Source organism: Haliotis rubra, unplaced genomic scaffold, assembly GCF_003918875.1.
Source record: "Haliotis rubra isolate DU_JTF1 unplaced genomic scaffold, ASM391887v1 Scf228, whole genome shotgun sequence".
Taxonomy (NCBI): domain Eukaryota; kingdom Metazoa; phylum Mollusca; class Gastropoda; order Lepetellida; family Haliotidae; genus Haliotis; species Haliotis rubra.
In genome coordinates, this window is record NW_025766314.1 from 750713 (window position 1) to 804885 (window position 54173).

General features: G+C 39.0%; 1 protein-coding gene across 1 annotated transcript; it reads left to right on the forward strand.

Annotated features, from left to right (window-relative positions):
- The first annotated feature begins 1609 nt into the window (after window positions 1-1609).
- On the forward strand, window positions 1610-49587 carry LOC124277806 (relaxin receptor 2-like). The gene is made up of 6 exons (XM_046713521.1): window positions 1610-1763; window positions 42930-43094; window positions 43725-43808; window positions 45650-45761; window positions 48986-49057; window positions 49512-49587. Exons 1-6 carry the CDS (start codon window positions 1613-1615, stop codon window positions 49585-49587), a joined length of 660 nt encoding a protein of 219 aa, XP_046569477.1. The 5' UTR covers window positions 1610-1612.
- Window positions 49588-54173: the final 4586 nt, after the last annotated feature.

Sequence of the window (54173 nt, forward strand, 5' to 3'; positions counted from 1 at the left end):
TGAAACAGACAATCTTGGATTCGTTTGCCTGCCTCCGATGATCTAACGTCCAACTACTTAGTGTAAAACATTACCGAGAGGGTTGGAGTCAGAAGTACATCAAAGATCAGAAGGTAGACCTGCAGTAGCAGCCCATGTCCTCAACATCAGATGCCAGGGGTGTGTTTCGTGGTGATGTGTACGCTTGCTCATCACGAGACACTGAGTCATCATTGCAGTGCTGCAAGGTAAGCCCTTGTGCAATGTTTTTCTCAAGGTGACATACAGGAGCATGTACAATGTTGCCATTGTGTGTACTGGGGTTCGTCTTGATGTAGCAATTTGGCTACGCCTATCTCTCACCCCCGAGGCAGTGTATGGTTATAGCTTGAGTTGCCGGCGTTCAACAAGGTATTTGAAGCCGTGTTTACCGTGGAAACTATTATTACCTCGGTTCTCAAAAACATATATATGTGTGTGTGTGTGTGTGTGTGTGTGTGTGTATGACAAGGAGAAATATCTCATCTCATCCTTCATATATTTATTGTCTATGAACCTGGAGAAAGCACTTGTTTATATATAAATTAATGTGTGTGTGAGTACTATATATATATATATATATATATATATATATATATATATATATATATATGTATGTACACAACTTGTCTCCTTGTTTCAACATACATATCAGAAGTTTATGAATAAGAAGTAAACAATAACCAATTTTCAATGAATGAATGCATGAATGAATGAATACGTGAATGAAATATGATGACATTGTTGGAGCATTGACAGAAATAACTCTTATCAAAATGGGGACATTTAACGCATGTTCGTATTCCACGTATATGCGTCCATATTGATTATCACTATAGTCTTGATTACCTTCTTATGTTATCTCTGAAAGGAGTAATACTGGATGTGATATCGCCTTCCAATCCAGAAACAGCTATAATAAAAGCAAACCGATCGATATCACGTTTCCCTGTCTTTTTGGTTGACCTCTCTGGTAGAGGTCTATAAACCGTTATGCTAGGTTCTTTCAAGATGCTGTTCCAAACACCTGACAGAGTCAAGAACGTACAAAACCACTGGCGCGTTGTCAGAAGTCTGTAAAACCGTCTTGCCGCTGCAAGTACATCTGCATCATCAACGTCTACTTGAAGTCGTAACGTGTTAGTTGCCTTTGGTATCGGGATCTGTCATATCAAATATCGTCCTCGTATGCTTAAGAGATCGGTCGGTCCACTGATATTTTTAGCCAGCGGCTATCAAAGCGTGCCATTGTTACTTCAGTCCCAAAGACTTCAAACTCGCTTATTTGAAAACTGAATTCCCAGTTAGTTTGGTAACTAACTTTCCGACGCTTTGTAAATCTTATCAGAGGGCGGACTCTCTGGAGAATTTTTAAACAAATTTAGAAAATTGTACCGTGACTTATAAAGATTTGTTTCAATTATCTGATGGACAACAATTTTTCTATTTCAGATAAAGCGGTTCCTAAGTGCAAGTTCAGAGGCGTTCTTTTTCCGAAGGTGACAAACAGCAGGCCGTGCCATATATCAGCCTAGAAGAATCGCCAGGATGGGATTCAGATCTAGGTGTAGTTTGCTAGCGTCAGCTAGCGGCGATGGACGGCAGTAGGTTCCGGAACTGGGGGCCTAGGAGAAATTTAAATCTTGAGGAATCGGAATATAACGAAGTGATACAGATGAGGAGATATTACACGTGTTCTGTGTTCATTATGGTTACAACTGCCCTGCTCGTTGTAATACTATGCGGTAAGTGGTTTTGTTTACTTTATGTTCACATGCTCGTGAGAGCGTTTTGTTCTACCTGTTGCTTCCGCGTTGTAAGGGGCGAGAGTTTTGCGTTTTGTTGTGTTTGGGATCTTTTTGAACCCAGTCACAGTTTACGTTTGCCCTGATGTGTTAATCGTATTTATTTATAGCTGTCAGTGTATAGTGAGCAAGGGGTTGTTATCCTTGGGTTGTACATATGAGTAAGTGACCAGTAATATTTGGTTATATGATTATGGCAAAAATCAGATTTGGTATTTAGTCTGAAATGTTTTCGTAATAATGAATGTTGATTTGATCATATATTTTGAGTTTATGTTCTCGACTTACACATGGTGACACATCATCATGTATAACATTTTTGGTTGGTTTGTTCAGCTGTGCAATGTCGATACCCAAGCATATGTTGACTTTATTTATACAGAAAAGCTGTTTTGTTATATTATCGAATATGTCTCAGCTGAGTGCACACTGTAATGTAAAATCAACATTTAAGCGCACAGCTAAACTGTAGAGGAAGGATCGATTGGGGACAGTCATAAGAATAGAATGTGTATTGGATAGAAATAGAGATTTGTGAGGTGAGACAGAAGAAGGTAAAACATAATAGGTGGTAAAGGGAAAGGGGAGCACCTTTATGCGCTGTTGAACAACGTGACAGCGTGACATAGTTGAGATTTATAAGAACTCAAACCGTGACACCTGTCATAAAGATCCACATATTCAATCCATCAACTCGGAGAGTGACCTTTCCCCTCCTGCCTAGAGCAAGTTGTGTTTAGATTCCATAAAAATGTATCTTTAAAGGTGAAATTGTATGAAGGAGGCACACATCATGAATGAAACCGTTTCACGTCATCATGCTACATAAGTTCATTACATTTGACGTCATTATGACATCAATGCCTTGTGGGATGCCATTGTATTTTGTATAAGGAACAAATAACGTGCATGTCACACACAATCCTCAGAACCACACGTATATATAAACAATGAAAAGGTGCAAAAAGTAAAAAGGTAAAAATGTTGACATTTGCGTAATATTACCACCAAGTAGAGATGCACGATGTGTGAATGAATGTTGCTTTGCGCCGCGTCGATGGACCATCTCCGTACATCAGGGGTCTCTTAGTCTATCTCACAGTCCCCGAACCATATTAGTCCCTATAGGCTAGCCCTCCCTGCAATGTTAAATCCCTAAATGAAGCAAATCTATCTTTCCTCGGGTAATCTTTCGTCTCCCTGGGACTCCTTTTCAATTAAAATGGGTTTATTTGTTAAAATTATATATATTCAGAGACTAAGCGTTAGTCTAGGGGTCTCTGTGAAGTACATCTTCAGAGCCTCCCTAACTCTTTGTTGATGGCACATGTAAGGTGAAACACGTCCAATCTACATTATTTGGTTAGTATGTCTACTATATATGGGATAAGTTTGTTAATGTAGTGATCGGAACCTGCAAGGGATAACAATGCGATCACGAGGGGTCTACAGTCCGTTTGGCTCAAAAGCGGACCGATGAATTGAATCTAACTCGAAAACTAATAAACAAAACATACTCAATGAAACGCTGATCATAATCAAAACATCATACCCACTCTGTGAGGTTTTTGCAGAATTTTTGTCCTAAAAATAAAAAAGTTGTTTAACAAACTATCATTAAAATATTGACACAGTTCACTGTTTGTTACGAGGGAGGAGTGCAGAGAAAGGGACAGCCAGGTGTTCGAGAAGCACGTTCACAGACAAAGTTATTTATTCATTAACCTGTGCTGTGCCGTCTCCATCCGTTCTCGAATACCTGGCTGTCCCTTTCTCTGCACTCCTCCCTCGTAACAAACAGTGAACTGTGTCAATATTTTAATGATAGATTGTTAAACAAATTTTTTATTTAGGACAAAAATTCTGCAAAAACCTCACAGAGTGGGTATGATGTTTTGATTATGATCAGCGTTTCATTGAGTATGTTATGTTTATTAGTTTTCGAGTTAGATTGCAATTCATCGGTCCGCTTTTGAGCCAAACGGACTATAGGAGACTTAGACGAGGATTCTGTTTGTTGTTGTTCATCGTCGCACAGGGCAATATTCCAGCCATTGGTGGCGATCGTTAAATAATCATGTCTCACAGCATGAGTATCGATCTACGCAGCTGGGATACGATGACAACACGAGGAAATGTACGGGACTCACTGTGTTACATTTAACAAAACTTATTAAAATAACAGAAACCTGTGATCGGTTCAAATCCTATATTGCTTATCATGTTTGTATATTTGTCTGCTCCAAACTTGCGCCCTTGGGTTTCACTAAGTGGTATACATGTGAAACCCGCTTCGATGTTCTTTTGACATTATTGTAAGCATTATGAAATAACTGAATGTTCGATACGGTGTAAAACCCAACTCGTTAACGTTTGAGTAGAATAAGGGACAGTTAGTCTGTCATGCAGACCCTCAAGCAAATATATCCAAGAAAGCCCACGCAAGTCTAGAAAATGTCTAAATTTCTACAACGTAATATAAGTCTTTTCATTATATTTTATGTTTTTAGTATGAACTTATGTTTCTGTAAAATATGTTCATTTTAGAGCCTAGTTGTTAGTCTAAGGGACAGTGTGTTTGGGGGGCCATTCATGGTGAGTCATCAAATGTTGTGTTAGAGATGTTTCATACGCGGAGATTGCCTGTGAGCCTGTTCAAGAGGATAGGCCTATCCCCCCTTCTATCCCCCCTGAGTGCTAACTGGCTCATACATGCATCAATCTCCTCCCCCAACTCCCACCAAAGTAAACCAACAAAAATGTAAACATTTTCAAATTTAAATGATTCATTTTTTAAAATTGATAACAACTGATAATCTGTATCATTTTATCATTTTTTGATTTTATATGATAATAGTTGGTGTATTGATAGGAAAGGGTCTCTCGTGAAATATACAATGTGCTAATAATCAATATTCCTGCAAGGGAAAGTCGTTTGTAGTATTCCGTCGTCGTCTACCAACGCAAGGGTCCTCACTGCTGTCTACTGAAGGTTGAAGTACTGGAGAGAGGAGTGCGTGTGTGGGGTGGGGTGTGTGTAGGATGGGCGTGTGGGGGACTGTGTTTGGAGAAGTTGATCTTGGAAATACGCCAGAGGCATCAGTCAGAGGGGACAGCCCGGGGCATGCTGAACCGGGGAGGGAGGGAGGCGTGATACCGCATCTAAAGATAACCGAATTGATGATAACGGGTTCAAATGCATGTCAAGCTTCTGCTGATGGAACACTCATACACGTCACAAGCGTTTGTATATACTTTCGCTAGGTCAGTAATTCCGAGTTTGGGTCGCAAGTGGTGATCGATTATATGCATCCAGGGACCCACCCACGTTAAAACATCATCCTTACACATGTGGTATCGCCATTATTCTTATTGGATAACACTTTATAACATGCGGACACCTGGTGCCGTACTGATGGCCAGTGATCCATGCATATGATCTTCACCGCTGTTACCTTTCACGACCAATGGAATCGGGTTCAACGGAAAAACTGATTATGTTCATTCTCAAAAAGATGCCTCTTCGTATGTTCGTATCATAGCAGAATAAAACATCCTTGTCCATTTTTCTTTGAATATCAAGGATATACAAATGTGATTAAGAATTTTTGAAATATATTGAGTATAAATGATGATGACTGACTGACTGACTGAGTTTGGTTTTACGCCGCTTTTAGCAATATTCCAGCAACATCACGGCGGGGGGCACCAGAAATGGGCTTCACACGTTGTACCCATATGGGGAATCGAACCCTGGTCTTCGGCGTGACGAGCCAACGCTTTAACCATTAGGCTACCCCACCGCCCCAAATGATGATGAAGAGGAAGATGAAGATAAAAATGATGGTGATGGTGGTGGTGATGATGATGATGATGGTGATGATGCAAAAGGGGTGATATAGTATTTTCCCAAATGTCACATATATTATTTTGAGGACACATAAGCTATCCATTCGATGTGGACCTTCTTCCAAATCAATGTAACCTCACAATCGGCGATTTCAGTTGTAGACCGTGAAGGGGACCGCTTACCCGTCAATAGCAAAGGCAAAAACAGAACAACGTGCGAAACCCATTTCTGGCCGCCTTGATATTGCCAAAATTACGGCGTAAAACAATACTCACTCATTGTGAAAATAGAACGTCAACGATATAAGAAGACGGGTGTGAATCAAATGCTTAAAAAACTCTTCCCTTTAAACGCGAGATGCTGACGTGTTATCGACAGTGATAATCTCGTGTAGTACATATACAATGAACCCACGTCAGATAGCGCTGACAGTACCTCCCGTATATTTTATACCTGAGCCTGTTCGTCTGCTGTATGTTGGACAGAAAAGATAGCAATGTTCAGCTCGTTGAAAACAGAAGCAGAAGAACTCTCAGAAGTATTTTTGAAGGTCAAACTAAATTGTTAAATTTTAGGTTTTATTTTCTCTCCCTTCTAATAACGTATGTTATGTCTACCGTGGTAGAAATACGATAAAATCAAGCTGATTTTAGTGAAAATACCATCAACCTCCAATACGTCATTAATGAACTTCAATACAAAATGCCGTCCATATTAACAAGCAGTGTGTATGTTTCAGCAACACACAATATTTTATCAGTTCATCACCCCAGTTAACCCAAGCCGCCTGTTAAGAAGGTTAATAGTCATGTGACCATATTATCCCATCAGAGTTGCTTAACTTCAACTGATTTGTGCGATTGTTAGTGGCTGTATCCTCGAAGGGGGTTAAAGTATCTTAAAATTAGAGGGGTACGTAAGTCCCAAAACTTTCAAAGTTAAATTTTTGCTTACCCGATTTATAAACTTAGTATATTTGTTCCTTTAAAATTCGGCTAAACTTTTTCTACAATCGCCGGCGACTGAAGGGATGGTGTAAATCCAACTAGGGTCCATGCAGGTAGCAAAGGCACTATAAGTCCCCTTGGTCCCTAGTATGGTGATCTACCTTCAGTTGTTGGCGATCTATAGCCCATTTTTACATTGAATTGTCTAAAAATATTTTTCTACTTTTAAAGATATGTCCAAGCTAGTTTTAACTCAATCTGTGATAATCTAGTGGTTTTACTGTCCTTCGTTGACAGGGTTTTATATATTATATGTATGTATTAGTCACGATATGGCTGGAAAAATTGTCGATGTGACTTTAAATCTTAACTCACTCACTCACTCACTCAACTGATTTGTTACCTAGGCTCTATGCGCAAGACCACACGCCACCACCATTATGTACAGCAACTTAAAAACGGAGGTATTGTGTATATTAGCTGATTCATAAAGGTATTATACATAATACCTAACTTTTCTGTTTTTATATTGACCTACCTGTGATCTTATCACATACACAGGAGGTCAATACTTTCAATCAGACGAGCAAGGTTGACGACTGCATGATTCATGTGTCAGGTCCCTTAACTTATGCTAAAACCCCTCCCTATCAGCGAGTGATTGGGTTTAGTTTTACGCCGCACTCAGCAATATTCCAGCTATATGGCGGCGGTCTTTAAATAATCGAGTCTGGACCAGACAATCCAGTGATCAACAGCATGAGCATCGATCTGCGCAATTGGGAACCAATGACATGTGTCAACCAAGTCAGCCAGCCTGACCACCATATCCCGTTAGTCGCCTCTTACGACAAGCATAGTCGCCCTCCCTATCAACATACATGTATAATTATATAAAGAATACAACAGAAAAAACAACATTCAACCAAATTGTGGACCTTTCTTCAAGTGGAACTATGAACTCGAAACAAATAAATATTAAATTGGTTTTAGATTCAGTTAGATTCGTTATCCTGTAAATCCTTGGCACGTAGCGGTGATATTGAAGAAATAGGCTAACGTTCTCTAATTGTCATGTGTTTATGTTAAATCCCTCCCTAATTACCCCTGTTGATAGCCCCTGGGTGTTTAATGGCCACTGAAACCGGAGACTCGGGGTCTCTGCGTGGTTGGATGTAAAAGCCAAGCTCCACGTTACAGGATATCGAGTCGGCAGAATGAGCAAAACGAACTATTGAATTGTTCCACTGTGAATAACGGTTGACCGGCTGTCGTGAGTGGGCGTTCTGATGTGTGTAGGTGTTTATTTTTTATGAGAATTTGGGGTCGAATCGTGGTCGATTATTTCTATAAAAACACAAATCAACGAAACTTTACATCAATTATTCTCAAGCCTAAGATTACGGGGTGGTATTAGGAAACAATGTGAAGACGAATGGACACGTGGTGTTCTTTACGTTGATAGTAGCTTTTGTTGAGTACAGGTCGCCAGCATGGGTGAGTGGGGGATGGAACCCGGATCTTCGGCGTGACGAGCCAGTGCTTTAACCACCAGGCTACCCCACCGCCCCTTCGTCAGCATGAGGTGTGGCAGTATACCATACATCGTCCACTAGACTGTCTCACAGTCCCTGTACCACATTATTGTCCCTACTACGTAGCCCTCCCTGCTATGCAAAAGCCCTAAATGAAGCAAGTCTAGATTTCCTCAGGTTCTAAATCTCATATCTCACTGTGATTCATTTAAATTAAAACATGCTTATGTGTTACTATCAAAATTATATATATATTCAGAGACTAGGCGTTAGCCTAATCGTACATAAGCATGTCCCGCTTTTATTTGTTATTTATTACTTTTTTAATTAAATCAAAGATAAATGCAATGTTTCAGGTGTGTAGGAACACAAATTTAAATGAACAAACAATTGAACAAACAGAAGAGCTTATGTAAATAAAATTTGCAACAGATTTCCAGGATGAACGTCATTGCAACAAGCTGTGTGTGGTCGATTACGAAATTACGATTACATCTGCGGCTACAAAAAACTAGTGCCTATTACATACGAATTTCAAAGGTGAGAATTCAAATATACACCCGAATCTTGCAGTGAAACTACACCTGTCAAGCATACTCCACAGAACAATGCAATTTCCTTCGCAAATGCGAAGTATATAGTAGAAGTTAAACATAAAGTTTATAGTTCTAGATTCATCTAATTGCTATACGTCATTTTTTCATTCGAAAATATACATTCTGAAACGTGAGCAGTGTTCAAGGTTATTCAACAAGATCAGTGTCAGGTGAAAGTATATTAGGACGTATGACATGTTCAGACAAATGTAATCCTCGTCTTGTGTCGATGCCATGTTATCAGGTCATCCAGTAATTGAAGTATTCCTCACCTTATATCCTTCATCCCAGAGTAATCGTGTCAGTTGGACACAAGATAAGGCATATTCTATGCCCTGATGTCGAGACGAGACAGATGGAGAAGGAGGCTGATAACTGATATACAGGTATTTGTATGTGTAGAAGTCGTGTAATTAGCAATATCTGGTGGATTTGCCCTCCTGAATTACTTACACTGTCGCCACGAACATAATGAGTCTCAGTAGCTAATCTACCTTCACCAACGGAATATTACTCATCCCCCACAACCATGATAAGAGATTCCTTATCCAGCATTTTTATCAATCAAGTTTCAAGGGTTGTCCTATTCAACGAATCTGGAGGAATCGTTGTAAGAACAATTCTCATTAAACTTGTCTGCCAAGAGAGTTTGCTCATCCAAACTCCCAAAGTATGAACATGAATCTTTATCCACCATGTTCATCCTTCAAAATACACATGCTAAATATCTAGTTCATTTCCTGGAATTATGATAACTATTTCTCTAGAGAGACAGTGTTTGAAACAACGTAGATTGTCAGTCTGCCATAATGACCCAAGCTGCAGACTCTCATTTCAATCATTTCGGTTCATTGTGGCAAATGAACCTCACACGTACACTATACCCCAAACCAAAAAGACCCCTACAAAATTTAAACCAGCCCGATGCAAGACCTACCTGCCTCGGTCCTACGGGCAGGCGCTTATTTCAAAACTTGCATTCGAATTGTCTGCTCCCATCAAGGAAGAGTTTCGTTACCCAATATCGTTCCAGTGCCCCCCGAAACGCCAACAAGGTCTCCAAACAACCAATCAGAAACAAGAAAATCTTCGTCAGCCAGTCTGTCCACCACTTCATTTTCTCCATATAACATATCAGGAGGAAGCATCATATAAACTGCACCTTATGCCAATAGTAATCAAATCCTTATCTGTACTGTGAGCCATGGGAACAGTTTCCTTATGTCCCCAACGCATTCAATCAGAGAAACCAGACATAAGGTCATTTTCTTCTCATGTTCATTCCTCAATAGATTGCTGATGTGGCGATACGTAAATAGGCTTTCAATCATTCCAGGCATTTAATAATGTATTTGCTTATATTGATAGTTTCCTTTTGTAAGCGACAGGCTTCGGAACTGTTTCTTTATTCAACATGTCCACAGAGAAACTGGCATCTTCCTGTTCTCATACGTCATTCCTCAATAATTGCTGTTATGGCGATAAGTAAATTGTCGTTTATATTTTTACAAATCGCATCACATCCGTCTGTGGTTCGTGGTATTAAATAATGCATTTATTGATGTGGGTATGTTTTATTCATTAAGTCATCAGCTATTGCATCTGCTGCAATTTATTATACAATGTCTATTCGTGCATTAGCAATCAGTTTTATAATGTGCAGTCAAGTCAGTAAGAATACACTCTACAACTGAGTTCCCCCCAAATACCTTTATACGAGACATACCCGTGAAGATGCGGGTTAGAATTGGTCTTCAGCAACCCATGCTTGTCGTAAGAGGCGACTAACGGGATCGGGTGGTCAGGATCGCTAGCTTGGTTGACACATGTCATCGTATCCAAATTGCGTACATCGACGCTCATGACGTTTATCATTGGGTTGTCTGTTCCACACTCTATTATTCACAGACCGCCGCCATATAGCTGGAATATTGCTAAGTGTGGTTTTAAACAACAACCACTACAACCCAGACTAAACGAGATAAAAAGGCAATTGCAAAGGAAAGCCATAACGCTTGAGTTGCCTCACCTTCATCGACAGATGGCTTGAAAGAGTGCTCCCAAGTGACTTGTCCTTTCTCCAGGGTTAGATATGACATTTAAAAACTGAGGAATCGATAACACGCATTTAACTGCACGAAACCTTATCATCCACGAGTTTCTTATCTCTTATAAAAATGACAGTTAATGACTCCTGTTGTACGACTGACAACCATCGGTGATAAAACAAATCGGCCACCAATGTATCGTAGAACCTCATTCGCATTTAGGAAAAGTAATGGGGAATATTTTCTAAGTAAGCATATACTGTTTGTTTGTTTGCTGTTGAACATTCTGCAGTATCCCAGCCATATGACGATGGTCTGTGATAATCGCGTCTGGACCAGACAATCCATTGGTTGACTTCATGACCATCGAGCTCCGGATCTGGATACGATGACATGTGTCAACCATGTCAGCGAGAGTGACGACCCTATCCCTTTAGTCGCCCGTTACAAGCATGGGTTGCTGAAGATTAATTATACTTTGATCTTTATGGGTCATAGCAGTGTGTAGATATTTTGAACGATATCTAGGCATGTTTTACAGTCTGAAATATAGACCTGATATTTCAGAGGGTTTTGTAACATATTTTTGTAAATCTTGAAAGAAGGTTGTCTGAACCCGAGGGCTTGAAGATTGCCTTAATCGATTTTACCTGCTGATAGCTCCCTCGTCGTAGTGCGCTATATCAGTTAAAGATATGTGTAGTGAAGATAGGTTTCATGCTTCGTTTGCAGCAAATTCTAAACGACGAAGTAGTGTTTTTAGGCGTTTTTGTGTATCTTTAAATTATCACAACTGAGGCACTTTAAGGTTTATTTGAATTGATTGAGTTTAGTTTTACGCCGCACTTAGCAATATCACACCTGTATGGCGGGTTTATTTGAAAATATCGGGATTGATTAAATATTCAAGTCCAGGGAGGACTCATAACGAGGCAGCAGAATAGCTGATCTACTACATCTCCATTCGCCACATAGAATATGGTCTTATACCACACATGACATGATGAAGTCACCAGCTTCGAAGATGCTGAAATGATGCTGAAATGTTGCTTAAGTGATTTGACAAAACTCGGCTAACTGACAGCCTCAGCATATTTGATTCAAGCCACTGCATTAAGCACAACTTAATCACCCGCTTCAATCACACTTTCTCAGTCAGCTGTTAGCTACCTCCAATAATAAGAGACCGTGGTGTAGCCTAATGTGTTCGCTCGTCTACTTCCACATTCCGTAGGAAACCTTGGAATTCCCTAACCCGAATAAATAAAGAATCATCCTTTCTGATTATCCAGAGCCAAGAACATGCTTGTCATCTGAGTCCCAGGTTTTGATGAATGAGCACATTATGGTAGCTGGTCTGAATATTTCTTGTATAGACTCATTCTAAACCTTTAATCCATTACTAAAATGATTCAAGAAATGATTTGTTCTTGTACATGCTATTGCTCCAGACGCGTTTACTGTTTTCATTTGTAAATCCACACTGTACATATACGAAAGTTACCGTTATGTGAAAATAGATATTTGATGGTTTATAACCTTGTTACTTTCATGTATTTTATGCACAAAGATATATAACGTCCACCTAAAGGAAAACATACTAATTTCCTCAGATTAATGTAAAATAGTTCAGCACAAGGATAAATGTGTTAACATTTACGTATTTCCATTAATTTGTAACGTACAGAGACATTCTATGAAAAGCGTCCTACAGGTCTGTGTTGGAAAGACTTGCCCTACTAACATCCACTTTTGCCGTAAGCCATAAACAACGTGTCGTAAAATGGTAATTAATTTGCTTTCTGTTGGACATATAACGCTGGATATTAGACGAATTGACTTGTAGACTATGGTTGTCGGATACACCGTCCCATCTAAGCAGTATATGTAATAAGCTTTATTCACGCCATTCACGCCACAGATCGCTCTATCTCTCCGTCTCTTTCTATATTTATCTCTCTGTGTGTGTATGTGAGCATATGTTTTTTATGTCTGTGTGTTTGTGTGTGGTTATCAGCGGTGTTAAAAAACACTCTTAAAAAGCGGTATTTGAATGAAATGTTTCAAAAGCGTTTTGGCTTAAAACGCTAGATGTTGACATGTTATCTGTGGAGCTACACAGATAATTGAATAACGTATACACTACATAAAACCTATACACTCCTCAGATAGCTCTGACAGTGACGCCCTAATACATCAAAGCTGAATACGTATGTCTGCTACACCTGAGAGATATCAATCTTACGTGTGTTGAAAACAGAAGCAGTTGCTCGCGATAGTACAACGCATATCAGAACTCTTCTTTAATCTGTAGTTAAATTGTTATAAGCAGGATACTATTTTGTATCATTTCCACGTTTGTCATGTCGGTTTGTGGTACGAAAATGAATTCTCCAAAGGTGTTGATGACTTAAGCGACAAACCCGCTCGGACATAGCAATATGTATCTCTTTATACACCTGTTTAATGATTTATACACCTGTTTAATGGTTTATACACCTGTTTAATGATTTATACACCTGTTTAATGGACATGTTTTCGGGTTTTGAGAGTCAACTCATAAGTTAATAGTTCTGATGCGGATTGGCAAATTGTTCCTCTTTTAACACCGTCGTCATTATTGCTAGGTCATAATGCAATTGTGATATTTCAAAGTACACACGAAGGGTCCATTTACTGAGCCTTAAGTCTCATTGTGCATATTTTGTACATAACAAATTCTGAATTTACATCTTGCAATATACGGTATACATACTTTGATATGTGAAACACGCACGTGTTTCCGGCAACATATGAATAGATTTTATCATATTGGGAAACATATATATTTTTTGGTAAATACCGTTATATGACCAAATCGTACAAACATCTAGGAAATAACACACTGGACCTATGTGTAGCATTATTGGATATTTCACATATACCAAGTTCTCAACCAGTTAATGTAATGATGCATACAAACATATAATGTTCATGTTTAATCTGTTCGCGATATTTTAAGCTATATTTGAATACCCGATAAATGTTATAAATGTTAATGTCATGAGAGAAGTGGCCAAGTGTGACTCATTGGGGGTGTGACTAATTTGCAGCCACAACTATTGTCAGTCAATGACTCGATTGGGAATTAAACTGAAGAAAAATGAAATACTGTTAAGGAAAATGGGTTTTGTCTCAGACTCTTAGTTCACGTATTTTGAAGAAAGGATAATACGGTCTTTTCCGAGTAAGCAGGTTATTTTTTGTTTGACCAAAGGGTTCAAAGCAGCATAAAAAATCTCTTCTCGATACTGTGGGCTCAGACATATTGTAAAGTCCTCCAACAACTTTGTACATCTTTGTTTGTTCTTTATGCAGATCGAGTTGGTGGAGGTGATGGGTGGGGGCAACAGCATTTCCAAACCAACTACATCATTTGTCTTTTGTCCTTTCCTGTAACCATGACTGTCTCATCGCACTGAGATGGTTTAAAAAGACTAAATCCATTGACGTTGTCATTTCTGTGGTTAGAACAACTGCCAGCCTCCATTATGTTATCACATTACATCCATATGACATTGCGGTATACGAACAACGGTTTTCTGTGCCCGTCCTGCCCTTAGTGGTATTCGATGGATAGTATTTTTTCTCTTTCATCCAAAAGTTCATGCAAAGGACTTAAGAACTGAAGTGTGGGTGGACAGTAAAGGAAATATGTCAATTGTTGTCTCTTTTCTATGTTTCCAGTGCCATTGGTGACGTCAGAAGTCTTCAAAAGGTTTTATGCATTAAGTTTCTGCTGTAAAGATATAGTTTTTTTTAACTGGTTTTAGAATCAATATGCAAATGGAGCAAGCTTTTGTTCCACATGAAGAAATACTGAATGGTTTTGAAAGACAAGTTATCCAACTCGACTGAATTCTTTTGGAGATGTTAGTAAAGTAACATTGTTTTTGAAAGAAAAACTACCTTCATGTTGAACGTAGCTTGAGCTCATGCCATTCTAAAGAAAGATATTGGAGAACGTTATCTAATTGTCTTGAGTTCATGGCAAAGTTTTAGAGATAATTCCTGAGTCCCGGGATCAATGACCACTGAAACAAGAGACGCTTCCTCTGTGTATGCTTCAATGTAAAGTCGGAGTCAGGTTTCACGGTATTGGACATCGAGCTGGCAGAATGAGTTGAATGACCTCGTGGATAGTTCCAGTGTCTACAACAGTCATCTGGTGACCAGCAGTAGGCGTTCTGATGTGCGTAGGTTTTATTGTGAATTCAGAATGACGTTTGGAGTCGAATTTGATTATTTCGTCTCCATCGTCTTCTGTTTTTTTAAAAATACCTTTTTTCCGAATTCAATGTCTTGTTAAAGAAAGAATGGTTTACTGTGTAGCTTTTGTAGGATTGAATTAGTACATGAGTCCTTAATATATTAGAACCCTGTAACGGCCCTTCAAGTATTATTAAGAATTTACGGAGAAAAGCATTTAAAATGATTAAATAGAAAAAAAGATTATGTGGTACACGGAAGAAGAAGAAAACAAAATGGATTTTATAGTTCGGAATTCTACAAATTGACATTCAAGTTTTACAAAATGTTACGTGAGCTAATCCATACCTTATAGCAGCAGTGTCTATTGTGCTAGATTCCTTAATATACTGGAACCCTGTAACGGTGCTACGGGTATTATTGAACATTTCCTGATCTGAGCATTTAAAATAGAGAAATAAATGAAATTATGTGGTATATGGAGGACAACATGAAACTTATAGTTTAGAAATTCTACAAATTGATATTCCAGTTTTTCAAAATGCGACGTGAACTAATTCTAATCCTAATATTAGCAGCGTCTATTGTGCCAAACGAAACTGATACATAACAATATGTCTGACCATTTTGAAAAGCTGTTCTATTTTAGTTTGTCTCCAGACTGGAATCTAACGATATTAATATATTTCGGGTCTCGACCATGACTGAGGATCTGAAGATATCAAATGTCCAGACAAATATAATCCTGGTGTCGTTTTCATGCCACCTTATGATCAACCTGTACCGCACCATATGTTGTATGTCTACATTTCATGTTAATCTTTCCAGTTCCAACACAAGATAAGGTAAATTGTACGCACGTTTATCAAGACAAGACAACTGGCGAAGGAGGCTGATAACTGATGTACGTGTGTTTGTGTTGCCTTCGAGTCATGGGTTGTTAGGATCTGGTAGTCTTGCTTTCGTGAGTATCCTTTTGCTGGAAAGATAAACAGAGTCTGAGTAGAGAAACCCCCAACCCAAAGAATTAATCTTTATTCTAAAACCTCGATAAGGGGTTCCTTCTTTAGGATGGTCAACTTGCGTCAAGTTCTTCATCCAGCAGATGTCCAGGAACCGTCATAAGAGCTTCCCCTTCCCTGCTTCCTTAACAATCGTATGGTAACCCGCATTATAACCGCTGCCATGGGAACAGTTTCCTTATTCAAAACGTAGTCAGTGACAGACGCTGGGTATCAAGACGTCTTCCTACTCTCATTCATCATCCTTCAATAAATTGCTGATATGGCGATAAATGGATGGCCATATATTTTTTAAAAGATATCCATTTCATTCTGTCATTAGAACTTAAGTAATAATTGATGTAATTCATTTGGTATGGTTCATGCATTAAGTCGGGATCTGCTTCCCATTGTCGTATATCATACAGTTACCATTTACTTCGTTAGTACAGTCATAACTATCAGATTAATAATGTTCAGTCATATCAGTAGGGATCTATCCATCAACCGGCTCCCATAATAGTCTCTTGCGAGATATAAAAGCTGGCCCTCAAGAAAGCAACTAGAGCAGGGAGCCGTAAAGTTCTCCTGTCTTGCTTTTATGGACAGATGGTTATGAGAAGTGCTGTCGCGTGGCATTCCTCTTCCCAAGGTTGACTTCAGTATTAAAACCCAAACAATCGATAACACTTGCTTTTTATCCCCAAAACCGCTTCCGCCATGAGCTACTATCTCATTCTTTCTGAGAGAAATGACGTTTTAATTACACCAGTTCCCAGAGTGACAACCATCGATAACTATGCGGATTCGCCACCTTTGTGTCGTAAAGTTTAATTCCGGATTCATAAGAAACATCTGTCAAAAGATTTCTGTTCCACGTTACGATATTCATCATTAATGCAGTGTGTACTTATAGGTTTAAACAATATGGAAGCATATTTTCCGCCTTAACTATACCCCTGATACCCCAGGTCATGTTAAATAAGATGGGTGAGCCAAATAGTCTAAAGCCAGAAAATAGATTGTCTCAACGTGTGGGCGATTTGTTGAATAGTTTTCTCTCGGGCGTCCCGGCACGTAAAATTGGAAATAAATCTTGCGAAAATCGTTTCCTTGCCTCGTTGGTATCTAATTAGGAATGACGAAATAGTTATTTTATCTCTCACCTTAATGCCTCGATTTTGTCATCTGCATGGTACTTGTAGAACTGTATTTCTAAACGTTCTGATTTGACACGTGTTCTGCATATGTTCCCTGGAGCCTTGTTACAAGACAGGTCTATCTTCGACCAGGTGGTTGTTTGATCTAGCTATAGGAGCAGTAATGCTATGAATAGAACATCTTATTCCAAGCCAGGTGCGATGACCTTGAGGGAGACAGGATATCGCAGATGTTGCTAGTTTGTCACTACAACGGTCGAGGTTTTGAATCCCACACTCGGAAGTTGTACATTTGATACACGTTTTGATTTCCTAGCGAGTGAGTGAGTTTAGTTTTATATCCCACTCAACAATCTTCCATATGGAGGCGGTCTATAAATAATCGAATCTCGACCAGTTAATCCAGTGAGCATCATGTGATGCACGAGCATCATGTGAAATAACTTTTACTTTATGAAATTGTGAGCAGCGGGTACTTCCGATAGATTTGTGGTTTGTTGTTTAACGCCGCACTCAGCAACATTCCGGCTGCATGGCGGCGGTCTGTAAATAAGACAATCCAGTGATCAACATCATGAGCATTGATCTCTGCAGTTCGGATACGATGACATGTGTGAATAAGCAACCTTGACCACCCGTTCCCGTTAGTTGCATGAGTTGCTGAAGACCAATTATAACCCAGGTCGCCACGGGTACTTGCGACAGAACAGGAAACGCTCACAGTATACAATCATCAATAATATTCAATTATCCATTCTCATGATTTTGACAACATTTACCCTTTTATGCCCAAAGGATTTTGGACTTTCCAAGGCCTTAATTGCTGTCTTTGGTCATTCTACGTAGCTATTTGGTTTAGAATATCGTTGATAGATATTACGGAATAGTTATATATGTGTAATACTTCACAGTATTTAGTGCAGAGAGTCTGAGTAACGCTGCATTTACAACATTCTTTCAATATCACTAAGAGTGAAACCGGTTATACATATGATTAAGTTTTGACAGCACTTCACCGAAAGTGGGTGGTAGAGCAGGGTTTTTCCCATGTCAGTCTGCAATATAGCCCGTCATAACTTCAGGGCTACATACAGGGCAAACATGACAAACGAAGGTTTAGAAATCGAGGGGCGGTGAGGTAGCCTAGTGGTTAAAGCGATCGCTCGTCACGCCGAAGACCTGGGTTCGATTCCCCACATGGGCTCAGTGTGTGAAGCCCATTTCTGGTGTCCCCCGCCGTGATATTTCTAAAATGTTTCTAGAAGCGGCGTAAAACTAAACTCACTCCCTCAGAAATCGATGCTACCGACTATGGCGAATAGATGACCTTGAAACTAAGTTACAATAATTAAGTTACGATACATGATCAACATGCTCGATTTATTAAAGGCAATTCAATCAACACGGTCCTTGAGGAATTCAGATCCAGCACATATAAGATGAAATTCAACACAGTGTGCAATGCAAAACAATTTAATTGACTGATATGATATTGGCCATGGCAAATGTTTTATCTGAGTCAGTGTCTGTTTAACAAGTCTTTGCATCTTGCTTTTCGTCTTTTAGTTTGGTCATTTTTTTAGAAATGCAGGATTGTAACCATTCTGGTGGAACCAACGGGCATTATTGGTTCTACCTCCCAATGCTATGGCGAATCAGACCCGGGCCTAAAGTAAGAACATCTGTGCAGCGAATATCGGGGCCCAAGCCGATTGGGCTACCCGTTCTCCCTGATCTCGGCCCCGCCCCACAACGCTGTCTTAGCACTAAGATAATTGTAATACTGTAACATGGGCTTACGACAGTCGTAGTGCTAAGATCGTTTTGTGGAACAAGTTGCTGGCTACCAGTCGTGGTATTGGAAGATTCTTCCTATGCTAACGGGCGATGCCTTTTAGTGAAATTAATACCCTCATCGGTGTTTGATCTAAGGCTTTTATTTGGTTTGAGAGTTTGCAAAAAAGAATGTTTCTTGAAACCTGTAAAGATTTCGTTTGATGTTGTTCTTTTGAGTTTGTAATGAGATATCTAATATTTGATGGATATAAATGACAGGTAGCAGCGCCATGATGTTAGAATTATAGGACAACGGTGAGTGGGTGGTAGAATCCATTTAATTGTGATTACCAGCATATAGAACGTCAGCGAAACAACATGTCCAGGCCCGATTATCCAAAGAAACAGATTTCCGTGTCAAAGATTGAATAGCTGTGAAAATTATGTCAGTGGATCACTTATAATAGTTAGTGACACCAGGTGTCCAAGAAAAGAAACATATAGCGTCGTCCAGACTTGTTTGGCGAACTGGACAATAACGTTACCTATATTCACAATAAAGCCAGAAATTATATAAAGACATGAACTGAAGGAGTTTGTTCTAACCATCCGCTGTTCTTGTCATGGGCCATGTATACGATGGAGTCTCTGGGGCGTTTTCTTGTCATGGTGAAATACATCATCGGCGTTTGGGCCACGTCAAAACCTCTCCTGCTTTTCATATGTCAAGGATGTGATTATACTGGTGAACCTGAATTAACGTATAAAAATAGTAATTGTTGGTTGGGTGTTGTTTAACGCTCCACTAGCAGTGAAATAACTGAATCTGAACCAGACAATCCAGTGATCAACATCAGGAGTGAGTTAGTGAGTTTAGTTTTACGCCGCACTCAGCAATATTCCAGCTATATGACGGTGGTCTGTAAATAATTGAGTCTGAAGCAGATAATCCAGTGATCAACAGCATGAGCATCGATCTACGCAATTGGGATACGAGGACATGTGTCAACCAAGTGAGTGAGCCTGACCACCCGATCCCGTCAGTCGTTGCTGAAGACCAATTCTAACTTGGTTCTTCACGGGTCAAAACAAGTCAAAACATTGATTACACAACAGTCTCGTTTCGTGTTGACTGGGTCCCGTCCTATTGCGCAACTTAGTACAATAACCAGTCCAGAATTTCGGGACCAATTCATTTAACTGGATGCATAATTATTAATCAGTATTATTTGATACATCTAAGCACTAGTATATTGCATCACTAAGCTCCTTCTAACCCTTGCAAACACGTCGTGCAGCGTGCTCTGTCGTACAGCGAGCTCTGACAAACTGAAACTTGGAAATCGTGGAAATCTCAAAACGAGGCTCTCTCGCTAGAAAAGTTTTGCGATCTGGTACGGACTGATATTATATCAATCGCATTGTGCGTTACAGCACTACACTGAATAAGCGCAAAAAACACATAACAGGTGTAACCAGTGTGCCACATGCACTGTGAATCATTTTACGACCTCTGCAAACAGGGATAAGTCTGTGACGTCTTTGTTAAGGTCATGCTGCCTACACCGCGCCAAAAAATATAGAAATACGATGTAATTAAAGTTTAAAACTAAAATATATTTGTAAATACCATTTTCGTATGAAACAAGAAATTGGAATTCAGTGTAACCATAATTGTTTATAGTGTCTCCTTTCACTTTCACAAGAGAAATTTCGGATCGGCTGAAAAGTAGGTCATTGTCTGAATAGGTTAATGAGACTCATGTTTTGGTTTGTAGGAATGAATTTTAACCTGAAAACGATCAGTGTTTGTTCGTTATACTCACCGATACTCCAGAAATATGACGGCGTTTGGACCAAACAAACCAGTGATTGATATCATGAATATCGATGACTTGTGTGAACCAAGTCACTGAATCTGATAACCCGAATCCATCAGTCGGTGTTTAAGACATGCACTGGTTGCTGAGCATACAAACGTCACAGGGCATTGTCAACGTAAAATACGTGATTGAATAAATATTCAATTTCCTGGAGATGCATCTGATCCAATTAGATCGCCATTAGATCAGGTTTGACGTGATTAGGTAGCAAATAGAAAGCAACAATGATATGTATCCTGTCGAATGGTAATCCTAAATTTCCGTAATCGTATAATCGCGGAGGTGAAACGAATTCATCAACATACAGGATGTCAATGTTTTTGTTACTGTTCGCACGGACAAGATAATACCTTACATCCTGAATCCTGGCATGCAAGTGAACGTGTCTGTTGTTCTCACGACAAGCTTGAGCTTTTGTATGTGTGAGTGAGAACATGAGAATGAGTTGGGAGTGATAAACAGTGTGAAAAAGATGAGTGGCACGGGTGGCAAAGAGGTCACGTTAGGCGATGGACACGATTGAAATGATAGCTTTAAGTTACTTTAAAACATCCCCGTCTGCGACAAACATGTTATTTTCAATATCATTGTCTCTAATACTAATACCATTCTGGATGAAATTATATATTTTTCCTGTGTTCCTGTGCGTGTCCCTGTGTGTATGCGTGTGCATGTGAGTAATAGTGAGCCTGTGTGTGCGTAGGTGTGTGTCGGCGTGTGTGTGTGTGTGCGCGCGCGCCCCTGTGTGTGCCTGTGTGTATGTATAAGTAGTTCGGGTATTGAGAACAAGAAATAAGTGACGGTACAATTCGTGTTTCAGTACCACAGAGAACGTCCATTGTCCAAACAAGTGTAAGTAATATTTTACATTGAGGTCACTTTCTTCAGAGAAATATTTTACTATCATTATTTAAGAATAACCCTTAACCAGTGTGCCTAGAGCTAGTGCTTACATATGTATGATCTCCATCAAAGCCACTTCCAACACAGGATGTCTGTTTCTTTTTGATGATACAGTTAATTACATTATACAAGCACGTCTCGGTAATTCCACAAAGAACGCGTTTTTCTCTCTTCCTTTGTGGTTGTTAAAATTTCCCTCGTTTCAATCAAAAGAAATACAAAATATTCCTTTGCTGCAATATTGGTTCGGGCTAATTGAAGACATATGATTGTCTTGAATACGGCTGAGTAAGGATATTAAGGTTGAAGTGAATAGTTGCCATCGGAAACCGTCGGACGCAGAAGTGACGCAGATGCTGACAGAAGATTTAGCGGAAATCTCTGTATTATCCACGGCAATTAGATAGGTTTATGCACCGGAATATAAGGTCGATTGTAATTGTATGAAATAATTGTTAGAGTTCATCAAATGGCTTAGCTCAGATAGAAGCATTTTCCTTAGAAACCCACGTCACCATTTCTGAATCGTTTGCTGATGTCTTCATGCACTTTATCTTTGCAATTATAGAGACATTCTTCAGATGTATCCCGGAATGAAATGTTTATATCACAAAAACCTTATCGAATTGATCATTCAGTATACCAATTGGGTTTTACTTCGTGAAAGGAGAAATTAGTCATGGTTAATCTTGCCTAGACAACTATATACCAACAAGTTCTGGCAAGCTCCACAACTTGATTGAACACGTGTTCTGAGAGAGTAATGGTGAAATCTGACAAGATAACAAGTAGCAATTGTCTCCATGTTTTGCAGCATGTACCACGACAACCTCATCCCCAGAGGTGGTCTGCAAAGGCTAATTTCAGAAGTGCTGTGTTTCCATTTTGAGCAGCACAAGATGCAGTTCAAATAGCATCTGCGTCTGAGTGTTTTGCTCTGCAGCTATTTGACGATATAAATAGTTGTTGTTGTGATTGGAAAATTACTGGGGTTGCGAAAACGCAAAGGCAACCGTCAAAAATAGACATCAAAGTGAAATTATGTTATTTGTTCAGTGCCATTGAACTAATGGTTTCTCGATTGAATTCTTACCTCTTTGTAAGCATCACGTGTTGATACACTAATGGAAAAATAGCTGTTACGTAATGATCAATGGAACAACGTTTTAGTCTGGGAACAACACACTGATGGGTATTAGCCAGACGAGGAGTGCAATATTTCTACACCTTGCAATGCACTGTAATTGTCTTCTGTTCGATACAAACTATTGACGGCAAATTGAACTATCTAACATCTATGTTGCATTCGGTTCGGTTTCAATAGCGCGTGTTGGCATGTGGTCGTGAACATATGAAACGTCAACGACATAGAATTAGCCAGCCACGATTAACTAGGGGTGGGTATTGCAGAGAATTTCATATTGCGATATATTGCATGTATTGCGATATATATTGCAATATATTGCAAGAAGTATTTTTAAAGAAAAAACTACTTATAATCGAGTTAATGCTTGATTTATAAAGCATGAACACAAGAAAATTACTATTCTTGATTAAGCTTTAATAAAAACTTTTAATCATGTCAAAATAAAAATGTAAATAATATTTGGCACAAATGAAACAAGGAAATATCCGAAGACTTCCGAGTGTTACGAAGTTTTCCGAATGCAAGTCAAAATACCGGTTTTCGAACAGCGTATTGCAATACGTATCATTCTCAGGTCTGAACCGGTAAATACCGGTAAACCGGTTATACTGCGCATCCCTACGATTAACCCATCATCCGAAACAGATTCCACTAGGCGTAAAAGGCAACATTAGTGACCAGTAGAGACCAGATATGCGACGGCGGCCTGTAAAAAAAACAGACATTTGTGTCACTGACCAAAAACTCCAGTGACACTACAGAGCAGTTACTGAGAATCAGTCATGCTGCCAATTCATTCATCCATAATTCATTAATTCATCCATCCATCCATCCATCCATCCATATTCCATCCAGTCATGATCCATTCATCCATTCAATCATTATGAAGCTATAAATAGAAAAACCTTTTCATTTGGATTCAACTATATTCACAAACTATACATTAATATATACGCTACAGCATAATAGAAGTATGTATAATGTAACGAAACTTAGGCTAGGTAATAGTTTGTCATTGGGGAACGTTTTGAATCAGTATTTTATGTCCATTACTTCAAGTCCACATGTGGAACACAATAAGAAAGTCCTTGGTGGTTTGGTAGAACTGTTCTTAAGATGACATTAGAAGTTTATAGTCCAGGAAGATAGCTGGAATAGAAGGAAATGGAAACTATTCGCCGGTGACAAGATCTCCCCATTCTCATTTACACAATTCGCTAAAGAAGGATTGTGACACACATGGGCATAGAATGTATAGTGAAGTTGACACTAATATTCGTGACGGCTTGTGGTCAGTAATAACCAATTCCCTCTAGCACTAGTAGTTCTGAGATTGCCATACATCCCAATGAACTACTGGGTATGCATTACAAAACTCAATCATAACTGTCACTTCAGCTGACAGCTGGATAGTTTATGAACCAGAGAACTCACCTACCATTACATCAAGCCCATCGTTTTGTTAACTTGGCCATTTGCCTGATTATGTTTTCCTATCATACAAACACTTACAAACCGCAAATGCCTTACTCGCCTCTTAATTGTTATTACGGTTTTAATATGTGTGCAAAAACACGTTTCACTAATTCCTTGTACTGGCGGAACCCATTATCTGCCCATAAGCGTTATGGCTGTTTTCGTGGACGTCAGTGCCTTGGGTGGATGTTCTGCACAGTCTGGTTGTGGTCATTAAACCTACTGTCATGGGATACGCTGCCCTTACGACGTCGACCGGTGCAATAAATACTCCGTGTAATGTGCTGTGACAACGCTAATATTACCGAATCCTACCACAGGGATAATTCTGATGTATGTGTCCATTTGTGGCGCGCGTGTAGAGATGAATTATACCGATTCCAGATGAACAACCGATTATATGGAAAGCTTGGGCATTGATACATCGTTATGGGACCAGCTGTGGGTATAATGTTCGTGTTTTTCAGAATTCGTTAAGAGGAGATCAGAGACCATCGTTTCATTCTTTTAATATGTTTTCGATGTAAACAGCCCGGCAAAAGAAAGTAAAAAGTTGAAAACTTTGACAAAATGAGCTACACGAAAACAAATCAAAACACAAATACTGAAAAAAAACCAAACAAACGTCATGCTCAAGCACATTACCCACAAATGACGATTGTGTGATAATTGTTTAATGGGCATTCTAGAAGTTGGTGACTCAAAAATGAAACATACAACTTTATTGATGACAACTATTTATTAATTGCATAGAGCGACGTTTCGATGTAGATTCTTACATCGTTATCAAGCTGACATTGTTGAGTTTAGTTTCTGAAGGTGTTGTTCTATTTGGCCGAAGGGGATGATTTTTGTTTTACGATGATGCCTGATCCTTTCAATAACAAACGTTTGGGATGCAGTCTGGAGGATGGTTTGAGCAGCTGCTGAGTTAACTGGAGAGGTGATTCTCAGACCATTCGGGATGATCGGGAAGTGTCTGCATCGCATGAGGAACGTGAGGTGGTTGCTGGACTGGATGTACCTCTCTAGTCGATTGAGGTTGTTGATGGTGTGGACTGCCACGTCTCCATGTAGACGCCTTACTAAATTTTTGATGGGCATTCTAGAAGCTGGTGACTCAATTTGGCCGAAGGTGATGATTTTTGTCTTACGATGATCATCACCTTCGGCCAAATAGAACAACACCTTCAGAAACTAAACTCAGCAATGTCAGCTTGATAACGATGTAAGAATCTACATCGAAACGTCGCTGTATGCAATAAATAAGAAGTTGTCATCCATAAAGTTATATGTTTCATGATTGTGTGATAGTTCATGATCACAATGAATGACAATAACACATGGTGTATGCTTTCTTTTGCCTTGTCCACGTTTGGAATTATGACAGTAAAACCGTGTCAAGTACATGTTTTCGGTATGTGTAGTCGATATGGAAGAATGGGTGTTGATGCACAAAAGTTAAAGACAGAGTGAGTTTGGTTCAACACCGTTTTTAGCAGTTTTGAATATTCCAGTAAGAGCTCGGTGTTTCAGCTCACGTTTTACTCCTTTGGTGAAACTCACTAACATGGTGCCGGCAAACCAGGAAACAAACCGAACCTGGATTCGAACCTACGATCAGATTTTTCTGGTGTTACTCTCCTCAGCTAACTGAGCAGTGATGACATATCAAATTAAGACCCTATAACTCACTTACCTACGACCTTTTTGGAATCCTGTCTAAAGCGCCGTTAAATATAACTCATTCACCTACGACCTTTTAGGAATCCTGTCTAATGCACCGTTAAATATAACTCACTCACCTACGACCCTTTTGGAATCCTGTCTAAAGCGCCGTTAGAGATAACTCATTCACCTACGACCTTTTTGGAATTCTGTCTAAAGCGGTGTTAAATATAACTCACTCAATCACCTATGACCCTTATACTGAGGAGAGATAGACACATATTCACGAACACACACATGCAAACATTGCACATCCATGCATATGCCACCAGACACACGTTTACCAAAAACTTATAAATATTTCTCGCTGTAATGTTTAGCAATGTCCCTAGCATGTCTTGTGTCTTATACTTTACCCCCACATCATATTTAAAAGTCCGATTAAAAGAAAATACGACTCAGAATTGAACAGAACACACTGTCAATTAAATCAGATCAACATTCTGCTTATACAAGTGCGCTGTTCTGGACAACCTTCTACTAATGAAAATGTCAGGGTATTTTGCATTCAGAGAATCGATCATGAATGTTAATTCGACATATTGTAAAAAGACCAGACATGCAAACGATGGCGACTCGCTCGCTGGAATGAAAGTAATTGTGTCTGAGGAGCCAGGATATCGCGATTGTCTTAGTAAAAAATATTTTTCCCAAAACTGCCATGGAATAAACCGACTTAAGTTCTCTTTCTTGGATCCGCTTAGCATTTAATTGCATATGCGTGCACTTCACGCATTAAAGCGAATAAATCCACAAGAAATATCTAATGTCGAGCCGTCTCAATGTGTAAACGTCAAATATTCTAATTAAAGAAATGCAATTATTTCTGGTTTAGGTATTGATTCTTAAGATGGCCAGCCAGGACATTATCTTTTTCGCAAACACCTGGTGTCTTGGTGATATTCAATGATCCATCGATATACTTCTCAGCGCTGCCTTTCTGCCCTATGAAGACGTGTCTCGTCAGATAGTCGACAGAGTCGTCTCTCACTTTGTTGTATATTTGAATAAATATTTGTTACTCATGTCATGTTTTGGTTGTTGTCAAACCGGCTGTGATTCGTTGTGATCATAGATTTGCCTGAATGTAATTCCTATGTTGTATCAGCACCATATCAGCTCATGGGTTGCCCAATGTCGTAAACGTCATTGAGCCCTCGGTCTATCCTTCACAGATTCAGTAATAGTGTCCATTAACACACATCGTAATTAACGGTGAGAGCAAGTAATTATTTCACTTGTATAGCATTCAAATGTAAAACATGAAGGACAAAAATGCTTTTTTGTTAAAAAATCTCTTTAACATTCGTTGATTAGGATCCTGGGTAATTATGGCTAATTACACATACATTTTCAATATACACATCTAAGATGTACTCTGTGATTGCTGACATACATAAGCAATACCGATCTCCACATACTCTAACCTATCGTGCAACGGTCTCGTTCTCCCCAACTCTACAGACACACTCCATCAAACTTAACTGCCCACGTATATCACCGTCCTTTTATTCAACAATTGTTGCGGTAGCAGTATGGAATGATTCTATCACGATTCTACTATACCAGTTCTCATTAGTGTACGGCAAATTCAATCTTGACCTCGTTCCATTACTGAAAGGAGCTAATAAATGAATTTGTATCATTAGGTCTAAGATGTCACGGTTATATGTGATCAGAGTATGTGAAAACTTTGTAAATTATGCCAGTGTCGGAGAGCCTGTATGTCGGTAGTATGGCGCAGGGGTGTTGCGTTGGGGACTGGGGGTGACTAAGTTACAAGAACAATGAACAGTCGCGTGACTGGCTTGTACACTTGAAATGAAAATGGTTGACTTGTGCAATTTGTATAATCGTCAGTTTAAGGGTATTCGTGACCGCAATAGTCCTTAAGTACTGTGAGTTTCGTTTTATGCTGCTTTTAGCAATATTCCAACAATATCACGGCGGTGTATGTACTGTGGTCATGGTTGCAAGAGCATGTTCTTTTGATTCAATGCTATAAAGGCGGGTTACCGTGATGCATTGACTATTTATATAACATGGGGCACGGGGTTTCGTACTAGTGTATTTCCTGGTGTGATATACAACTAAACTGAATGAGTTGTGTTTTAAGCCGCATGGGATAAAGCAGACTCGAGCGTTTGCCTCAAAAACCTTGTGTCATCAATATTTGATAGCGGTTTCATTAACAAACCATCATGATATCACCTCAGCTTTAATTTTAGCAGAAGCATCTTATGACTATGGAAATGCTTTTATAGTTTTTATTCATTTGCATGTTAAATACGTTTCTTGCAAAGCTGTCTGCATATTGCACCAATAATGTTCAATACTTGCACATTTGTATTGTTATCGATATGTTCAAAAAGTGTGGTCGTGGAAAGAGCTATATTATTGCAGAATGCAAAATATTTTCATAGTGTCACTTTACACTTTACTTAAGATGTTCCAGCCCAATATAACTGTTTTATTGGATGGAATATTTGTGGAACCTTTAGTGAATATGCTATCTCGGAACGTGAGAACGAATGTCATATCCGGTTAAAGCATTATGTTTCATTTATATTATAGCCATCGATTTTATTAACAGTATTGTTAATCTAAAAAACGAAACCCAAGGTGTCATGCAAGTAATGCAACCAATCTATGATGGCAGTTTATATGGAAATTGACAAAGTTCCTTTAAGTTTTTCGATTAGAATTGCTGGCTATACATCAAGCTGTTCAATTTCATATTGACACATCTATTCTCGCCCTTCTTGGCGGAGGAATGATTACAGCAAATATTCCAATGCTTGCTGTTTTTGTATCTCGCCGAACACGAGCGCTGCAGAGACACTTTGATAGTCATCTAACTCCTGGGGCCCATTTTTACATGGAAACGATTTTCACCGCACAATTTTTCCATAGGCGATATCTTTTTCATGAAGAGACTATATTAATGTTTGGTACATCATATCCGCTTGACAAGTTCAGGTTAAAGGGTTAAGGAATAAGTTACTTGAAAGATACTTACTTTCGTGTCTTTGGCGGCTAAAAAAATTACTGCGGTAGGCCATATGTGAGAATGACAGGACACTATTGGTCTGGGATTATTAAAAGTATGTTTGATTCGTATAATTAGTGACTATCATTAAAGTTAGACGACATACAAGTGCATGTTAAACAATACAAAATGGTATTTGAGAATCATTCCTCGTAAATATTTTTTCTGTTAAATAGCTACACAACATATGATCTATGATAAGATAATTGCCGAATGTGATCAAATAGTGTTGTATATTTCCCAGGATATAATTTGCACAAATCCGATCGTATGACAATAAATGACGAAACTTTCCAAATAACGCTTATATTTTTATAATGAAACCTCTTTTGAGGCATACAGCTGTTCTAATAGTGTCCTTAGGCAATAACCCTGCAATATTGCAGCTTTGATGTTATCGCTGTAAGAACTGTTTTCAATGACTTCGTGTTTAAATGCATTGCTTTCGGCGTATATCTATAAAAAAAACCTTATCAAACAAGAATTTAAAACTGAGAATGCCGAAATGATTTCCGCTCCCAAGAATGCATCACGTCCCGAAACAAAATCAGATTAAATGACATGTGAACGTTATCGCTGGGATGAATATTAAGCATTGCAATCAAAGAGGTGTTCCCGTATTCACACATATTGCACTTGTTTCTTCAGCATACGTGTATTGGGTTATTCTCAAGTACCCTGAAACCACTGAAAATAGACCTCGTTATCCGTCGTTCGAGACAAGCGGAGTGCTGATGTAGATATACAGCTTCAGTATTTATTCTATCAGTACTAAACGATACGGTGCTATAATCCGACATAATCGATTTCGGATTAACAATGTTTTACTGGCATATTAGAGCTACAGAAAACACTTTCTATATTCGTAAGGAATCTATGCTAAACACAGACGCCATTGTATGATTACAACTAAAGCATGCATGTGTTTATGAATCACTACATATTAGTGTTGGGAATTGGTTAAAATCTCATGATTGATGATTGGTTCATTACAACCGATTAATCATCGAAAATAATTGGTTAGCGTCATTTATGAAATTTGAACACGTAGTTCTTTTAGGGGATTTTTGCAAAATTTCACATCTTTAAAGGATGACTAGTATGTTAGGAACATAAATTTCTTGGAGCCTTTAAGATAAATTCAATCATGACTTGAAACGAGCTTGTAGTGCTTACAAAATGTAACAGACAAAACCAACCATGTGAAAAATATTGTTAATGAAAACAAGTGTTCCAAAATTGCTTGTGTTCGATTATGAGAAATTATGATCGATTGCTTGGTCGTTTAGTCACTACGACCAATCTTCGATTATTTCAATTACTCGGACCACCACTACTACATATAGTGATGATGCCTAGTGTTCGCGAAAAGGTGAACCGTGACTGTCCCTGAACCATATTATTTTCCGAGCCCTTCCTGCAATGCTAAAGCTCTAAATGAAGCAAGTCTAGATTTCCCCAGGTTCTGGTCTCCCCTTTTCAATTTAAATGGGTTTATTTGTTACAATCAAAATTATATATATTCAGAGACTAAGCGTTAGTCTACTTCTTCCCCAGTGGTGCTCACGTCACAAACACTTGCACAGGCTAGTCAACTGATTACCTAAAACGATTCGGTCAAATCACAAAAGGGTTTTGATTGCATCGGACATATGTTGGTCACTGATGGAATTACACTCCACATGCTGGCCATAAAACCTTCTGAAAGCCCCAGATCTTGTAGCCCTTATTCTGGTTTGTATGGATAAGTGGACCTATCGTATGGTGTGTCAGAAACTATTACAACTGGCTTAGAACACAACGATCTGACATGTGGACAAATGATGAATTCTTTCTACGCTGAGATTATGGTTCCTGTGAGGACGCTAGATCCCAAGTGACCAGGCCATTTGTCCGTGTATGGTCACCTAGCCATTAGTGTCAGACCTGTGTGCTTCAGGGGGATAGTCCACTTCAATCATCCTAAATAGGAGGACACGGAGGGCAGTGACCAGACAGAGTCCCATAATTCACAGCACTTCGTAGTCATTAAGATGAAGCTTATGCTAATTATCACAGGTTTACGAACTGGAAATGATCATTGTGTACAACATGCATGGTCGTTAGTTTATAACGAAATAGCTAAGGCAATTATCTTCCAATGGTGAAGGGATGGGGTTTCGAGCCAAATGATCATATGCTTGGCATGGACATGCCATACATACAGGTCAACCAACGCGAGATGGTAATTCATCGGTGTCTGTAATTATAAGCACAACACAAGAAGGATGGATAACAATATATGAATGAACAACTTCTTTATTACAGTGAGAGAGACGTTTCGGTGTAGGTTCTAACACTGTTATCAAGCAAATGATGGACGGAGAATGGATTCTAAATGCCTCTCAAAGAAGTCAAAACAAGAAAGTTAAAAATCTGCAAAGACAGTATATTTAAATGTCATGATTTCACGTAGATATACCGTAGTATTCTCGTACGTAATACTGCTCTAACAATTTCTTGCTAAACAAACGAACCTACGAACGAGCGAGGGAACGAACAAACGCAGAAACACGTTTTCATTACATTGTCGGAATTATACAATCGACTCTGCTTTTGACTGAGATTTCATACTGATGGGGACCGCCTCCGTGGTGTAGTGGTTAGAGCCTCCGCCCGGAGAGCGGAAGGTCGCGGGTTCGATCCCCGACCGTGTCATACCAAAAGACGTTAAAATATGGTACTTGTTGGTCCCAGACTGGCGCTCGGCATTGATGGGTACAACAAGGACTGGTCGGCTCGGAGTCAGTATAATGTGTCTGAGTGGGGTATTCATGCTTCACTGCGGCATGGTATAAAACCAGCTTAAGTCTGGGCTAGTACAAGCAGCCGCATATACACATACACACGCATGCACGTCGTCATATGAGCGAAATATTCTCAAGCACGACGTTAAACCCAATTTGACCTCACCTCACCTCATACTGATGGGGGAAAATTTGTTAGTCACTTGTATTGTTAAGTCATGATGTCAGATAGATAGATATACCAATTATAGTCACGAGATACTGCTTTAATGATAGGCATCCACTATTTTAACGCCTGTTTTGATATACACATGACGCACCTACATCGTATCACATCGTATCGGATGAGCTTACTTCAAGAATAAACAGCTTACGGTGAAAAATTACAGATTAGAGATCCGGAATGATTAAATGTACATCCAGAGCTTTGGCCTCGAGATCCCAGAGCTCGTTAACTATTGACAAAGTAGTTTCCAATAGGTTCCCGATCCCTTGTGTCACAACTCAACAATCAGAGAATAATAATGAGTTTAAATCTCTTCTCTTCTTTTCCATTTTCTCTCTTTAGCTTGCTTTTGTCAATGACTTTTCGGCAAGATTACTTCATACGTGACATGAAAACCTTGTAATTAATTAGTTCCATGTAGGACACTTTCACGTTTATAAATAACTGCATAACGAGATGGCATGTTGGTGCTTGTTCAGTATCTCTGGTATATCACAGCGTGACAGTGTGATGAGAGAGGAATTGCAGAATGATGAAAGAAATAGATGCTTAAATCTCAGGTGTGAAGCCTACGACCTCGGTTTGAGTTTTGATAATAAGCAGGATGAAACCAGCATTCAAGCCCACATGGGCGATAAATGGTTGAAACAATACAGATGATGAAGCTTTACGTGTCTCTGAGAGGATAACAAACCGTATCCATTCAATTTTTTATGTGCCCATGCAAGTAGCTAAAGTACTGTAAGTCCCCATGGTCCCTAGTATGGTGATCTACCTTCAGTTGTTGGCGATCTATAGCCAGTTTTTATATTGTATTGTCAAAATAGTAATATTAGTTTTAAAATGTCCATACTAGTTTTAGTTATAATATTCTAGTAGTTTACTGTCCTTCGTCGACAGGTTTTTATAATATATTCCATTTCAATGTCAATTATGTTCTCGTCACGATATGGCTGAAATATTGCCGATGTGACGTTAAATATTAACTCACTCACTTTTTATGTTGAAGTGAGAGAGTGAGTTTTCTTTAACGCCGGTCCCCCAACCACAGAATTTCCCTTCTATCTGGCCCTCCCTGCAATGCCAAAACCCTAAGCAAGTCTAGGTATTTCCCATCTGGCTGGGGCTCATTTATAACAGTTTGTTTTTATTACTATCAAAGTTATATATATTCAGAGACTAAACGCTAGTCAAACTTCAGCAAAGCAGGATTCATGTGTTGTGCTGACCTTGAAAATTAATCAGGAAGAATTGGAATTTGAACCCAGGATTATACATTTCTGCTAAAGTGATACAACCCTGCACTTTGTGATGCTGCACCTTGAAACTATAGTCTTTTACAACATTGCTTCCATCATATATGTACATGAAATAATACAATAACGACAACTTATGATCATCAAGTAAAAGGAACGATGGATCATGAACCTGGGAGAAATAGTCAATCCTGTCGTCCCTAAACGACTGAGCCTATAATCTGCTGTGTCTGAATCTGATAGTTACAAGGGGTTCCAATAAATCCTTCTACACAGATGATAAGGTTTATCGTGCCTCTCGTGTGGCTGTTGTAGCACACGGCATACAAAGAGGGCATTGCCGTTCACCCTGGCGATTTAGACGGCGCGGTATGCGATGGAGTAGCAACGTGGCAAGTGTAATTGGCGAGAGACATTTGGCTGTGTACTCCTGGGAGAGCCTTGAAAAAACACAGATATTTGAAAATGACAATGTGTTCGCATTGATGAATACTTACGACCTCTTCCATGGCTGAATAGCTGACTTATTACCTACTTTTTGGGTGAAATGAATCCTATTTTGTCAAGGCGAGTTCCATTGGGAATACATTTTACATATCTAAGGTTATTTAACAGATGGTGAGTTTTTAAACTGCCATGTACAAGAGTGAGTGAGTGAGTTTAGCTTTACGCCGCACTCAGCAATATTCCATCTATATGGCGGCTGTCTGTAAATAATCGAGTCTGGACCAGACAATCCAGTGATCAACAGAATGAGCATTTATCTGCGCAATTGGGATACGATGACATGTGTCACGGGTCGCCATGTACAAGACAAACTACAGAGATACAAGACTGCTAGTGAATATACTAATAATATCACGATCTTAATGTCACCACAGGGCGGTGGGGTAGCCTAGTGGTTAAAGCGTTGGCTCGTCACGCCGAAGACCCGGGTTCGAATCCCCACATGGGTACAATGTGTGAAATCCATTTCTGGTGTCCCCCGCCGTGATGTTGCTGGAATATTGCTAAAAGCGACGTAAAACCAAACACAGTCAGTCAGTCAGTAATGTCACCACAGGCACTAATATTGTTGCAATAAGACATGATCATGAGAGCTTCTTTTGTTAAGCTAATAATATTAAATAGGTAGGAATGGGTACATGTAGGTAGGTAGAGTCTGATTTGCGAAATAGAGACGGTACCCACAGCAAATCACTTCATCCGAAGGCTTGAAATACAACAGTGATATGTGTTTACTGTTCTGGAACCAATATATTCCAGGGTACTGGTCAGGCGTCTTTCCACGACACACTACTTCATATGGTTACACGGCGCTCGGTCAGTACATCAACTTAGTACGTTAGTGTTGTGTTGATTTGTCGTGCCAGGATTTGCACGGTTAGCACTGCAGTTTAGTACGATACTGCGTAGTGTTGGTTTGTCGTGCTAGGATTTGCAAGGTCAGTACAACAGTTTAGTACGTTGTTGTGTAGTGCTGTGATAGTTTGCCGTTTTAGGATTTCCTGCACGTAGGTCCAAATCCTAAACTTGCTTTTATTAGATTTTGGTTATGTTCCGTCAGCACCAAGATGATAAATGTTTGTAAATAAATGTTTTTAGTGTTTATTTTGAAGTAATTGTCAGTAAGAGTTAAAACAGACGTTGCTCAACTTCCATATCCAGTTGGTATCAGCAAGTGTATGGACGTTTGAAGTATCTCCCGTGGTTGTTGACAAATATGGCAGCCCTGATCTTTCGAGACGTTTCAGGACAGGACTCGGTGTACTTATATGAGAGCAATACGACCTGATTTACATCTTGTCTATTTTCGCGCCGAGTGGGAAACCAATCTGAAGGCACAGTAATACGTGTATGCAAGCTGACAATGCTATATTACTTGTTCCATTTATTTAATAATGCAGACACGTACATCCGGTACACTACCAGTTGGATTAATGGAGCTTCACTGCACGAATCCTTCTTTCTGTATTTGCACACTAATTGACCACCTTCATCGACTACATCCATGCATCGTCCAAGTACCCAAACCCAAAACACATGTTAAACACACAACTCTAACAATTAAGTTAAAACAATTAGGAAAAGATGAGAATACTAGATAACAATACACGAGAAGATGTCTTAATGAAATTTAAGGGAAAAGATTTCAGTGATAACGAGTCTCAAATGGAAAGCTATTAGACTTAACTTTGGCGAGGGTGTTACAGAAAGTAGGACTATTTAGGCTTCTACTTCATTTGAGGTATTTTGGTGATGCTTTTAAAGGATGTAACATAAACAGAGAGCTAACATCCGCCACCTGGGAGTTGTTTACGTATGTCAGTCTGATTTGTAGGTGGTCCTGATATACTCTAGAACATAGTTTAATATATGGTTGGAATGTAGGAGTTATATACGTGAAGGTTCATAGAATGGCAATGAGGTCACTGTATTGTTTACAGACAGGTCGACTGAGGTGGAAGATGGTTATGACTGATGTGTGTATAGTCTGTGAATTGAAGTGGCGCTGAGTGTTAGATGATTTTAATGTCGATGGTAGAAAGTTTCGTTTCTTGTTTTGAAAGAAAATATGGAATAAATGTCCAATTCAATTGGAAATGTTTTTGATTGCTCAGGGCAATGTGTGCCACCATTTCAGCTTAATTTGTATACAAAAAGGCTCTCCCAAGTCGAGGTGATACACATTCAAAAGCTGACTTCTATCAAGTATCAATGTGCATCGATATCTAAATAGTATTTCCGTAGGTCAGTTTTAAAACAAAATTGTTGGTCTTAAAACACATTAATCCACCAATTACTATCATGACATTAATTTGTATAAAACAAGCATAAAACAAACGTACATGTCATTATTTTATGTAAGTAGTTTGGCAGGAAAAGAATGTTACTTGGAGAGATTAGAATGGATAAGAGCGACGCTAAAATTAAAATTGAAAAAAATCTGAAGCTATTCCTTTCAAAGAATAAACCATTGCTGAATCTAGGGCATCCATCCTCGCAGCAAAATTGAAAGAACCTCCAAAAGTACGTAGGCAGAAATTGGAATGGCCGTGATATAAAGTTAATTTCTTGCAAGGGAGACCTTTCGCTCTCCTGCAAATTATTTTAACTCAAGAGAACCCCTCAAGCGAAAGACCTCGTAAGTTGAATAGCCCCGTGTGAGGATCATTTCAATTTTCTACCGTTCCTGATAACTGCAACTCGTACGTTGCTTGATGTTACCCGATGAAAAGTGTAATTTAGGGATGGGCACAGCTCATAAGGAAAAGAGTCATGTGCCATTATATATAAATAGGACTTTGAACTTTGATTTTTTATTACAGTCTTTAGTGGTACGGTCCTTACGTATAAAAGGACTACCGTTTTATTTTCTAGGGAGTGTATGGAGGGTGTGGGTTAGGGTGCATGGAGAATAGATTTTGTTTCAGTATCACCAACTCATCTAACCCGCTACATGGAAATACACGGTAGGCCCTAACGAGGGGAATCAGTCACATTGACTAACTGACAAATGTATTTGTTGTTTATTGTAGTACCATGTCAACATTAGGGATGCCACGATACATCAATACATCGATGCATCGATACTTTTTCTAAGACGATACATTTATCGATACATTCAAAAAATGTATCGTTTACATTTTGCAATGGTATTATGTTTTTGATGTTATGAGAGTTATGAATGATTATTTTTCATGCACAAAGATGAGAAATTAGAACTCTTTAACTTTCTCTGAGAATAAAAATGTTGATCTTTTCATTGACAATTATAAAATATGAAATATTAATGTTCAAAATGTAATTAAATTTACGCAATAATGCCGCAAAAATAGGTATCGTGATACGTATCGAATCGTGACATACGTGATACGTATCGAATCGTGAATGCGTGATACGTATCGAATCGTGACATGTGTATCGTGATACGTATCGTATCGTGACATGGGTATCGTGATACGTATCAAATCGTGACATGGGTATCGTGGTACGTATCAAATCGTGACATGGGTATCGTGGTACGTATCAAATCGTGACATGGGTATCGTGGTACGTACGTGATACGTGGTACGATTCATGATCGTGGTAATCAAATCGTGACATGGGTATCGTGGTACGTATGGGTATCGTGGTACGTATCAAATCGTGAAACCTAAGTATCATATGGACATCCTTAGTCAACATTGTACTGAAGGACACTGTCTGTATTTGCTATGGTTTCCTGTAGAATTTGGAAACTGTATATCATTAAAGGAAACTGTGACTGAAAGAGAAAGTCTAGTATTTGTAAGGTATATATCTTTTACCAAAGTAAAGATATCGAAATGTTTTGTGATGAATATGCGGAGGACATCTAAAGTTTGACACATCAGTGATCAAAATAATGTCCGATATAAATCTCAATGTCAACTAGATCAATATTTTGTGCTTGTTCTAAGTGAACAATTAACATGTCTTTTGAGTATGTGTGTGTGTGTGTATGCCTGTGAGTGCATGCGTGCGTGCGTGCATGTGCAGGTGCGTGTACGTGTGCGTGTGGGTGTGCGTGTGTGTGTGCGTGTGTGTGATGTATGCCACCAGTGGGGCAGGATTCGCTCACCTTTTCCAGAACACATTGCTTCACTACTGTTTTCATTCACATTCATGACACAATCAGAGTTCTGTAAATGTACTGGAGTTATACCATGCAGTTATAACTTATGATTGTAGGAAGCATTGTCATAAAAAGGTCCTCGCCCTTCAGTATACAACTAACATATCGAAACAAATACACTAACTCTCACGTCCATGTGTACATACATACGCACCCCCAAATGCAGTTAATGACACGCACACACACAACAACAAACAAACAACATCTTTGGTATAAGATCGATTACATTCTCACTTATTCCGCCCTCAGCATGATAGTTTTTACACATGCAGAAACACACACTACACAGCACGATCAACAACCAGAATAGGCCAAGCCACCGTGTTTCTGTGCTGTTTAGCGCCTCATGTGGCGCAGTATGAAGACGTCTTGAGGCATACCTAATTGTCCTGATTACCAACAAGTAAGTAGGTTCTGTACCAGAGAACATTCCAAGAATACGGCGTTGAAACCATGCGAAATGCCTGGTTGGTGTAAGCCATTGAAGACACGTCTTGTCCGACTGTTGTGAGGCTGATGGGCTGGCTTGGTGTTGGAGTACGTCAAGGTGCTCTGATGCTGTGTTGCATGATAACAGGTGCGCGACACATGTCGTGTTTGTACAGTCACACATTTCTCATTTATCCTAGTATATAAGCATTACTTGGTCAAGCAACAGAGAGTGCTGCTGATTTGTTATCGTGTACAGATGGTGCATCACTAGAATAGTCTTTGTCTGCGTCGTTTGTTGCTAAATCCGTGGCAATCACTCGGCTCACCTAAATACCATTAAACATCTCGGTTAACTCTGAGGGAAATCAATGTAGAAATTAGATCAGCTAGTTTTGCCAGTTTATTTGACTATCATCTTTCACGATGCCATCTGGTGGCAATCGTGACCGTTATATAAATGCTGGTCGATATCGTATTTCATTGTCCATCCAATAAACGTCAAACACGGCTTTCCCCTGTCATCATGTACGAAATGTATGTGTCTAGTTCGGTTAGTACGCAGTACTCAGCTTCTAAAACTGCAAAAAGAACCCAACACTTCCACAAACAATCTCCACTAAATGAAGATTAGAACATATTGTACAGCTCCAAACCTTTCATATTGAATATTTGATAATGAATCACCATCAAATAGTGAACATACCAAGCGTTCGCGAAAGATGATCGATTCCTGTCCAACCGGTGGAATACATCACAAACTCATGCAAAGGCAAGTCAATTGTTCATCTGATACAGAAAAGATATGGTGCATGTGGATAGGACATCAATGTCTACAGCAAAATGTTTTCAACGATTTACTTGCGCTTAGAATGTTGTAACATTGACAAAAATGTGGTAACAAAGGTATGCGCTATTGAACCCAGTTGAACTTCCCTTCTACATTTAACGGATACAAAAGAGGAAACTATTCCAAACAGCGTTGAATCCAAGAAACTTACTCACCAAAGTCGTTAAAAGAAATCGTTGTCAAGTTGGATACAGTTTGCATAACCACATAATGAAGATGGATTGTTCACAGGATAACGAGATCACGTGATGTATTGATGGTGAAGCGAGGACTGAAACGTCTGCACCGACGTCTCCCAAGAAACTCTGTTACAATACCTAATAAACATAGCCCACAAGTCGACTGTGTTGCAGGCGAAACTAATTCTCACCTGTTCTGTTGAGTAATGTTGTGTGTAGAAGTCCATACATTAAAGATAAAACGATTAGTTCTCGTGGCCATTAAATTAGAAAAACAAACAGTTGTCTGGGACGTAAATCTGTACATCGTGTCTGTAGTTTTCTCTTTGCCAACTATAATCTGTTTGCAGTGAAAACGTGTCGCTATTATTGGTTTGTATTACAAGGGGGTAAGGGCAGTAGTTGGAACAGTAAAACAAATGCACGTGCGGTACGTGATGAACGTTAACTTAGACCAACCTACATGTTCTTGGTGTTTCATTTAAAGTGCATACCCCATGTAATACAAACCAATAAGAACGATTTGAAACTATGCTCGTTTGTTAAACAACTTTTATCCTAAGTTGAATAAAATTCTGAGATTTAAATGTTCAGTTGGCAAGGTCAAATTATGAGGATTCGCAATCTTAATTTCACCTTATTTGATTTACTTTTTTGCTTAAAGTGAAATTCATCGGTACGTTTTCACTGCAAACAGACTATAAGTTTTTTAGCTACCGACCACTGGATTCGTTTCCTCATGGCTTGGCTTCTCATGTTCTCATAATACAATAGCTTCTTTGTTGACGTCTAATGAAGCAACAACTCACATTTAATGGATTGACACACTGTGACTGAACGAGTATATTCATTTTAAATGTTTGCGCTGAGGTCATATAGGTTATAAACACAACTTCTTGGTTATTTGCATTGATCTATAGAATATGGATGTCAGCGAGGGAGCAGTACTCGAACACAATTGTATCCTATTTTCGATTTTCAACAATCACATTTACCCTTGACTCATTTTGAAATGAAGTCATTCTTGTTATCATGAAAAAATCGATCAGAAACGTTGCACCTCAACAAATTTGATTGTAAGTTTTAAGAGATTGTGAGTTCACGCAAAGTGTTGAAAACTTCAGAAAATAGGTGGGGAGAGAGTTATTCGAAGGAGTGAAAAAAGCTATTCCTCCTTAACAAGTACGTGGGTTGAGTGACAGCCCCGCCGGGGAGTTGTATGATCGCTTTTCCATTATTGGCGCCACGCAACTTTCTACATCTATCTTAGAAATACTCTCCTGGTCATACATTACAATCATTAGAATATTCCCTTAGAACGGTAAAAATATCTTCCAATCACTTACCTTGAAAAAACTGCTGATTGGACTATTTGTTAAGTGACGACATATGTACCTGACGACTGATGTTAGAAGCTAACATTGTTTGGGCATATCTTATACATGTACCTGTAGTTATTCTCTGAGGTATTTTGTCGATTGGTTTCTTAATTGTAACAAGTAGTCTGGAAATATGTTTTTGCGATAGTTTTGTTATGTGTCGTCTTTGGATGGACTGTGTAAGTGAAGACGCCATCTTAGATTGATGACTGAGAATTACTGTTATACATGGGATTTTTTTCAGCGGGGTGAAATGAAATGGGGATTAACATCGTGGTGCAGATTGTTTTGCTTATATACAGACATGCGCGCGCGTAGACACGTACACAAACACGTACACACATGCGTTAAGAAGAGAAAGCTGGAAATACCTTGGATCACGAGGGCATGTATGACTTTATACTAACATGCGCACACAAACACACACACACACACACACACATACACACACACACACACATACACACGTGTCAATGGGGAACTATATCTCACAACAATCGGGGGTAAGGATGGGTCTTGTTTAGGGGAATGCACATACGTGCTTCAGTTTACCCTACAACACGACCGTGAGCCTGTCCTGACTTTGGTCACATGTTCGATGTTCGTTTTGATTCGTGCAAAAGTACATCTTACCGGGGTATCATGTCTTGTTCAAACCTCTAAACAATGAATACACTGGGGTTTTTTCTAATGTTTTACGGATTCAATTTTACCTGACAACACATGCATCCATCCATCCATCCATCCATCCATCCATCCATCCATCCATGCATGCATGCATGCATGCATGCATGAGAATATGCATGCACGCACGCACAGACAGGCAGGCACGCTCGCTCGCACGCACGCACGCACGCACGCACGCACACATACATACATACATACATGTGTGTAAGGGGATCTGCTGGCACCGTAGAGTTTCTACGGTGTAAGGGGAGTGGGGGTGCTGTTTACACTAATTAATATTGTAATGAAGAGTTTTAATAGCGCTCACCTACATTTTATTTGTTTGTTTGTTGTTTAAAAACGCACACAGCAATATTCAAGCTATATAGTGGTGGTCTGTAAATAATCGAGTTTGGACCAGACACTCCAGTGATCAACAGCATGAGCATCGATGTACGCAACTGAGATACGATGACATGTGTCAACCAATTAAGTCAGCGAGCCTGACCACCCGATCCCGTTAGTCGCCCTTTACGACAATCATGGGTTACTGAAGATGAATTCCAACACTTGACTTCATGACTTGAATGTTGTAACCTTCATCAAACAATGTCTGGGCAAGAGTCGCATGATTGTTTGAAATCATGGTAAAAAGAGCAGGTAGTGAACACCAAAGCCTGAAGTTGCTGAAATATTGCTCGACAAAGAAGGGAAAGCTGTGATCCCTCATTCTCATGCAGTCGTGCTGAAAGTGTGTTTTGTCATTCTGAATCTTTACGCACAGATCTAAATATGAAACAAACGAGGTGGTCACACTGGCCTCCTTTGTTTCTAGTTAAGGTGGGTAAATCAGCTGAAGGAAATTTGATATTTGATGGTAACTGAACGATATCAGATCAGTAAAAGCTTTTTTGCCTTAGCCAACCCGGGGGAAAATTCTGATTCACACGCACAAGGAAACAGATTCGCAAGAAAGGGTGCACAATGGTTCCAATGGGGAAGCCTGCTTCATGGCATAATGTCTTACCGCTAAGTTATACTAAGTGTAATAGATGAGGAAGTCCAACAGTTTGCGTGTTTCTTTAAAATCAGGAAATATGGAAACTTTAAATATTATTTGCTTTCATTTTTGACAAATTATGTTTGGCACATGTCATTCCGAGACGCATCTTATGCAATCACGGCCATTGCATAATTATATAACAGTCAGTGTCCCCCATATGTTTCAAATGTCACTGTCTGTCATGTCAATTTCAGTATTCAGTGTCGCACAACAGAAGGCCTCCTTGTCACAGACATGTTAATTTCAGTGACTTTGATGCTTATTTCAGTGTGCTCAACAGACTCCAAGGAGCCCGGCTCCTCGTCCAACACAAACAGCTTGAACTGTCCGGATGGCACTGTACCATGTGACACCTCCGACGTGTGCGTCAACCGCACAAAAATCTGCGACCACGTCGACGATTGTCCGGATGGATCTGATGAACAGTCCAAATGTAGGCTATTGTTGCATTATCTTCTGCTTCAAATCATGAAATGTTTATCACTTTTACATGAGTGAGTGAGTGAGCGAGTGATGGTTAACGCCGCTGTGTGTCAGCTTAATGAAAGACCAAACAAAGTCCAATACAGGTTTCAAACGTTTGCCTCTTTGTGAAATCAGTTGTTGGTTGTTGTTTAACGCCGCTCTCAGCAATATTCCTGCTATATGTCAGAGGTCTGTAGATAATGGAGACTGGATCAGACAATCCAGTGACCAACATCATGAACTTCGATCTACGCAATGGATGACATGCTTCAACCAAGTCAGCGAGCCTGACCATCCGATCCCGTTAGTCGCCTCTTACGACCAGCATGGGCTCCTGGAGACCAGTTCTTAACCGAGTCCTTTGTGAAACCAACTATCCCAGATGTTATGTTGGCAGGCCAAGCAGTATAATCAGGGCTAACCGGGATTCAAACCCGTTATTTCTCGCATGCCCAAGGGATACAACTCTGCTGTGTCCAAAACGGTTGGACCGCTCTTTAGAATCTGAAAACTAAAAACAGAACATACGCTGATTTACAACTTTGTGCAAATTAAAACTTTTAACACATGCTTGATATGGATTCCCTTACACCCACAGGCGATGAATACCACAATCAGTATTTTCAAACATTGTATGAAAAACGGCCAGAGGCTGACAGAAAAGAGGAATCCCGTGAATGTGGTAAGTGAAGATGTATACTCTACTCCCCCAAAAGCTTTATTTTCAAGAATTTAATCTGTATGATAGAAATGTGAATATAAAGGACTATTTGACAATACACAAGACAAGTAGCACCTTGGGTAGGAGAAATAGATCGGTTTTTCTTGGTTCATCGTGCAAGCATGAAAAAGTATGTTAATGTATCATAGTAATGTGTCATTATTTAATTAACTGGATAATAATAACCCAAAAGGGTTGATAGATATGTACAATTGCAATGTGACTCTTTAACTCGAAGTCCATTATTTCGACATGACGTAGAAGATATCAGAAGTATGATCTGATACCGACATACCTCTTTGCACGAACTTCGAGTAACTCCACTTTGCACTAATTTATATAGTATGACCAGAATTATTGAGAATTTTAGGAATATGTTTAGTTGGATTTCTAGTATAAACAACCTTGACCAGCTATCAAGTGCTTGGTTTCATTTAAGAGAGACAACTCCGTTAATCCTTTTTCATTAGTTTGTGAAGAGTTATCCCCTTTTGTTTACTTGCTAGCAGACGACATTTTCAGTGATCCTCAGTATGGATGATTTAGAGAAGAGGAAGTTGATTTTAGAGTATTATAACAAGGACATCAGATCAGCTAAAGTGATTTCAAGTAGAACAGGCATCCCTTTGTCCACTGTTTATCGTGTTTTGAAAAATATTGCAAATGGATATAGCATTGAGCACCAGGGAGGCGCAGGTAGGCCCAGAAAATTGACTGTCGATGACAGGAGGCGGCTTGGTAATCTTGTTTCTAAAAGGCAAACGAAGGAGTTTAGAAAACTTAAGGCTGGATATGATTAATAGAGGAACTGTGGCTGTCTGTAAGGAGACAATTAGAACTGAGCTGCATGCAATAGGTTGGCAGAAAAGTCGAGGAATTCCATCACCGATCATGAAACCTGAACAAAAGTAGCGAAGGTTGAACCGGTTGCTTACAGCATAGAAATTTTAACTGGGACAATGTGATTTTCTCAGATGAAAGTTCTGTGTGGCTGTTTTCTAATACACTGAAATTCTGGACCAAACAAACTGAAAAAAACCTTTGTATCAGCGCCCAAAGTACAGTCCGAAATGTAACGTGTGGGTTGGCATATCTGTGTTAGGGGCAACGCCCCTCTGTGTATTGGAAGGGAATATGAACAGTGAGCGGTACACAGATATTCTCGAGGGACATGTACTTCCATCTGCTCACGTGTTCTATGGAATTGTTTGGATTTTCCAGCAGGACAACGACCCAAAACATCGTTCAAAGCATTCACTGGCCTGGTTTCGGACCCCAAATATGACATTATTAGATTGGCCAAGCTATAGCCCTGACCTAAATCCAATAGAAAATGTTTGGGGACTTATGAAGGAAAGTGTCAATAAGAAAAATCTGACAAATATTGCTGAAATGAAAGAAGAGGTGGTCCGATATTGGGACAGCATGGACCACGACTTTCTAACTTCTTTGATCAGTAGTATGCCGCACTGAAGCCTGCATTGCTGCCCATGGTGACTTGACAAAATACTAACTGTTCACATGTCTTTAAATCTGGAGTTATGTTCTGCTAATATTCACATTTAATACGTGAGTAATGCGTGAAAAATATAAAAATAAATTACAATCGTTAAATTCTCAATAATTTCTGGTTGTACTGTAATTTGTTTTATGTCCATGGACCACATGAATGTATGTTCACGAGGTGTCGCTGTAACGGAAACAATGAAAATTCTCAAATGTCGTGATCATATAAAATATTTTAAGTCTCACAGAACAATAATGAAGAAATATGCACCGTTGATATATCGTCTTGTTTTCAGTGTTGTCCGCTATTCCTAAACAGTGCGAGTGCAAGAGTAAGACTCATCTATATTGCGAAAACCAACAGTTATCTGGAGTGCCCAAACACATACCATGGAGAGTCACCCAACTGTGAGTCTGTCTACGTATCTATGTATTGTACGCTATTCTATACCGTCTCTTTGACTTAGTGGGTAGGGCGCTTGTCCGGAGAGCTGAAGATCGGCGGTTTGATTTCTGGATGCGTCATACCAATTATGATACTTGATTTTTCCCTGCCTGGCGTTCGTCAGTGACAAGGTAAAAACACGTACTGGTTTGTTCGAAATCAGTATAGTGCATCATAGTAGAGCATTCCAGATTGGTATTAATTGGCAAAGTATGTCAGTGGGTTGAAGCCGGCAATAGTCCAGATTAGTAAAAGCACGCCCACATGATACGCTTAATGGTTGCTATACGGCATCGTGAATGCGACGTGGAACTGCAATTCACTTCACCTCGTCTCGATGCATAGTTGTTATTCACATCACCTATACATTAAATATTGCTTGTTTTAAAACTGATATAACACAGCATGGATATTTATATACCTTCCATTCCATAATCCTATATCTTGATGAGTGTCATCCGATCTCCAGATATATATACCTTCCATCACATAATCCCATATAGCATTTGTGGATGGTCCTTTGATGTCTAGACTACCCTTGGGTACTGTTTACAATGAGACTAATCATGTTGTTCTTAACGGTACAAGACTTTCCAGACGACTTATTGTGTAAGCATCTCTGCCCAAATAGGCAATGACAAGCATTTCTTGATATTTTAAGGGGGTCTTTCCGCCACGATTTATCACATATTTCTTCATGCGTCTATGAGGATGGATTCCATGCTTTGCAATCTAGTGTCCAGTCATATCTTATTGTAGACACTGTAATTGGAGCAAAGTGAGAAATGTGTGAATGGCCATATATATTGCAACCTATGACAGCAGATAAACGCAAGGTCCTTGTACGACGTGTCGTCGTTTGACATTAAATACATATACAAGGTATTATTCTACATCTCATCAAAAGAACCACCGTGGTAAAGTGGGTTAATTGTCTGTCTGGAGAAATGAAGGTTCGATCACCCAAAAGCGTCATATTATATCGATTACTTAAAGATGGTACTTGTTGTTACCTTGGCATTAAACCTTCAGCATTAAGACTATCAAACTATTATTGATGGGCTTGGAATCTAATGTGACTGAGTGGCATCTTCATGTGCAAGGACAAGAAATCTCACAGAAAGAAAAAAATATGATGATGATGATGATGATGATGATGATGATGATGATGATGATGATGATGATGATGATGATGATGATGATGACTGAAATCCGGACTAGTACAAGCACTCACATACACATACAAGTACATCGCAATGAAAGTGTAATAACCACAAACACAATATCAGCTTACCTCATCTGTAATACAAATTTTAATTAGACCAATATTATGCTGTAACGTTACGCAAAATCTCCATTTGTCTATTCCCTTGCCAAGTATATACAATGTAAATGAAGATATGTTTACTAATGTGTTAAATCTGTTGTGACAAGCTGTCTGTTAAAGACATCTTCTCTTTTATTAACTCAAATACACATTCGTCAATACACATTCTCAAAAGCAGTATCATTTTACCTCATCTGTAAAAATAATTGAATAAGACCAATGTTAAACTGTAAAGTTACACAAAATGGCAATCGATCTATTCCCTTGCGAAGTATACACAAGGCAAATGAAGGTATGTTTACTAATGATGTAAATCTGTCTGGACACATTGCCTATTAAAAACACCTTCTCATCTATTAACTCAAATACGCATTCGTCAATATTCCCAAACACAATATCATCTTACCTCATGTGTAAAGCAAAATTCAGTAAATCACTTGCTTGATAATGGTGTTAGTAGCTACACCGAAACGTCAATCATATTAGTAATAAAGACGTTGTATATCGATAGAACTCTCCCGTTGTTCTAAATTTAATAAGACCAATATTAAGCTGTAACGTTACACAAAATGTCTATTGATCTATTCCCTTGCGAAGTGTATGCAAGGCAAATGAAGATATTCTTTACTAATTTTAAATCTGTTTGGACACGTTGTCTATTTAAGACATCTTCTCATCTATTAACGTAAATACACATTCGTCAAGGTCCATGTTTTCGTGGCAACCCTCGGGCAACACAAGTGATCCGTCACCGTCCCCGACAACCCCCGCAAGTCAGTAAACTCTGCTGAAAGATAACTCGAAGCTTTCACTGTCAACCCAATGCTCCCCGAGGACTCTATTCAATAATACGTGTCCGCGGAAGATGACCCCACGTGGTCACGTGTTAGTTGACACTATATTCAATCAGGACAAAATCTGGCCTCGATTGATCACCGATGATTGATTTGATGTCATTTGGGAATTTAGTCGAACTAAATTACGTGCACTAAGTAGGTGGAGTGGATGTGGAATTCAGAACGCTTGTTAAAAACGAAATGATATTTGATTGCGACTGACAAAAATATCGACTTATTTCCAATATACCAAAGAATGCGGCATGATCTATGGGGATTATATGAAGTTGTTTAATGTACAATGACTCATAACATTGCCAAAAACATTGTGTACTTGCACGGATTCAAAATTTGATTTTGATGTCACTGTTATTTAACTCATCACAATTAGAAAAAAGGGAAATTTCTTTCAGCTGGGTTTGTTCAATCATAATACTTGAAGGGAGAAGATACGTGATACATTAACCGCATTGAAATGATATTTACGTGACTTGACATAGCAGATGAATTGCTACAAGTAAACTTTAAACCTAAGGGAACAAACGTGAAGGTGAAAGAAGGTACCAGTCTGTTATCAACTCCAGTTTACATCATATTTGTCTCGAACTGCTCATATCTCGATACACTGACTTGTGTTTAAAAATACTGACTTGTGTTCAAGAACAGTTTTTAGTGTAAAATATATCAGTTCCCTTCTCGTAATGACAATTATACATTAGTCTGTCTCACAGTCCCTCAGCCACATTATTTCATCTACTGCCTAGCCCTCTCTGGAATGGTAAAGTCCTAAATGAAGCAGGTCTAGATTTCCTCAGGTTCAGGTCTCCCATCTTACTGGGCTCCTTTTCAATTTAAAAGGAATTGTTTGTTTGTATCAACATCATATTATACATTCAGCGTTTGTTTGATTATGCTCTTGTGTATGGCACTGAAACTTATCCTCGTTTGAAGCTGGTTTTCCTTCAGGTATTATCATTATTTTGATTATGAGTGTTTTTCAGTTACATTCATATTTACCTTGCAGCGGCATTAGTGGAAATAAAATCCAATCAGTCACAGTACAAGACTTCCGGAACTTGACGGAGCTTGTCGAACTGTAAGTAGAATCTGTTTGTGCTGATGGGTTTTGTCTGTTTGGGGTTTTGCGTGCGTGCGTGCGTGCGTGCGTGCGTGTCTGTCTGCCTGCGTGTGTGCTTGAGTGCATATGAGGGAGAGAATACAGATACCGGCAACTTCCGCGAAACATAAAGTCATGCGTGTTCGTATATGTAAGAATCTGTAAGCAAAACATGTAACAGTGAAATCCCGTTACTCCACTTATTTGTCCAGTGCAATCTACGCTTTACAGGGCCCGAAAAAGCAGCCCCTAGTATAGAATGCTGTCCTTTTACATCATATACCTTACCAGCGTTTAAAGTTACCTCCAGAAACACGTGGCAGTTTTCATACAGTACTGATTGACGGGGTGTTCCTGGTTTAAGATTATCATTCATTCATCACTCACGTCATTCCCTGTTGTGACACTCTGACACTCTCTGTTATTTCTGCAGGTTGTTCAAGTACTCATCTCTGCAGCAGATCAGGAACGGAACGTTCAGACATTGTCGGAAACTGACCGCAGTGTAGGTAATAAACTGTAGCTCTGATGTTGAGTATATTGAAATACAGAAAATGGAGTAAACTGGCCCAATATGTAATACATTAGATGCATGAGGCCATGTTTGGCATGGTGTGTTCTAGTGGTGTTCCGATTAATTGAAATAATCGAAGATTGGTCGAAGTGACCAAACGACCAAGCAATCGATCACATTTTCTCATAATCGAACACAAACTATTTTGGAACTGTTGTTTTAGTCTTTAAAACACTTGACGATGGAACATATCTTCGAAGTTGTCAGGGCCTGAAAACTTGTTTAATTCTTAGAAAACTCACTTCACTAACTGAAACGTCATGACTGAATATTTGTTGAAGACCCCAGAAGGTTTATGTTCATGATATATCAACATCACTTTAAAGTAGCAAGGTGCATCATGTTATACATATCTGCAATAACAACCTGGATAGGAAAATCTGAAAATTGACGCTAACCAATTTTTATCGATGATTGTTCGTTGGTAATGAAGCAATCATCAGTTATGAGATTTCAACCACTTTCCAACACTAGCGTGTTCATACAAAGTCAAAAACTGAAAAGGGTTGTGCAGTAGCCTAATGGTTATAGCGTTCGCTCTTCACGCAATACCCTGGTTCGATTCCTAAGTTGGGTACAATGTGTTAAACCTTGAAACCTGTTTCTGGCGCCCCTGCGGTGAATAGCGCTACAGATGGCGAAAAATTGTTCTACCTCATAGCCTAAGTAAGTGTATGTTTGGTAATATTTTGTCATGACAACTCTGTGAGGTCATCGCAGTGGGGATAATTCACTGATCCTCTGCTGCTATGTTTATCATATTTTCCACAATTGTAAATCTCCCGCGATGTAGGTCATAAATTGTACCTCAGAACCTAAATTTAGAATGAGTCCTTCAGGCAATACCGTAGCCTGCCAACACGGTAAGTACGCTCTAATTCATCATCCTTGTTACAGACGCTATAACCCTGTCACATCGAGGATGAGCTAAGTGTATATGTGTACTCAGTGATGGATGAAGGGGAAAACTCTTAAACTCGTTACCTCAAATACTTGTATCATTATTGTTCCACTGATCGAGTTATTGGAACTTGGAACTGGTGGTCCAGTCTTGTAAGACGCCGTAATTCGCTGTGCGGAGCTGCATCCTTTTCGGCATACGAGAAAATTATGTTGGTGGGTTCGAATCCCGGCTTTCCCCGATTATGTTTCTGGATGGTTTGTCAGCACCATACCCGTTCTCGTGGTTTCACTAAAGCTGTAAACTAAAGCTGTAAAGCTTTGAAATTTGTTTAAAGCCGCACTCAGCAATATTACTGTAATATGGCGGCGGTTTTTAAATAATCGAATTAGGACCAGACAATCCAGTGATCAACATCATGAGCATCGATCTACGCAATTGGGATACGATGACATGTGTCAACCAAATCAGCGAGACTGACCACTGTGATACCATGATATGCATCAGCCAAGTCAGGGACCAACTCTAACCCGGATCTTCACGGATTCTCTATTGCAACCTGAATAAGATATATATGTATTGTACAACAGTATATCAGCTGAAATGACCACAATATGCCTTAAAGAATAATTTTGTATGTCTCAAGACAGTTTATGGGCACAAATGGTTCAACGACAATACAGACTAACATTGACTTATAACTCATCCTAACCTTCACTTTCTTTCTTATTTTAGACACCTGGTGGGAAATAAACTGAAGACATTTTCTTCGCAAATATTTGCCCGAGAAAACCGTGTACGAAACATGTAAGTATGATTATTAATATCACCTCCTGTTATCAATTCCTGATTTTTATGTAAAAATACAATGCAACTAACCAACAGATATGCGTGTGTGCATGCATGCGCGCGTGTGCTCTAACTGACAACACACTACAGAATGCACAGTCTGCAAACACATCAAAGCAGATTTGGTGAATCTACTATTGACTATCAAGATGGTTAAACCCAAATAGATTTGAGATAGTTAATCCAGAAACAATCCTGTCCGACCTATTACTATGTGTCACATATACATATAATGTATACTATAATCAAGTCATAGGTACAGATACTTATCAAAAATGATTCGTTAATGTTGGAATGTGTTAACACGAAGTCGTCATCGAGAATGCTACTGTCCAGATTAACGAGGTTGTATTGTGGACACATGTGCCTCAGATAACAACCATTTCACTTCCCGCTATTGTCCGGTTTAGCGGGGTTGGGTTGTGCACACCGATACTCTTCATAATTGTGCTGTATAAACATACGTGACCAAATTTCCTCTGAATTATTTTGTTTGTTTGCTGTTTAACGCCGCACTCAACAATATTCCAGCTTTTTGGTCGTTGTCTGTAAATAATCGACTCTGGACCAGACAATCCAGTGATCAACATCACAATCAGTAATTAAGATACGATGACATGTGTCAACAAAGTCAACGAGTCTGACCACCCGATCCCGTTAGTCATCTTACGACAAGCACGCGATGAAGTAAAGATTTATGCAAAAACATCAAAGAAAGCATTGCTTTACCGTGAAAATCCGTCATATAGAATACGAAAGACACCCTCGGCATAGTTCCAAGAAGCAGTTAAGCCAATTTGATACACTACAAACACTCCAACACGTGTACTATCGCTCATGTTTGACATAAGCATGTCTTCACTGCAATATATTTCAAAGGCAGCAGCAAGATGGTACTTGACTCGATATTACGGACACTCTACACTTGAGTAAATTGGTTGTTATCAACAGCGGAAATCCTTTGAAGACCATTGCAACGATTATATAACCATTATGTAAATAGCATGGTTATGAAAATCCGCTTCGTTTTGTGTCAAACGCGGCAATCTGCAGGCTGTACTCGCCTTTGGAGATAAGTGGTGTGAAGGATTTATGTATTTCTTACCATGATGTGCAAACCGTGGGTTGTAGACAGATGGGAGAGTCTAAGAGAACAAGCTTCTCACAAATTAACAGTTTTGCAACACCTGTTACCTATGATAAATCTTTTAGTAAGGCTCCCCCGTTTTAAGTATCAATTTGTACAGCATATGAATGAGGTTTGCTCCTAGAAAGGCGGCAACAGAGCACATTTGGACCATTGATGATACTCGGGTCATCAATCGTTATCATTTGTTTGTAATTAACACAACAGCCTGTACATGTTGACAATACAGAACAACAGTTTATGGTATAATATATCATCACAAGTCATCCCAACAAGCAAAACAATTCGTCTCAAAGACTTAATCATCTACTACGTCAATACCTCATAACAGCGATACACAAACTGCAATACAAGGCGTCGCAATACTGCGCAAGTTTAGAGGACAACTGTACAACGCACCGTGAAAACGAGAGTAAGTCCGGGTCCTCGGCGTACAACTTACCACATCATAACATCTCACCATCATCACTGAAACACAATGTAATACAATACAACTCAACACATCATAACATCTCATCATCACTGAAACACAATGTAATACAATACAACTAAACACATCACAACATCTCATCATCAGTGAAACACAATATAAATACAATACAACTAAACACATCACAACATCTCATCATCACTGAAACACAATGTAATACAATACAACTCAACACATCATAACATCTCATCATCACTGAAACACAATGTAATACAATACAACTAAACACATCACAACATCTCATCATCAGTGAAACACAATATAAATACAATACAACTAAACACATCACACATCATCAACATCTCAACTCATCACTGAAACATCATCATGAAACACAATACAATACAACTCAACACATCATAACATCTCATCATCACTGAAACATAATGTAATACAATACAATACAACTCAACACATCATCACTGAAACAACATGTCATCATCACACTGAAACACAATGTAATATATACAATACAACTCAACACATCATAACATCTCAACATCACTGAAACACAATATAAATATAATACAACTAAACACATCACAACATCTCATCATCAGTGAAACACAATGTAATACAATACAACTCAACACATCATAACATCTCATCATCACTGAAACACAATGTAATACAATACAATACAACTCAACACATCATAACATCTCATCATCACTGAAACACAATGTAATACAATACAACACATCAAACATATCACAATGTAATACAACATCTCATCATCACTGAAACACAATGTAATACAATACAACTCAACACATCATAACATCTCATCATCACTGAAACACAATGTAATACAATACAACTCAACACATCATAACATGTCATCATCACTGAAACATAATGTAATACAATACAACTCAACACATCATAACATCTCATCATCACTGAAACACAATGTGATATAATACAACTCAACACATCATAACATTTCATCATCACTGAAACATAATGTAATACAATACAACTCAACACATCATAACATCTCATCATCACTGAAACACAATGTAATAAATACTACTCAACACATCATAACATGTCATCATCATCATCACCTCAATCACTGAAACACAATGTAATACAATACAATACAACCCAACACATCATAACATCTCATCA

Coding starts and splice junctions, on each gene's coding strand:
- LOC124277806 (XM_046713521.1), top strand. CDS start 1,613: ATGGACGGCAGTAGGTTCCGGAACTGGGGGCCTAGGAGAAATTTAAAT. Junction 43,809..45,649: donor AGAGGAATCCCGTGAATGTG/GTAAGTGAAGAT, acceptor TCTTGTTTTCAG/TGTTGTCCGCTATTCCTAAA. Junction 49,058..49,511: donor TTGACGGAGCTTGTCGAACT/GTAAGTAGAATC, acceptor TTATTTCTGCAG/GTTGTTCAAGTACTCATCTC.